A 72,089-nucleotide genomic window follows, 5' to 3' on the forward strand; every position below is an offset into this window, starting at 1 on the left:
CCTCCTCATTTCTTTCAAATTTGTCACTCACGTTCGGCAAGACCTTGGTTACATTTGCGGGATGATGTCATTCGCAACGTATGTGTAATGCAATAACCATTTATAACAAGAGAGAATGAGTCTAATCATCTCCCTGCAATATTCAAGGGCATAGAGGGGCAAGGTTAGCACAACACTAATGTTCCAGCACCAATGCTCCGGGTTATAATCCGCCACTGTCTGCAAGGAGTTTGATCGCTCTCCCCGTGTCCGTATGAGGTTCCTCCAGGTGCTCCTGTTTCCTCCCACCATTCGAAACATATAGAGGGGTTGTAGATTAATGGGGGGGGGGGTATTTGGGTAGTATGGACTCATGGGCCAGAAAGGCCTGTTACCGTACTGTTTCAATTAACAAACAATTAGAGTAAAGCTCCTGGTAACCAGCATCTATGGGGATTGGTAGATGCCGGGTAAGTGCATTTTCTGGTTACTTGAGATTGCATGTTGCATAGAAACACAGAAACATAGAAGATAGGAGCAGGAGTAGGTCATTTGACCCTTCGAGCCTGCTCCGCCATTCAACGAGATCATGGCTGATCATAAAGTTCAGTACCCCGTCCCCGCCTTCTCTCCGTAACCTTTAATACCCTTATACTGAAGAAATAGATCTAATTCCCTCTTAAATATATTTAATGAACCTGCCTCTACTGCCCTCTGTGGCAATGAATTCCACAGATTCACCACCCTCTGGGTAAAGAAATTCCTCCTCATCTCAGTCCTAAATGGTTTGCTTATTATCCTCAAACCATGGCCCCGGGTTCTGGATTTTCCCATCATTGTGTCCAGTCCTGCCAGAATTTTATAGGTCTCTATGAGATCCCCTTTCAATCTTCTAAACTCCAGCGAGTACAATCCCAATTTGCACGATCTTTCTTCATAAGTCATTCCTGCCATTCCAGGTATCAGCCTGGTGAATCGCCTCTGCACTCCCTCCATTGCAAGAACATCCTTCCTTAGATCAGGTGACCAAAACTGCACACAATACTCCAGGTGTGGTCTCACCAACGCCCTGTACAGGTGCAGTAAGGTATCCTTGTTCCTATACTCAAACCCTCTTGATATGAAGGCCAACATACCATTTGCCTTTTTAACCGCCTACTGTACCTGCATGCTCGCCTTCAGAGATTGATGTACATGTACCCCTAGGTCTCTCTGCACTTCCCCATCTCTTAATCTATTGCCATTCAAATAGTAATCTGCCCTCCGGTTTGTATTACCAAAGTGGATAACCTCACATTTATCCACATTGTAGTGCATTTGCCATGTATCTACCCAGTCCCTCAATTTATCCAAATCACACTGGAGCTTCCTGACCCCCTCTTCCGTGCACACAACCCCTCCTAGCTTAGTGTCATCTGCAAATTTGGAGATATTACATCCAATCCCCTCATCCAGATCATTAATGTAAATTGTGAACAGCTGGGGTCCCAGTACAGATCCCTGTGGTACCCCACTGGTCACCGCCTGCCACTCAGAAAACGAGCCATTTATCCCAACTCTCTGCCTTCTACCTGCCAGCCAGTTCTCAATCCACATCAATACTGTGCCCCCAATCCCATGAGCCTTGATTTTGGAAGCCAGTCATTTATGCGGGACCTTATCGAAGGCCTTTTGGAAGTCCATCTATTTTACCTGTCACCATCTCAAAGAATTCCAATAGATTTGTCAAGCACGATTTACCTTTTGTAAATCCATGTTGACTCCGTCCGATCCCTTCTCTGCTAGTCATATACTCCGCTATTACATCCTTAATAATGGATTCCATCATTTTGCCCACTACTGATGTAAGGCTCACCGGCCTATAATTCCCCACTTTTTCTCTACCCCCCTTTTTAAATAGTGGGGTAACATCCAATCCATGGGTACTGATCCTGAGTCTATCGAGTTCTGGAAAATAATTCTTAAAGCATCTGCTATCTGAATGGCCACTTCCTTGAGTACCCTAGGATGTAGATTATCAGGCCCTTGGGATTTATCGGCCTTCAATCCCACCAATTTCCCCAAGACCATGTCCTTAGAGATACTGATTTCTTTCAGTTCCTCCCTTGCATTAGTCTCTATGTTTCCCAACATCCTTGGGAGGTTATTTGTATTCTCTCTTGTGAAAACAGAACTAAAGTAAGAATTTAATTGGTCCGCCATTTCCTTATTCCCCATTATCTATTCCCCTGATTGGTGAACTAATGGCAAGTCGTGCCAGTTTTAAACTTCCATACTCTTTATGTATTTAACTTCCGTGATTTTTTTTGCCGGTGGCTTGCGGTCTTGATATGAAGGCCAACATATCATCTCAGTCCTAAATGGTTTGCTTATTATCCTCAAACCATGGCCCCGGGTTCTGGATTTTCCCATCATTGTGTCCAGTCCTTGAATTCCAGAGAAGGGGGTTTTACACATTTATCATTGGGCAAGTCCCCTTACAAGAACCTCGTAGACCTCCCAACAATATGAGAAATAGGAGCAGGAGTCTCCCGTCTGGCCTATTGAAGCCTGCTCCACCATTCAATTGTGGCCAATCTGGCCGTGGACTCCTCTCCACTTACCCACCTGTTGACCATTATTCCCCTATCTATCTGTGTCTTAAAGTAATGGAATCATCTTCACTGTGTGGATGTGAGCACCTCCTTCATCCAAAAAGATTGTCAACACCCAGGCCTTATCAGACTATTCACCATCCTAATTACTCTTCCCCCCATCATGGCCCGTGGCTGCAATCTGTGTCATGTTTCCTTCCAATATGGAAGCCCTTCCAGCCCAAAAGACCTGTGCCCTTTCACAGACTAATCCCACTCAACCACTAATGTTCCTTGCAACCTATTCCCCCTCGACTCCCTCTACATTCTACCCTCTCCATGTACACGAGAGTCAATTTACAGTGGCCATTTAACTGATTCACCTTGGGACAAGGGAGGAAGTGATAGCAACCTCCTGGTCACAAGAAGAATGAGCAAAGTTCACGTGGACGGAACAGGATTGAAACGGTGTCTGGAGCTGTGAGACGACAACTCCCCTGGCTCCACTGCCTTGTCACTATCCACAAACTGCACAGCCATAACCTCAACTGCCTACAAGGACAAGGGCAGCAAACTCAGCCTGGAAAAATATACTTGGCCATAACTGTGGAACTCCTCACCAATAAGGCATTGGTGAGGCCACATTTGGAATATCGTTTGCAGTTTTGGTCGCAGAATTACAGGAAGGATATGAACAGTATAGAGAGAGTGCAGAGGTGATTTACGAGGATGTTTCTGGGGTTTCAGGGATAGATTGAGCAGGCTGGGACTTTGTTCCCTAAAGCATAGAAGGTTGAGGAGTGATTTGATAGAAGTATTCAAAATTTTAAGGGGGAAAGATGGAGTCAATATGGATAGGCTTTTTCCACTGAGAGTGGGGGAGATTCCAAAAGGGAAAAGTTTAGGAAAAACATGAGCAGACATTTCTTCACACAGAGGGTGGTGTGGATGTAGAATGACCTTCCAGAAGTGGTGGTAGAAGGGAGATCAATATTAATATTCAAGGAAAGGATGGATAGGTATATGGATGGGAGAGGTGTGGAGGGTTATGGCCCAAATGTGGGTCAGGGGGACGAGGTGGGAGATGATGTTCGGCACAGACTAATAGGGCCAAACTGCCCTGTTTCTGTGCTGTAAATGGTTATATGGTTTTATAATGAATGGCTGGACCGGGCTGCATCATTTTCTGGTGTGGAAGCTGCAAAGCAACAGACCAGAAGTCAATGCAGAGGATCATCAAAATGGCTGAGAAGATCACTGGGGGTCTCCTTTTCCTCAATTGACGACATTTGCCAGAAGCATTGCTTTAGTAGGACTCAAAGAATTATAGAAGACTCTGTCCATTCGGCACATGGTATCTTTGACCCACTACCATCCGAAAGGAACTACAGAAGCATTAAAATTAGGACTGCCAGATTGGGAAATAGCTTCTTCCTGCAGGCTGTGAGATTGATGAATATTTTCCTGTTACCAAGCAAATCATCCCAAAGTAATTACATATATTTATTTTATCTTTATGTATATATGTGATTATTATGTACTATGTACTCCCTGTGTACTTGTGTGTGTGGAGAAATGCTGTTTTGTCAGGTTACGTGTGTACATTCACGCAACTTGAACTAATGGCCTTGGAGGAGTACCTTCACCACAAAAACTGCGACAGCTCAGGAAGGGAGCTCAGCGCCGCCACCTACTCAAGGTCAACGATGGCCTATGGATCGAAAAGCACTCGTGCGTCAATGTAACCACATGGGCTACCGTTGCTTATTCCAGATAGACTGCTGGCAGCGGGAGGAATGTCTTTGAGTGTTTGGGAAAGGTGAAGCACAAACAGGCATTGAAACAAAACCAAACCCCTTTGGAGAAAGATCTGTCCCCACAGTGGAACAGGGGGATGCCTTCCCTCGTCTCCTTTGGCAACGGTACAATCAGGAGTGAGTGAGCACCGATGCACAGGTTATGCAGCTGTGTGTTGGCTTGTCAAACAGCCCTCCATTCCTCAGCCAAAACCAGCAGAGCCCCAGGCAGGATCCACCACACTACTGCAGCATCTTGAAAGTTGGACTGCCCCTTCAAAAAATTATTCTGGCGCGAAGTCATTGTTATCAATGAAAGACACAGGCACTGTTCCCATGGATGACTTAATTGTATCCAGTACATACCCCAAACACCCTATCATGTTTTAATAGCATTAATAAATACATTTAAGTACCTAAAAATTGACATTATCAACAAACTACTTCCAATGAAGATACTAAAACTCACGAGCTCTGAAATGACTAGATGCAGCTGTATAAATAAAGGCCACTCTCTACTGGAATGCCACACAGCAGGGAGCTATTTGGCAGAAGTAGTCTGGAAATTGTTTACCATATTTAGACAATTATTTGTTCCTCAATGTGTACACCCTGGTGGATATATTTGCTTGAAAACTTTTGAGATCAGCCCAGGACCCACTTCGTGTTCTTGGGACAATGGAGATCACATCAATGGATAACAAGAACCGAGTACACAGGCAAAGATGGAACTTATTAGCTTCTCTGCAAGTAGGTATGATCACGATGTTCAGACAGAGTTCAGAAGGACAAGGGCCAAAAATAGGTATATGGGACTAGCCCAGAGTGCCAACACAGTCAGTAACAACTGAATGGCCATTTCACAAGGTGGTACCAATCTCTGTTGCCTGGGGAGCAATTGTCCTTGGACCAGAGCAACTTTTAGGATTTCAAATGCTTTAATGGTCACCTTTTCTGATAGATAAAAGAAACTGCAGAGGCTGGGATCTGGGGAAGTACGCAATGTTGTTACAGTGCCAGCGATCGAGATGGGAGGGTTCGAATCCCAAGATGTCAATAAAGATTTGTATGTGTCTGCATGGGTTTTCCCCAGGGGCTCCAGTTCCTTCCCACTGTTCAAAATGTACCAGGATTGCCGACTAATAGGGTGTAATTGGGTGGCACGGACTCGTCAGCCAAAATGGTCTTAATGTCTAAATGTAAATTAAATCTAAAATGTAATTACTCTGCTGGAGTAACTCTCCAGTTTGAACAGCATCAATGGAGAGGGGGGAGCCAAAGAGTGGAAAAAGGGGATTGAAAGAGAGAGGGGAAATACCCAGGATAAGAGGCCAGGAGGGGTGAGATATAATGTGAGGAATTGGTGAACCAAGGAGGGGTGAAAGGGTGTCAAGTGATGGTCAGACATGAAGAGTGAGTGTTGAAGTTGGGAGACAGGGCATAGATGTATTTTAGAGGTCACAGTGAGAGAGAAAAAAAAAGGATGGAGCAGGGGAGGGTGAAGACAGCTACGGTGTTAAGTGGGAACAAATTACCAACTCAGGAATCTGAGAAGGAAAGAAGATGACAATGGGAACTATCAAGAAAGAGGTGCAGGTTGGATCAAACCAGGTGGAATTAGAAGGGGGGATGGGACTGGTGGGTGAAATGCGCAGGCAATGGTGAACAGAACCAGGAAGGGAAAGGGATGATTGAAAATGGTGGAGAACTTGGGGAGTGGTTGGGTGGGTAGGAAAGGGGATCAAAAAGACGGGTAGGTGGGGGGGGAAGGAAAGGACCAGAATTGGATAACGTGGATAGGGGAACATGAGAGGTGAAGGTTACCCGAAACTGGAGAATTAATTCTTCACACCAGGGAGCTAGTAGACTGGCCAGGCAGAACTTGAGGCGTGGTTCCTCGAGTGAGTGAGTGTTGGGCCTCTCCCTGACAGAGGATGATGGATAGGCATGTGTGGGAATGGGAAGGAGAGCTGAAATGGCGAGCAGCCGGGAGCTCAGAATGAGCATGACGTACAGAGCGCAGGTTCACGGCGGACGAGTCTCGACGAAGGTTTCGACGCAAAATGTCGACAATTCCCCATCTCCCACTGATGCAACTCAACCCACGGAGTTCCTCCTGCTTGTTTTTTTTTAACCATTTTTCACTGGCATCTCTCCTAAGAGTTTGTAGGGGGGAAAAAAAATAACTGACATCAAATTGAAAGAGTGAAATTTGAGTCCTTTTCTGGAATGTTATTAGGGAATCATTCATCTGTTCACAAAACCATGTCAGCCGTGTAGCCTTGCTTATAAGAAAAACACTGGGAGAATCCATCTCTATTTGACACATCATTGGGGAACTGACAGGAGCACTGTCCTCATACCCTGGCGGATGTTATTTTATTGGGTTTTGTGCAAAATAAGCTTTCTTCCTTGGCCCTGTGGACTTTCTTCCCCATGAACGTAGTTAAAATTACAACCCTGCTCCTTCCCACATGCCTTTCCCTCTGGTTTCACCCCCTTTAATGTTCCTGCGACGAACCGAACTACTCAACACCTGCCTCCCCCTTGACCTTGGGAGTGGAATAAGGAAGTGCAGAGCGGAGCAACAGCTTGTTAATGGCCTGAATTATAGAGTTAGATTGAATGCTTACCTAGCAGATCCCACGGCTAACCGCATTGATCAATGCAGCCCTGCTGCTACACATGACAGGTTGTTGCCTAGGGAGCAGGAGGCTGGCTCTAGAGCTGGGAATACAGACATTGCTCTGAAATATTTATTGCCTGGCTCAGAGCCTGCTTGTTGAAGTGGTGGAAATTGAGGTGGGATTTCACGGAAATGGAGCTCATCAGTCAGAGTTACGTGAGCATCAGCACCCCCCCCCCCCCCCTCGCCTTCTCATCGTTGACTCCTGTCCAATTTAAGGATTGCAACCACTCAAAAGGTCAGCCCCAACTCAATGGTTTCCTGGTGCGAGCAATTATTGCCTCTTCCCACATCCATTGGAATGCCGTCGGGAATGTGGAGGAGTTTTGATAGAGGTGTACGAAATTATAAGGGGTATAAGGTAAATGCAAGAAGACTTCCTCAACTGAGGTTGGGTGAGACAAGAACTAAAAGACATGGGTTAAGGGTAAAAGCTGAAACATATAAAGGAAACGTTATGAGGAACTTCACCCAGAATGGTGAGTGTGGAACAAGCTGCCAGCTGAAGTGGTGAATGCAGGCTTGATTTTAACATTTGAGAAAAATTTGGACAGGTATATATAACCATATAACAGTTTATGGCATGAAAGCAGGCCATCTTGGCCCTTCAAGTCCACACCGGTTCACTCAAACAACTCCGCTAGATCCCCCCACCTATCCTCCACCCATAACCCTCCAACCCCCTCCTATCCATGTATATATCCAGCCTCCTCTTAAAGGAAAGAATTGACTCTGCCTCAACTATTTCCTCCGGAAGATTATTCCATTCAGCCACCACTCTCTGAGTGAAGAAGCACCCTCTAATGTTTCTCCTAAAATTTTGCCCACTTACCCTCAACTTGTGACCTCTTATTTCAACCTCCCCTGATCTCAGAGGGAAGAGTCTACTTGCATCTAGTCTATCTATTCCCTTTATAATTTTAAACACCTCTATCAAATCCCCTCTCTACGTTCCAATGCAAAAAGTCCTAACCTCTTCAATCTTTCTCTGTGCTCTAGGATTTTAAGCCAGGCAACATTCTTGTAGATCTTCTCTGCACCCTCTCCACCTTCCTATAATTTCAGCCCAATTTTCCAGACAAACCAAATCCCTCTGTAATCCTTGAAAACCTTCCTCGCTATCTACCACTCCCCTATTTTCGTATCGTCTGTGTATTTACTTACCAAGTTAACCATTCCATCATCCAAATCATTAATATAAATTATGAACCACAGGGGACCTAGCACCGATCCTTGAGGCACGCCGCTCATCACAGGCTTCCATCCTGACAGATAGTTGTCCACCATGACCCTCTGCTGTCTCTCCTCCAGCCACCTCTGAACTCATCTTACTATTTCTCTATTATTTCCTAGTGACTGAACCTTCCTTACTAACCTTATCAAAAGCTTTGCTAAAATCCAGATAGACTACATCAACTGCCCTACCTTCATCCACCTTTCTTGTCACTTCTTCGAAAAACTCAACAAGGTTTGTCAAACATAACTTCCCCTTCACAAACCCATGCTGGGTGCTCCAGATTAATCCCTGCCTATCCAGATATTTATACACACCATCTCTAAGAATACCCTCCATACTTTCCCTACCACCAAAGTCAATCTTACAGGCCTATAATTACTTGGCCGACACCTCGTGCCTTTTTTAAATGAACTACATTAGCAACCCTCCAATCCCACGGCACCAAACCCTCCTCCAGTGATCGTTGAAAAATCACTGACAGTGCCTCCACTATTTGCTCCCAGACCTCCCTTAATGACCTGGAGAAAATCCCATCAGGACCAGGAGACATCCACTTTTACTGACCCTAGAAGCTCCAAATCCTTCTCTTTACTATTCCCTATCTTTTCGATAACTAAGCCATTTGCCTCACTTATCTCATACAGTCCAATGTCCTTTTCCTTCGTGAATACACATGAGAAAATATAATTTAATATCTCTCCCATCTGATACGGTTCCTCGCACAGTTTACCGCTCCCATTTTCCAGCGGTCCTATTCTATCCTTAACCCTCCTTTTAGTATTCACATATCTGTAAAAACCCTTAGGATTCACTTTTACCTTATCAGCTGTTGGCACCTCATACCTTCTTTTTGCCTTTCTAATTTCATTCTTCAGGTTTTTTCTGCAATCTACATAATAATCATATAACTTATCCATTTTTTGCTTCTTAAATTTATCCCGAACCAACTTCCTAATTTGGATGGGAGGGGTATGGAGGATTAGGCTCTGAGTGCAGGTCATTGGAACTCGGCAGAATAAATAATAGTTTGGCACAGACTACATAGGGCTAAGGTCCTGTTTCTATGCTGCAGAGCTCCATGGGGTGCTTCAAGGAAGTGTAGCATGTCAGTGACCATTCCCCCCACCACCTAACAATCCATCAAGATCTCTCTACCCCCACATCATACCCTTTCAAGCCCTGCTACCCTACCCCTATCAATTTCAACAGTGAGGACAGATAGAGACAGAGCATGGGAGCATGGAACAGGCCTTTTGGCCCATATCATCCATGCTGATATTCTGGGCTAATTCAATTTGCCTATATTTGGTACAAATCCTTCTGCCCTTCCTTTCCACACATCTGTCCAAAAGTCTTTTGCACATCGTAATTGCACCTGTTTCTACAGCTTTTTCAGATAGCTCCTTCCAGATACAGCTCTGAGTGATACAGATACAGATCCGAGGTTGCCCCTCGGATACCTCCTCTAAATCTTTCCTCTCTCTTAAGCTGATTCCCTCTCATTCTGGAGTCGGTCCCTCTGGTACTGTGAGAGTTCACTTTATCCATGCCCCTTATGATTATGAAAAACTCTGTTGGGTCACTACTGAGCCTTCTGCACTCATGGAAATAAAGAGCAGAGGTGACTTAATGCTCTGTTCTAAATCCTACTATCAGGAAAGAGGTAGAGGTGCCACAAGACTTGTAGCACCAGGTTCAAGAACGGTTGCTACCCCTCCACCATTAGACTCCCAACAACAAACTCAATCAGAGACTTATTTAAGGACTCTAACTTTGCACATTATTTATTACTGAATGTTTATTTTGTGCATTGCACAGTCAGTTTGTTTGCATTCCTTTCTTTGTTTACTTTTCTCTCTTTTGCATACATTTTTTCTTGAGTACAGTTTGTTAAGTAGAAATTCTGCCACGCCCACTGGAAGAAGAATCCCAGGGTTGCATGTGATATCGTGCATAGACACTGACAATAAAGCGCAACTTTGAGCTTTGAACCCTCTGAAATGTTTATCCTGTAGCGGGTTGCGCGCGAGTGCTGTGAACTTGTTAAGAACAACTGATTTACTTTGAAGTTCGCACTGCAGCTTTTAAGGCCATATGGAGCCCATTCCTTGTGTACCGGATCTCACGTCACGCTGACGTAAGTGCGTACGCGCGGTTCTGGCCTGTACCAGAAGAGAAGGACCCGCAGCGCCATCTTGGCTGCGGCTGTTCTGCCGACCGCGCGTGACAAGAGGGGCCGGTTCGCCGCTGCAATCACGTGCACCGCCACAATCCCTCAGATTTTCAGATTTCTCCCCTGCCACCTTAAACCTATATTCTCAAGGTCTAAACTCCCCTCTGCTGGGAAAAGAAGATTCTGACTATCTACATCCTCCACGGCCCTCTCACCCCCAACCCCCTGTAATGCACGTCGAAAGAACCAAAGACTTGTTGATCCAAACCAAGGCTTTTATTAACTAAAAGACTGGAGCATATCACAAGTAGATTGACCAGTCCAGAATGACCTGGTCTGGCAAGGAGCAATCCTTTAAGACCTGCCAGCAGGTGTGGCTACACTCTCAGCCAATCACAGTCATCCTACATGACCATCTGTACATATGTACATACACACATTGATGACAGAATCTGTACTATCACACCACCCCATGTCACATAGATACCTCTCTTTGGAGCAACGAAGGATGAAGAGGTGACTTAATAGAAATATAGATGGTTATGAGAGGCTTAGATAGAGCAGACCTCTAGGGTGACAACAGCAGACATCAGAGGACATTGGTTTAAGGCAGTGGTCCTCAACCATTTTCTTTCCACTCACCTCCTACCTTAAGTAATCCCTTGCTAAACACAGAGGTGGTTGGTGAGTAGAAAAAATTAAGTTGAGAACCATCAGTTGAAGGTATGTTTTTTACTCAGAGAGTGTCTGGAATGCATTGCCGGGGGCAGTAAATTGAGGCTGGTACAATAGGGACATTCAAAAGACCCTTGGGCACATGATTGTAAGAAACATAGAGCGTTATAGGTGTGAGTTGGAGAAGTGTTAGATCGATGTCTGGATTTTGTTGATTTTGAGGCTTTGTGTGGAGATGTGAAGGGAACATTGGCATTTTATTCCAGGTGGCTTCTGTGGAGGGAGATGCAGAGATGACATATCAGACCCGTGCCTTCAGAACCTTTTATTTCACTCTCAATAAAAAAGAAAAGTTTGCATTTATATTGCACCTTTCACGCTGGGCCAAAGTGCTTTGCGGGCATGACTCAAATCTGAAGTAACGCCGAGCAGCACAGTGGGTGTAGCATTAGCGTAAACATTATTGCAGTGGCAGTGATCCAGGCTGTCCGCAAGGAGCCAGTTTGTTCTCTCATTGACTGTGAGAATTTCCTCCGGGTGTTTCGGTTTCCTCCCATGTTCCAAAAATATCCCAGTCAGTAGGTAAATTGATCACATGATGTATTTAGGTGGCATGGGTTCGAAGGCCAGAAGTGCTATATCTCAAAGTTAAATTAAACTAAGATACATCAAGCTGCCAGAAATAATTGAGAGGTGATAACCAGATATTCTCTTTTAATGATACTGATTAGGGGATACACTAAATATCAACCAGGGCATTAGAGACAAAGCCCCTTATTAGAGTGATGGAAACAGCACAGAAACAAACACTTCAACCCACCGAATCTGCACTGACCACCAACCACCTATTTTCACATGTTACATTAATCTCATTTTTTGCAGTCCCCTCCCGTGGCCACCTAGAGCAGACGATACAGCGCTGGGGACAGGGCCTTTATCAAATCAGAAGTGAGATGGCTCCTGTCCGAGTGGATCATTGAGCCCAGTACCATCCCCTGGAGAGCCCAGGTAGTGGTGGTTAAGAGTGGGGAAAAACACTGAATGGTTATCGACTACTGTTAAACCCTTTACAGGTTTACACATCTGGATGCATGAACCCTCCCTCGCATAAATCAAATCATCCAATATTGGGTATTTTCCACCATTGACTTAAAGTAGGCATACCACCAGCTCCCTATCCATCTAGAGGACCATCAGTACACTGCATTTGAAGCAGATGGCCATCTCTACCACTTTCTGAGGGTCCCCTTCGGGGTCAACATCTTCCAGAAGGAGATGGATCAAATGGTGGATGAGCACGGGCTGCTGACCACATTCCCCTACCTCAACAATGTCACTATCTGTGGCCACAACCTGTAAGGCCATGACACAAACCTCCAGAAATTCCTCCAGACAGCCAAAACCCTGAATCCAGCACTCCTCCATCAAGAAGGAGGCCCAGGCCATCAATGAAGTGGTACAGCATTGGAGGCACTATCTTGCCAGCAAACAATTTACCCTCCTGACTGACCAACGTGCAGTCACTTTCTTGTTCAATAACAAGTAGCGGGGGTGGGGGTGTGTGGCATGATGGCATAGGTGGGAGACGTGGGAAGACACCTCTCGTGACATAATTGTTAAAACTCCGATATTGAAAGACTTTTTCGACTATTCAAAAAGTTATAAGAAACATTATTAAAATTATCAAAAATGAGGAAAATTAAAACATGGACAGTGAAAAAAAAAACAACTCACAGGCAACAATCAAGTTTGGAAGAGGTGAGGCCTACCTTTGAAGTGGAGCCTGGGGACTCAATTTCAACTAATCTGCACCCCCACTGACATCAACTGCACAGATTTCAACTCCGGCCCCGACTTCCTGGAGCTCCAGGGAAGATGGCGGCGGAGCCCGAAGACGTCCTCCTCCCGACCAGGAGGATCAAATGCACACGCACCGGACTTGGTGCATGCACACTACACAGAGTATATTCCACCCCGCGGGGGGGGGGGTGATTGGGCGCGACCTCTCTCAATCCAGTGACCCTGGATCATTAAGAGAGGGGTCCAGAACTCGTGGGCAAATGGAGTTGTCATTTCGATCTACAGAAGAGGAAGAAGGAGACGTCACTGGAGGATATGAAGAGGAAGCCATCTCTATGCCTACTGAAGAAGAGGAGGATACAGTAATATATCAAGGTGGGCCTACTTCAAAGCAGTCAGAAGGATTTCAGATTGACTATTTGACTAAACAGATTGAAGCTATGTCTAAACAAATGTGTCAAGGATTTTTGTCAATAAAACATCAATTTATTAGTGTCAAAGAATAAATTTCAGTTATGAAAGCTTATGTGGCAAAATATGCAAGAATCGTGGATAAAGTACAAATTGACCTACAACATTTTGAACAGTGGGAGGAAACTGGAGCAGCCAGAATACGTACAAACTCCTTATGGACATCGCTGGATTTGAACCGAGGCCGCTGGCGCTGTATTAGATATGCTGCCACCAAACAACAATGATCAGGGAAAAAAAAAAAATAAATGGGAAACTTGCAAATTAATTTTTCTGCCCTTGGATCCCACAATGTTTTTCAACTGCTCGTGAAGAGGGAACCTTCTGTTCTAAAACGGACAAGTGCTGGAAGAAAGGCTGTATTCTGTGAAAATGCTGGTGAAGATCCATTGGAGGCTATCACTATGTGTCCTGTGATGTCAGTAATAAATCTCAGGTTCATTTTCAGCTGGATGCAAAGAATCCCTCACCACAATTTTCAGAAGAGCAGCAGGACCCGCCATTTTTCTGTGTAATATTTATCATTCAATCAACCCACCTGGGAGCAGATTAACAGGCCATTGTTATTGCATTGTTCTTGTGAGATTTTGCTTTTTAAAAAAATTGCTGATTTTACTGGGCTACAACAGTGACTACATTTCAAAGACACTTTAGGGGATGCACCAAACTTGATCATATCTTCAGCATGAGCAAGGTACTGTCTAGCAGTGAGGCCCATTTGCACTAGATAATAAGTTTATTGGTCACAAAATAGGTCGTACAGTGAGAAGGGTCCTTCTGCGAATAGACTAATAGGTTATCTCTGTAAAAAGCCCAATTTACAGAGTGTGGGATTACAATGTAAAGGAAGGTGGATCAGCACCAAGCAAGGGGAGGATGATAGCACTGCTATGAGGTTCATTCATGAGCCTGATGGCTGTAGGGATCAGCCTCTACAACTCTGAAACTGCCTTCAATAGGTTTATGCTAATATATGCAAGACCATAGAACCACAATGGCACAGAAACAGCCCCTTCAGCTCAACTCGTCTGTGCTGAGCTATAATTCTGCCTGGCCCTATTGACCTGCCCCTCCATACCCCTCCATTCATGTACCTGTTCAAATTTTTCTTTTCTTTTAAAAATATTTTTATTGATTTGGTAGAGAGAAATATTACATATTGCCTATGGATTAATGACATAACATTTATATCATGCAATACAGAATATGAATCATGAGTGATTTATACATTGTCTCAGACACTGGTTGAATAGAATGGAAATTCCATTATGAAAACTTCACCTCATATTCTAATATTACGACATATTCATTGTTGGTTACCTAATCTCTTCTACTTGCAAAAGGAAAATAGAAAAATAAGAAAAAATCCCCCCTCCACCATTTCCAATCCTACTCCTCCCACTAAACACGGTCAAATTTTTCTTAAGTGTCACAATCGAGTTTGCATTCCCCACTTCAACTAGCAGGCTCGTTCACAGGCCCCTTTTATCATCAGGTAACGATACATTAAAAAAATAATATACACAATATACTTCAACTTTTGGCTGCCGTCAGGCAAACAAAGAATCGCCATGAGCATGGCCCGAAACGCCAACAATAGGAGAAGGAGAAGCAAAACAGCGTCCCCGCAGAGACAGCGAGCGTTGGTGGGTTTGCCTGTGGAGATTCCAATGCAAACCATCAGCAACACGAGCTCCAGATCCAAACCTCCAATATGACCAGGAAGCCTTCAGCGTCTTCACCACAAAGTCACAAGGAAAAGATTATTTAAATTAGACAATGACCCTTGAAGGAACCAAACATAAACCTGCAGTAACATGAAATGAAATGAGAAAGACATGAAACAACAGCACGTCGTCTGCGCCACGACCCACTTAATTTATCTCAGTCATTTATTATTAGTACGGATTTTTACCTTTCTTTAGTTTGGAATGGGTGTAACTATATCTTCTACCAATATGCTGCAGATAAGACTGCCGTACCCTAACAAATGTGTCATATTTCCTCCTTAAATTATATGTGATTTTCTCCAGGGGAATCCAATTCTGCGTTTCCATATTCCACGGACTATTTAGTTGGGAGTTGGACTTCCATGTGACCTCTATGTACTTCCTGGCTACCGACAAGATGACCTTCACCAACTGAATTTGATACTTGGACAGTTTAAAACTCACATCCATAATGTTTCCATAAAGGTACAATTCCGGATCCTGTGGAAAATCCACCTTTGTAGTTTTTTTTCAGAATGTTCCCCCAGGTCCACCCAGAGGGATCTCACCTTTGTACACAGCCAGAATGAATGGATAAAGGTTCCATTCTCCACTCCACACCTAAAGCACATTTCTGAAATTTCTGGTTTGGATTTATGTAATTTTTGTGGTATGAGATACAGTTGATGCAAGAGATTCTACTGTACCAACCTGTACTTGGCATTAACGACAGCTATCATACTGTTCCGACACAGGTCTGACAAGCACCGCTCGTGGATTGTTGTGCCCAAGTCAAACTCCCACCTTTCCCTTGACCTATGTAAACCTAGCTTTGGGGCCTCACTTTGGAATAGGAGATACATCATAGACATAAACTTACACGTATTCCCCCTTTGAATTAGAATCGCTCAGTCACTACACACGGGCAGGGCCACAGACAGCCCCAAGTTATCCCTTAAGAAAGATCTTAGCTGAAGATACCAGCAAATCATACTTATTCCTCAGCTGTTCAAATGACACAAACCGCCCCTGTTCAGAACAATCCTCGATGCAACTGATTCCCTTCTGGCACCAGGTGTTCAAGATCTTATTATCTAGTCATAGGTATTACTTTGTTCTGGGACAAGGCCATTTTCGGAGATAACCTCACCTTTAGCCTGATACATTGATTTATTTTTGCCATGTTTGAATTACATATTTTAATATGGTGTTATCTGTTTCCATACTATCAATTTACTGTCCCATTTATATATTAACTCTCTTGCTACCTTTTCTCCTACCATGAGCAGTCCAATTTGAGCCCAGGAATCACCTCCCTTGTACAGAGATTCGATAAACATTGACTGGGATGCCCAATAGTATTTTTTGAAGTCTGGTAATTTCAGACCTCCCAGTTTGTAACCCCAAATCAATTTTTCCATGGATACCCTAGCCACCTTACCATTCCACATGAACTTCTTGTTGAGCGTCTTAAAGAAGCCCTGGGGCAATAGGATGGGCAAGGACTGAAATAGATATAATCTTGGCATCACTTTCATTTTAACATAGCTAACCCTGCCCATCAGTTATGGGCAGGGTTTTCCATCTACCCAAATCCTTCTCAATCTTCTGGAGCAAAGAGAGATAATTGAGTTTATATAAATTACTCAAATCCTTAACTACTTTTATCCCCAAATATTTAGTGCCCTCTTGCGGCCATTTAAACTGGCTCCTTTGTTATGACTGTCTGTAACCATTGCCCCCCCCCCCTTTGTCAAGGACATGATTTAACTTTTACCTATACTTATCTTATACCCAGAGACCTTGCCATAATCTTCCAACGTGGTCTTCAGCCTGACCAATGATCCCCTAGAGTGGTCAAATATACCAGCACATCATCTGCAAATTAATTTATTTTGTGCTCCTCCTAGCCCACCTTGAACCCTTTTATTTCTGGATCCCATTGAATGACACGACACCTCTTCTTCATCCAATGGCGCTTTGACTGTGGACTCCTCCTGTCCTTCGCTTAGATCTTCGCTTAGATACATACCCGGTATGTATCTATTCCCCCTGGTGTTCCGCAGCTTCCTCTCATTCACCACCTCTATCGCCGCCATCACTTCCCTGAGTGCCGATTGCTCCCACCATCTGCAAGCCTCTGCCGCCTCTTTACACATGCTTGCCAGTGCTCCTGCAACCTCGGATGTGGCCATCCCCTGGACCCGCCTCTCAATCCAACCTTTTCAGGGCCATCCTCTCTCATCCTCCCAGGCAAGTCTTCTCATGGAAATTTATGGGGCTTCGCTGTCACTGCCACTGCCGTCAATATCTTAGTAGGCCCAGGGTCGACCTCTCCAACTGAACCATGTGGTGAGTCTTTTCCTTCTTCCAGGTTTGATGTCTTTGCTCGTTTTCCCATCTTCGTTTTTCTTTTCCTTCTCACTCTTTCTTCAGTTCATATTTCTGGTTGTCTTCTTTCTTTTTTAGGTTCTTTTTATTTTCAGGGATCTTCTTTTATCTGTCCTTTATTTTTTTTCCTCAGGGAACTCTTGGATCACCTTACAAGCTCCTCGTTGCCATCTTGGATCTCAGTGCAGCTCCTCCTTCATTGAGAATTAGAATATACTTCTCAAATTGTTTCAGATACCCACTCCCCGAAGTCCATGACTCAAGACCAGCACATCGCACCTTATATAAATCAATAAAAGCAGTTGTCTGGCCAATATTTCATCATTAACTTCTACACCAACTGCATTAAAGTGAGAAGAGCAACTTCAAAAAATTGACAAATGGATACATGAAATGAGCACAATTAAAATATTTTAAAAACATTTGGACAGATACATGGAAAGGAAAGGTGAAGAGGAAGCTAGATCAAATAGGATTGATTTTGACCAGCCATTCTCGACAGGTCCTCCCCTGGGGGCCACAGCATGTTTAAGTACAGTAAACATCGTGTTTTATTTCCTCACGCCACAGAAATATATTTTAATGATTTTTTTTCTGTAGTCGGCATCGGAGAAGTACAGAAGAAACCAAAACTTGACTGCCTCACGGGGAAGGGGGCCCATAAACTTTGATCAGTGTCTTAGAGGGACCCTAGTCGATAATAAATGGTTGGGAATGGCTGAGTTAAACTCGCACCTTTGTCAACACAGCTGAGAGGGCTGAAGGGCCAACTTTTATTATGTACAGCTCTTCGAATGTGTGAATTTATAATCCTGGAACTTGGAAGTCAAGTCCTTGGGGGAAAAAAAGTTTAATGCAATTGAACATTTTTCCTCGGAGAGACGTCACAGAGACAGGAAACCAGTCTTGAACACGGTGAGTGGGAGGCGTGGCAAGATGACGTAGAAAAAAGACGTGTATTCCACCTTTCCCCAGCTGTATCACTAAATACCCGGTTTTTAAAAAGCATAAAAGTGGTTAAAAATAATATTTACAGTTGTAAATAATATAACAGTGATTTATGATGAAAATCTAATGTGAAAAAATTTAAACCTTAACTTCAGAAAAAATTACCATGCAAAAGTGAGGAAGAATTGAGGCCTAACTGCATAGCTGAATCCACAGAATCATCGTTGGGAGTCTCCAAGCCTCAGAGGACTCCAGCCCGTTCGAGTTTGACACTGGCACCGATTCTGCCTCTGCAAGATGACACCAAAAAGTATAAGGAAATCAAAGATGGCAATACAAATTAATGTGTTAATTAAAGATTTAAATTTGGTGGATATTTGGAGAAAAGTTAATCCTACAGAGAAAGATTTTTTTAAATTCTTCATGACATGATTCGTTTTCTAGAAATGATTTATTTTTAGAATCAGCACATTTACAAGTTAGTGTATTAAGTAGAGTTAAGTGTATAAAAGTAGAGTAATATCAGATCATTCGTTATTATATTTTTCTTGGTGAGATCGGCCGTTGCTAACCCACATTCATGTGAAGCCGTGCATGCGGGCGGCATGGCCGTCAAGGCGACCTATGAACCCGCGACCTCACTGGGTGGTCCGGGAATGCGCAGTGCAGCGTCGGAGGATGCTCCTGCGCATCCGGTGGCTTTGCCTAGCTTGCATGGGGCATCCCGGGTCCGAGAATTGCTGGACAAAGTATGGGCTGTGGGGGAGCCCGAACACCAGCATCCCGAAGAGGTCGGGATGCTGGCGTCGGGTGTCCAGACCCTCAGCCATTCAGCTAAAGGACCTACAATGACTGAGGAAGAAGAGGAACATATGTTATTGGAATTTGTCCAGGAGGAGGAGCCTGTAGTTAAAGGAGGTAGATCTCAAAAAGTGGAGGTGGAATCTGGAATGGATTCAGTGTTTTCTATTTTGGAAGGGATTGCTTGTCAAATGCACAATATGTCAAAATAAATATCAATTCAGGTGAATCAAGGATTTATGGAGATGAAAATAAAAATTAATACTCTGTGTGATGAAATGTCAACTGTGAAACAGGAAATGACTATAGTTATGAGTGGCATTAATAGATGTATGCTGAAGAAGATAGTAAAGAGGGTTGGTGCGAGGACGCAGCCTTGCTTCACGCCGTTGTCAATGGAGAAGGGTTTGGAGAGCTCATTGCTGTATCTGACCCAACCTTGTTGGTTTTCGTGCAGTTGGATAACCATGTTGAGGAACTTGGGGGGGCATCCGAAGCGCTCTAGTATTTGCCAAAGCCCTTTCCTGCTCACGGTGTCAAGGGCTTTGGTGAGGTCAACAAAGGAGATGTAGAGTCCTTTGTTTTGTTCTCTGCACTTTTCTTGGAGCTGTCTGAGGGCAAAGCCCATGTCAGTAGTTCCTCTGTTTGCGCGAAAGCCACACTGTGATTCTGGGAGGACATTTTCGGCGACACACAAAGATCAGCGTGTACAGAGGCGTTGTCATACCCACGCTCCTGTTCGGCTCCGAATCATGGGTCCTCTACCGGCATCACCTATGGCTCCTAGAACGCTTCCATCAGCGCTGACTCCTCTCCATCCTCAACATTCATTGGAATGACTTCATCACCAACATCGAAGTACTTGAGCTGGCAGAGTCCGCAAGCATCGAATCCACACTGCTGAAGACCCAACTGCGCTAGATGGGTCACGACTCCAGAATGGAGGACCATCGCCTTCCCAAGATCGTGTTCCATGGCGAGCTCTCCACTGGCCACAGAGACAGAGGTGCACCAAAGAAGAGGTACAAGGATTGCTTAAAGAAATCTCTTGGTGCTTGCCACATTGACCATCGCCAGTGGGCTGATATCGCCTCCAACCGTGCATCTTGGTGCCTCACAGTTCGGCGGGCAGCAACCTCCTTTGAAGAAGACCGCAGAGCCCACCTCACTGACAAAAGACAAAGGAGGAAAAACCCAACACTCAACCCCAACTAATCAATTTTCCCTTGCAACCACTGCAACCGTGCCTGCCTGTCCCCCATCGGACTTGCCAGTCACCAACGAGCCTGCAGCAGATGTGGACATACCCATCCATAAATCTTCGTCCACGAAGCCAAGCCAAAGAAGAAGAATAGATGTATAAAATCAGTTGATACTGTGCAAGATAATTTTAAGAAGATTGAAACAGCCTTTTCTGAATGTCAAAATCAGGTAATAGAGAAAAAAATGGAAAAAGTGGAAGGTTCTTTTGTAGATTGCGGGATTCAAAGAAGAGATTTAATGAAGAAGATTGATTCGTTGGAAAATCAAAGCCGAAGGAATAATGTGAAAAGTGTTGGTCTTCCAGAGGACATTGAAGGTGCCGATCCTATTAAAAAAATTAAGCATTGGATCCCAGAGGTGCTGGGTAAAGAGCTTTTTCCTGAAGGCTTGGAATTGGATAGGGCTCACAGAGTTCAGAAAAGAAAACCACTTCCAGGACAAACACCAAGAGCAGTTTTGGTTCCTTGTTTAAAATTGCAAGATAAAAAAATTATTCTACGTGTGGCGGTACAGAACGCACGGCAGAATCAGTCTCCATTAATGGTTCAAATTAACAGAGTGTTCTTTTATGCCAATTTGAGCCAAGAGGTTATTAGAAGATTATGAGAATTTAATAGGCCAACGATGTTTTGTGGCGAAAAGGTTACCAGTTTGCTTTACATTATCCTGCAACTTTGAAGGTTTTTTATGGAAAGTTCCAATCTCAATTCTTTGAGAATGATCAGGATGCTTTGGATTTTGCTAATTCTTTGATGGAATTGTGAAGAAATGGGCGTTTTCCTCCATTGTCACATAAGAGGAGGGTAAATGGAAATGGTAAAGGACATGGGAATGCAAAGAATGGAAAGAAAGAAGAGTTGACACAAAGTCTTTTTGATGTTGAAGATCTGAAGCATTCATTGGGCTTGGAATCATTGGTCTGAATATATGGACTATATTTTATTGTGTTTAATTAAATAATAAGTATGTATTTGGCTGGGGGGAGGGGGTGGATGACACTGAAAACTTTAATAGTCATCTGCCGCTAGTGGGTTTACCACACCCAGATTTTTAGGGTATTACTACCTTTGGGTGTATTTTTTTGTATTTTTCTGTTATTTCTTTTTAATTTTTTGAGGGTTTTTTTTGAAGAATTATAGAGGGGAGCATTATTTTATAGTGTGTAAATATATTAGTAGTTAAAAAATGATGTCCAAATTGAATTTTGCAACTTTTAATGTTCAGGGATTAAATAATCCAATTAAGAGAAAGAGAATATTGGCTTATATTAAAAAAAATAAAATTCGATATTGCTTTTTTACAAGAAACACATTTGACTGAAAAAAAAACATTTGAAATTGAAAAGAAATTGGATTGGTCATGTTTTTTCTTCTTCTCTTAATTCTAAGGCAATTAGATTTTGATTCACAAATATTTACCATTTGATGTGAAATCTTCCGAGGGGTTTGCTGGCAGAGTATTAAGAGTGAATGTAAAATTTTTGCTGGATCTTGGACTTTGCTGAATCTTTATGCCCCTAATATAGACGATGAGCAGTTTATTTCAGAAGCTTTTCTATTGTTAACTCAAGCTAATGAAAATGTCTTAATTGGTGGTGATTTTAATTGTGTTTTGGACCCTTTATTGGACAGAAATCCAAAAAGTATAATGAAATCAAAGATGGCCACACAAGTTAATGCGTTAATGAAAGATTTATATTTGGTGGATATTTGGAGAAAAGTTAATCCTCCAGAGAAAGATTTTTCTTTTTATTCTTCATGATATGATTCATTTTCTAGAATTGATTTATTTTTGGTATCAGCACATTTACAAGGTAGAGTATTAAGAGCTGAATATAAAAGTAGAGTTTTTTTTTCTTGTGAAAGTTCAGAGGTAGTATGTCCGTCGTTTAGATGGAATGGTTAATTATAATTTTTTACATCATTATATTTGACCCTGGAAAAATTAAAAAAAATATGGGTTTAGTAATTTGGATTCTTGTTTTAGATGTGTTTCATGTATTGGAACTTTTCTAAATGCTGTTTGGACTTGTGTTAAAGTTCAATCATTTTGGCAAGGAATTAAAGTAGTTTTGGAAAAATTATATAATTTTATATTACTGTTAAATCCAACGATTTTTTTGTTGAGATATTTGTATTCGTTAAGAGGTTTACTAGGTTGATCCTTGGGATGAAGGGGTTGACTTATGATGAAAGATTAAATCGTCTAGGATTGTATTCGCTCGAGTTCAGAAGAATGAGAGGAGATCTTATAGAAACATATAGGATTATGAAGGGTATGGATAGGATAGATGTAGGAAGGTTTTTTGAGCTGGCCGGGGAAACTAAAATGAGAGGACACAGTCTCAAGATTCGGGGGAGTAGATTTAGGACAGAGATGAGGAAAAATAGTTTTTCCCAGAGAGTAGTGAATGTTTGGAATTCTCTAACCAGGGAAGTGGTTGAGGCTGCCTCATGAAACATATTTAAAATTCGGTTAGATAAATTTTTACATGATAGAGGTATTAGGGGATATGGGGAGAAGGCAGGTAGGTGGAGTTATGTCACAAATTAGATCAGCCATGATCGTATTGAATGGCGGAGCAGGCTCAATAGGCCATTTTTGGCCTACTCCTGTTCCTACTTCCTATGTTGCTATGTTCCTATGAATGGGATTGGACAAAATTCAAATTGTTTTTGTACGTTTGGTGTTATCAGTAGTGTGTAAATGTGTTGCTAGTACTTGGAAAGATGATCTTGAGATTAATATATCATGCTGGCAGAATGAATTGAAAGTATGTATTGTTATGGAAAAAATTACTTATAATTTACATGATAATTATTCTTCATTTGTTAGTAAGTGGTCTCCGTATTTGAAATATAGGCATTTAGATATACTTTGAAATGTTATTAACATTTATAATATTTTCTTTTTATATATATTTAATCTTTTTTTTTGCTCCCCTTGAGGGAGTTGGCTGAAGGGGTAGAAGGGTAGGATGGGTGTTAATGTAAATTTTTTTCTTTTCTTTGATTATTTCTATACTGTATGTTATGTTTTTATTATCTTTTAAATAAAGTTTAAAAAAAAACACAGTGAGTCTTGGGAAGTGGGAGTGCCAGGAGGAGGAATGCCATTGGGAGCAAAGAAACAAGCTGTTAGGGGGAGTTCAGTGGGTCAGATTTCAACTGGGGAGGGAAATGGATAGTCAACATCTCAGGTCAAGATCCTTCATCTGGGCTCACAGGATCTCTAGTGATGTAGCAGGCGCAAAGCCTTGAGCGAGGCTTCAGGATTTGGAAGGAACATTAATGTAGAAACAACTGCTTACAATTTGAGCTTCAATGCACGAAAAAATGGCGGCATCGACAGAGCTGTTGGATCAGCTTCGTAGCCTGCTGCTGACCCAGGAGAGAGGGGAGTGGAAAGGCAGTGCTGCTCTGAAGGGTTCTAAGCAGAGACCAGATAAGAGGGGCTTATTTTCATAGAATGAGAGAAGGTTAAGAGGGGAGAGCTTCATAAAAGTGTCGAGAATGATGTGGACCATTGATGGAGTAGATAGCAGGAAACCATTCCCAATAGTGGAGGGGTTCAAAACTAGAGTGCTTCAGTTTGGGATAAGGGGAAAAAAGCTTTAAGGGATCTGAGGAAGAACCAAAAGACTATTTAGGAACTGGAATACACTTCCAGGGAGAGTGAAGGTGCAGGTACTATCCCAATGTTAAACAAGTATTGGATGAGCACTTGAATTGGGAGGCCAAAGAAGGCTGCAGACTAAGTGCTGGAAAATTGGATGAGTGCGCAAGGCTACCTGATAGTTTTCATGATTACAGTGGGCTGAATGGCCTGTTTATCTGCTGTACAACTCCACGACCTCACCAGCATTCAATGTCCCAATGTGTAGTCTTTGGAGCAAAGTGTATATCTCACCTTCAAAAAGCTTAAATCCCGAGAGATGAGCTCTGGATAACATCGGCTGAAGGAAATGGGACTTTTTTTGACCAAATTACTTCTTCATAGAGAAATAATGTTTCTCAGTTCAATCAGTATTTGGCATTTAGGTTAAAGATCTTGAAGCTCACTTTGGTTTGATTTGATAGATTATTTCCTTTCCATTCATTTCAGTGAATGTTCCTGTTCATATAAACTTTAAATCGTGGATCATTCAACCGGTCAACATCAAACCTGCTTTCTCCAGCTCACTGTGTTATATTTTTCAAAGCAATTACCTGTGGCTGGTGGAGATCCAGCTCATCCTAATAAATTTAATCCAAAGTGGCTCCTAAAAGGCTTATCGGAACCCAGACTTTGCCATCAGATAATACTAAATTGGTAGCCTTATTTTCACTGAATACAACGCTTTGCAATTCACTGGAATTGGCTGAACAGATTGGACATGAACTTGAGAGAGAATCGTTTTCCTGGCCCCTGGTGTGTAGGTGAGTGGTAGACTCTAGGGCAATGGTTCTAAGGCCCACCTGGCTTCCGTTCCACTGGTAGCAATGACTAAGCAATAATTTCAAGTCAAAGGCATCTTTACCTAATTTCAAGTGTTTTATTTACTGTTTTTAAAGGCCCACATGGAAGCATTCTGTTGTCCAACTGAAGGCTCTAAGGAGTCAAAAGACTAGAGGGAGAATATCGGATGAATATGAATGGGTGGTTGATAGTTGACGAAAACTCAGTGAGCTGAATGGTCTATTTTCTGTGACTATATAACTCTATTTAAAGTGGAGTTATTTTCATTGAATGAGAGAAGGTTAAGAGGGGAGAGCTTGATAAAAGTGTTGAGAAACTCTAGTAAAGGACAAAATTGTTCCCCTTGAAGATCAGAATGGTCTACTTTGTATGGAGCCAGAAGAGATGGGGGGAGATCTTACATTTTTTTTTAATCTGTGTTCATTCACGAAACAAGCACAGAGTCAAGGGAAGTAAGGAAAAGGAGCAGTGTCTTAAGGCAAATATGGCTGGATAAATCCTCAAGGCCTGACAAGATATTCCTTCGGACCTTGAGGGAGACTAGTGTAGAAATTACAGGGAACTATGGCAGGAATATTTAAAATGTCCTTATCTACGGGAGTGGTGCTGGAGGATTGGAGGGTAGCTCACATTGTTCTGTTGTTTAAAAGAAGGCTCCAAATGTGACCCTGGAAATTGTAGGCCAGTGAGCTTGATGTCAGTAGTAGTTAAATTACTGGAAAGTCAAATATACAATTATTTGAATAGCCAGAAACTTATTAGGCTTTGTGCATGGCAGGTCATTTTTAACCAATCCGATAGAAGTTTTTGAGGAGGTAACCAGGAACGTTGATGAGGAAAGGCTGCGGATGTTGTCTACATGGACTTTAGTAAGGCCTTTGACAAGGTCCCACATGAAGGGAAGGTTCAGGAAGGTTCAGATGCTCGGTATTCATGGTGAAGTAGTGAACTGGATTCGACAATAGCTGGATGGGAGAAGCAAGAGAGTAGCGGTGGATGATTGCTTCTCAGACTAGAGACCTGTGATTAGTGGTGTGCCTCAGGGATCAGTAATGGGAGCATTGTTCTTTGTCATCTATTATCAATGACCTGGATGATAATGTGGTAAATTGCATCAGCAAATTTGTTTGGAGGTGATGTAGACAGTGAAAAAAAATTCAAAGCTTGCAGAGGGATCTGGACCAACTGGAAAAATGGCAGATGGAATTTAATGCAGACAAGTGTGAGGTGTTGCATTTTGGAAGAACAAACCAAGAAAGGATGTACACGGTGAATGGTAGGGAACTGAGGAGTGCAGTGGAACAGAGGGATCTGGGAATACAGATGTATAATTCTCTGAAGCTGGTGCCACAGGTGGGTAGGGTTTTAAAGACAGCTTTTGGCATATTGGCCTTCATAAATCAAAGTATTGAGTATGGGAGCTGGGATTTTGGTAAACCATTGTAGGTATGTTTAACTGTTTGGACACAGCCATTGGGCAACTGCACCTGTGGTCCCTCCCACAACCCCCTCCCCAGTTCAGGACGTGACTCCATTCTATTGCAAATAAAAGCCTCTCAATTTTACATAACTTCAAGTCTTTTGGAGTTATTGATGGTACATCAATTTTATTCACAATAAATTTTGACAATGTAGCAGATCCTGAAGCCAGAGAAGTTGGAAATCGACCCTCAATCACCTGAAGCCTCCAGCAAGTTCAAACTCTGGCTGCATTGCTTCAAAGCATTCCTGCAGGCATCATCTACTATTGCACGAACCGAGAATGACAAACTGCAGGTACTACACTCCTGGATTGGGCCACTGGTATATTCAATGATTGGGGACACTGTGTCACCATCTTGGATGCTGCTACCGTGCGACCAAATGCACAAACTCTCCACCGCAGCTACAGACAATGATCTGACAGTGGCCTCCATCACACTGGACCAAGGTAGTCCTCACCAGATTGCCAGATTGATGATGGATATCCAGATAAATAGCCACATGATGAGCTGTCTGTGACTCACTAGCTTAACCACAAGAGAGTAGCCCAGCACTATGTCCGGGTGGATGAAGCTCTCTGGTCCCAGTATCGAACAAAGTCTTCCTGGCCTCGGAGTCCAAAACAGCTGTTGGCTGTAGCCCCAGCGAAGTGACCCTGACCGTGCGGGACATTGTCCACAAGGACTTTAAACTCTTGGTGATGCTGCAACTTTGCACTGCCATGCTACTGCGACTGGTCTTCCAGTGCCACCTTAAAAGCATGACTATGGAGTATGATGTGACCCCCCCCCCCCCCACCATTGTCTGTAACCAGCAGTTCTTAAATCATCCACTGCGTGCCACCAGCAAAACACCACCACCCTCCCACATCCCTGGCTTCTTCCCTAACTGTTCCCAGCCTAGATGACCCATGCTACATGACATGCAGATTCTCGACCCTCAAAATCACCTCTCCTCGGCTGTTCGCTAACCTCACCCCCGACTGTGAACCCATTGCCACTAAAAGTAGGCGGTACAGTGACGTGGACAGACCCTTCAATAGGTCAGAGTTACAGCAACTGCTGGATGAGAGGATCAATGAAATCAGGACCAGCCCATGGAGAGAAATGGGGAGAAAAATAGGATGGTCCAAACTAGTCAGATCAATAGCAGATGCCCTTCCCCCCTCCCCATATCCGATATGATAAACCAAATCGCGCAATATTGCATTTTCTCCACCATCGACCTAAAGTTAGCATACCACCAGCTCCCCATCTACCCAGAGGACCACCAATGTACTGGTTTCGAGGTGGATGACCACCTCTACCATTTCCTGTGGGTTCCCTTTGGCGTCACCAATGGGGTCTTGGTCTTCCAGCAGGAGATGGACTGAATGGTAGACCATTACGAGCTGCAGGCCATATTCCCGTATCTGGAAACCATCACCATTTGCTGATATGACCACAGGATCATGAAGCCAACCTCCAAAAATTCCTCCAGAGTGCCAAACTCCTTAACCTCTCATACAATAAGGCTAAATGCATATTTCGTACAACCTGCCTGGCTATAAGTGGAGAACGGAGTCATCGGCCCCGACCCCGATCACACGTGCCTGCTTTTGGAACTCCCCCTTCCTCACAGCCTCAAAGTTCCTGGAAAGGTGCCTGGGGTTCTTTTCCTACTTTGGCCAGTGGATCCCCAATTATGCGGACAAAGAGCCTCCTCATTAAACCTAACTCCTTTCCCTACTACCAGAGGCCTGTGCAGTTTGCAGCCGCATCAAGGCAGTCATTGCCAAGGCTACGATGCGTGCCATTGATGAATCCATCCCAGTCCAGGTTGAGAGCAATGCATCCAACTTCGCTCTGGCTGCCATCCTTAACCAGGTGGGCACACTCATCCCCTTCTTTTCCCGTACCATATAGGGCCCCGAAATTTGACACTCCTCAGTTGAAAAAGAGGCCCAAGCCATTATCGAGGCAGTACACCACTGGAGACATTACCTAGCCAGTGAACGATTTACCTTGCTGACGGACCAACATGCAATTACTTTCATGTTCAACAACCAGCAGCGACGTAAAATCAAAAACAACAAGATATTGAGGTGGAGAATTGAACTTTCCACATACAATTATGACATCTCGTACCAGCCCGGGAAACTCAATGAGCCCACAGAGGCTCTAGCCCACGGAACACGTGCCAACCCTCCACAACGACCTCTGCCACCCTGCCTGCAACCTACTTTACCTGGTTGAGGAGATCAGGATCATGACTAGAATCTGCCCAGTCTACGCAGAATAAAAAACGCACTTCAATCATCCAGAACAAAGCGCAACTGGTAAAGGCCACCCACCCCTTTAAATGTCTGACCTCAATGTATACTTCCTCAATATTATCATGTTTTCTGTTCGCCATCCCCTTCCCGGACATGACCACAACCATCAAGGCCCTACGTAGCCTCCTCACTCTGTTCGGGTACCCCTGCTATATCCATAGCGACCGGCACCCTCCTTTATGAGTGATGAGCTGTGCCATTATCTGGTGGCCAGAGGCATTGCCATGAATATAACCCCCCAGGGGTCGGGGCAAGTGGAGAGGGAGAATGCCACTGTCTGGAAGGCCATCAACCTAGCCCTGCAGTCTAGAGGCCTTCCTGTCTCCTGCTGGCAAGATGACCTCCCTGAGGCATTCCACTCCATCAGATCACTCCTATATACCACCACCAATGCCATTCCACATGAAAGAATATTTTCCTTCCCCAGGTAGTCTGCAACGAGGACCACGCTGCCAACCTGGCTGATATCTCCAGGGCTGGTCCTACTCTGGGAGCACATGAGGAGCCATAACTCCAATCCACTGGTTGAGAGAGTCCACCTCCTCCATGCCACTCCATGATTCTAGTCATGCCTACGGGGTGCACCCTGATGAACATGAGGACATAGTTTCTGTCAGGGACCTGGTGCCCTAAGGGGATCTGGAGACCATTACCGATCGCCCTGCACCCCCCTCACCTATTGTCACCCACAATGCACCAGGGCTAAGGCATGTTACCCCAGCCCTAGCAGATGGTATGCCAGACTTTTCGCCACGAACCCACCCAACCAATGCCGATGACTGCATACAGGCACCACAGACTGTCCAGGACCCTATTGCCGAAAATGCAGCGGCAGTCTGCACCATGATGGTCGCAGCGGCAGATCAGACAACCTAAAAGACAATTTATGATAACAATGACTGCACTTCACCCCACTGAACTCTTTCTAAAACAAGGGGTGAATGTGGTAAACTACTGTCTGTATATTTAACTGTCTAGGCACGTCCATTGGCCGATTGTACCTATGGCTCCACCCACCCACAGATTCCTGAATAAAGGTGACTGTTCCACAGCTCCCACCCCACCCCCCCCCCCCCACCCAGTTCAGGACAGTCGGCCAGCATGGATGTGACTCCATTCTGTTGTGAATAAAAAGCCTCCCAGTTTTACATAACTTCGTCTTTGGGAGTTATTGATGGTGCATCTGGGATGTGACACGTAGTAAGTAACTCGAGAAGCTGAGAGTGAATCACTGATCTACAGGTTTTTATTCATAATGGACAAGGACCTCATCCTGTGTCATGACCCGGGTTTCCTGGGGAAGGGTCAGGGTGATGGAGGCTTTATACAAAGTCAAAAGAGGGAGGGGCCACAGGTACAGTCACAGGCCAGGGATGAGCCAGGTAATCAGGAAATCAGGAATAGAATACAGTTCAGCAATTCACCACAGGATGGTAAAGCTGTATAAGATATTAGTGGGGCTAAATTTGGAGTATTGTGTACAGTTTAGTCACCTAACTGCTGGAAAGTTAGGAGACTAAGAGAGTGCAGACATTTATAACCATATAACAATTGCAGTACAGAAACAGGCCATCTCGGCCCCTCTAGTCCAACCTGATTCAAGTGATCTCTAGTCCCACTTACCTGCACCCTGCCCATAACCCTCCAATCCCCTCACATCCATGCACCTATCCAACTTTTTTTAAATGACAAAATTGACCTTGCTGCATTCACCTCTTCCAGAAGGTCATTCCACTCAGCCACCACTCTCTGAGTGAAAAAGCTCCCTCTCGTGTTATTTCTAAACCTTTCCCCCCCCCAACCTTAACTCATGACCCCTCATTTCAATCTCACCTACCTGCAAGGGGAAGAGCCTATTCACATCTACTCTATCAATCCCCCTCATAATTTTAAATACCTCTATCAAATCCCCCCTCAACCTTCTATGCTCTAAATCTTTCTCCATATTCTAGATACTGCAATCCAGGCAATATTTTAGTAAATCTTCTATGCACCCTCTCTCCTTATTGATATTCTTCCTATAATTTGGGGACCAGAACTGCACACAGTATTCCAAATTTGGCCTCACCAATGCCTTGAATAGTCTCAACATCACTTCCCAACTCTTATATTCTATGCTTTGATTTATAAAGGCCAGCATACCAAAAGCCTTCTTCACCACTCTATCCATATGTAAATTCACTTTCAAAGAATGATGAACTGTTATTCCAAGTTCACTCTGTTCCTCTGCATTCCTCAATGCCCTCCCCTTCACTGGATATGTCCTGTTTTGATTATTCTTCCCAAAATGAAGCACTTCACACTTATCTACATTAAACTCCATCTGCCATCTTTCAGCCCACCTATCTAGGCAGTCCAAGTCCTTCTGCAGTCCCTGAAAACCATCTTCACTATCCACAAAACCCCATATTTTTGTATCATCTGTATATTTACTAACCCAATTTACCACTCCATCATCCAAATCATTAATGTAAATGACAAACAAAAAAGGGCCCAACACTGAGCCCTGAGGCACACCGCTCATCACCATCCTCCATCCTGACAGACAGTTATCCACCATAACTCTCTGGCATCTACCTTCTAGCCACTGTTGAACTCATCTGGCTATCTCAAAATTAATACCTAGTGCCTGAACCTTCCTTACTAACCTTCCATGTGGAACCTTATTGAAGGTCTTACTGAAGTCCATATAGACTACATCTACTGTTCTACCCTCATTAACCTTCCTAGTCACCTCCTCAAAAATTTCAACAAGATTTGTCAAACATAACTGTCCCCACACAAGCCCATGTTGGGTGTCCCTGATCAGTCCTTGCCTCTCTAGATACTTATACATATTATCCCTAAGAATACTTTCCATTAGTCAAACTTGCTGGGCCTACACTTGGAGCTCTTTTTAAACAGAGGAACCATGTTTGCGATACATCAATCCTGTGCACCATGCCTCCCTCTAGTTATTTTTGAAAAATCTCTGTCAGTGTCTCCGCTATTTCCTTCCTGACTTCCCTCAGGTCCTAGGGAAAATCCTGTCGGGATCCAGAGACATATCCACCTTTATATGCCTCAAAAGTTCCAACACCCCCCTCTTTCCTAATCCTTACATTTTCCATAATCATCCCTTTTGCTTCTCTTATCCTACACGATTCCATATTCTTTTCCCTAGTGAATACCAAAGAGAAGAACTCGTTCAGTATCTCCCCCATCTCATTTGGCTCTGTACACAGTTGTCCGCTCTGATTCTCTAAGTAATTTTATCCTTCACTCTCCTTTTGCTATTTATATATTTGTAAAAACCCTTCAGATTTACTTTCACCCTGTTCGCTATAGCCACCTCGTATCTTTTCACTTTCCTAATTTCTTTCTTAAGCTTCTTTTTACAATCCATGTATTTTTCCAAGCATCTCATTTATACCCTGTTTCTTATATTTAATATAGGCCTCCCTTTTATCTCGAACCAACTTTCTAATCTCCCTTGAAAACCACGGCTCTCTCAAACTTTTGGCTCTGCCCTTTATCCTAACAGGAACATAAAGATTCTGCACCCTCAAATTCTCAACTTTAAGTGACCTTTAAGTTTTCCTGCACCTCCTTCCCATAAAACAAATCAGCCAAAATCACTCCTTGCAAATCCCTTCTCATTTCTTCAAATCTGGCTTTCCCCCATTCAAAAACCTTAATCTTTGGAGTAGACCTATCCCTTTCCATAATTATATTGAAACTAATGGTACCATGATCACTGGATCTGAAGTGCTCCCCAACATACACCTCAGTCACCTGCCCTATCTCATTCCCCAACACTGCCTCTTCTCTAGTGGGTACTTCAATGTATTCCTACAACAAACTAACTTGCACACATTTTACAAATTCTAATGCATCCAGCCCCTTCACAGAATGTGTTTCCCAATCTATATTAGGAAAATTAAAATCCCGCATTAACACAACCCTCTGCTTATTACAAATCTCAGCTATTTCCTTACACATTTGCTCCTCTATTTTTCACTCCCCACTAGGTGGGCTATAATACACCCCTATAATTGTAACTTCTCCTTTTCCATTTTTTAATTCCACCCATACCGCCTCCCTTCACGAGCCCTCCAATCTATCTCACATCAGCACGTTGTAATATTTTCCCTGACAAGCAATGCCACATCACCCCCTCATATCCCTCCAATTCTACCACACCTAAAGCTGCAAAATCCCGGAATATTTAGCTGCCAATCATAACCCTCCTGCAACCACGTCTCACTAATCGCCACCACAACATACTGCCAAGTGTCTATCTACACCTTCAGCTCGTCCACCTTCCTTACAAAACTCATAGGATTAAAGTAAATGCATTTCAGAGATTTCCCACATCTTTCCCTCTGTTTGTCCCCATCTTTACGGTAAACTTATTTATTACCGTCATCCCCACACTCCATCACTGCACTGATCATTTTCCTTCTAGATTACCTGTCTTTCCACCCCCAAACTTTGTCGACAAGCCTTCTCTATTTGCGGACAAACCTTCTCCTTGCTGTTCTCCTTTATATGGATCCTTCCCCCGACCATTCGAGTTTAAAGCCTCCTTAGTAGCCCTGGCAAATGTCCCCACCAGGATCCTGGTCCTTCTGAGATTCATATGCAACCTGTCCATTCGGTACAGGCCCCACCTCCCCCAAAAAGGTCCCAGTGATCCAAGAACTCAAATCCCTGCCCCTTACTCCACCCCTTTAGCCACGCATTCATCCTCCACCTGATACTATTCTTGCCCTCACTATTACGTGGCACAGGAAATAATCCAGAGATTACCCCCTTTGTGGCCTTTCTTCTTAGCTCCCTATCTAACTCCCTATATTCATTTTTTAGGGCCACTTCCTCCTTCCTCCCTATGTCATTGATACCAACATGACCACGACCCCTGGCTCATTACCCTCCCCCCTTAGGATGTCATGGGCATGAGAAGCTACATCCCAGACCCTGGCACCAGGGAGGCGAGCCTTTATGCGGTTTACTTTATTGTATTCACAGAATCCCCGATCTGTCCTTCTGACCATTGAAACCCCTGTAACTATTGCCCTCCTCTTCCTTTCCCTGCCCTTCTGGACTACAGAGGCTGACCTTATGCCAGAGGTACAGCTATTGCTGCCTTCTCTAGTCTGACTGTCCCCCCCTCCAACAGTATTCAAGGAGGAGTACCTATTGTTGAGGGCCACAGGCACAGTGGCCCTCTCCTGTACCTGTCTCTTCCCTTTCCCTCTCCTAACCGTAACTCACTGATTCTCCTCCCATGGCCCTGGTGAGACCACCTGGCTAAAACTCCTATCTATGGTTGCCTCACTCGCCCTGACCAGAGCGAGGTCATCGAGCTGCAGCTCTAGTTCCTTAACACAGTCCCTGAGACGCTACAGGTCAGTACACCTAGTGCAGACGTGGACGTCCAGGAGGTTAGAAGACTCCAGAATCTCCCACATCTGACACTGAGAACAGCAAACTACTCTCACGCTCATCCCATCTCTCTCCCCCTCACCTTACGAAGAGAAAACAATAAAACAAAAAGATTATATGTGACAAATATACAGTCTTACCTTCATCCAGATACACTCGACCTCAGCCATTGCTCGCCAAAGCCTCTCGAGCCAAAGCCTCGAAGCCCCATTCCTTCACCAGGCCACTCACTCACTATGCCGCTCCTCGCTGACTGCTCCTTTGCCCTACCCTCCTTTTATTGACCCTTGACCAATGAACCCCATCACTCTCACCTCACTCCTCCTCCTCCAAACACTGCCCGAGTTCCGGTCACTGCTTGAACCAACTGGATATTGCCCGGACTTCAAAGAACTAAGTTACAGGGAAAATTTAAACAGGCAAGATAAATGAGAGGAGATTTGATGGAGATATTTAAAATTATGAGGCAGATGGACAGAGTAAATGTAAATAGGCTTTTTTTCCACTGAGGGTAAGTGAGATGCAAGCCAGTGATTGGGGAAAAGTTTAGGGGGAATTTCTTCACAGAGAGTGGTGGGAGTGTGGAACAAGTTGCCAGCTGAGGTGGTGAATGTGGACTCAATTTTAATATTTAAGAAGAAGGTACGTGGATGGGAGAAGTATGGAGGGCTATGGACTGGGTGCAGGTCAGTGGGACTAGGGAAAAAAAGGTTCAGCATAGACTAGAGGGGCCGAAAGGGCCTGTTTCTGTGCTGTAGTGTTCTATGGTTCTATCTCATTTCCACAAAATCGGCATTTCTCCAATTTTGAATCTCAACCTGAGGCCCAGATCTAACCTTCTCCATAATTAACTTGAAACTAATGGCATTATGTTCACTAGATGCATAATTTTACCCTACACATACTTCTGTCACTTGTCCAGTCTTATTCTCTAAAAGGAGATCCAGTATTGCCTTCTCTCTAGTTGGTACCTCTATATATTGATTTAGAAAACTTTCCTGAACATATTTGACAAGCCATTTACAGGATGGGAGTCCCAGTCAATATGTGGAAAATTAAAATATCCTACTGTCATAACCTTATGTTTCCTGTCTGCTATCTCACTACAGGTTTGCTGCTCCAATTCTCATTGATTATAGGGTGGTCTACAATACAACTCCATGAGTGTGGTCTTACCATTCCCGTTCCTCAGAACCACCCATCTAGCCTCAGTAGACAAGCCCTCTGGTCTGTCTTGCTTGAGCACAGCTGTGATATTTTCCCTGATGACCAATACCACTCCTCCCCCTTGCATCCCCCTGTTCTACTGCATCTAAATCTGCCCCTCTTGCAACCAGATTTCACTAATGGCCACAATGTCATAATTCCACATGCCAATCCATGCTCTAAGCTTGTCTGCTTTTCCTACAATACTCCTTGCATTGAAATAGATACACTGAGAAAATTTCCACAACACTTGACTTCTAACAGTGAATGCAATTTTAACATCATCTTTTCCCTTCTCCAGTCCTCTATTTGCTCTGGCTCACTGATTCCCTAAGAACTATCCCTCAAATTAATCCAAGCTGGTCTGATCTCAGAAACCCCACCTCAGTGTACACCCTGCCCTGCTTTAACTGTACTTTTCACTGTGGCACCATACTTAGACAGACAGTACAATAACAGGTCCTTCCAGCCCATGAACCCATCCCAATTGATCCCGATACATTTTTGAATGGTGGGAGGAAAACAGAGCCCCTAAGGAAACCCACACAGACACGGGGAGAATGTACAAGCTCCTTACAGACAGCGTGGGACTCGAACCTGGAACGTTGCCACAGTAACAGGTGCTATGCAAACTGCTACATTAGCCATACTCTGCTGTTTTGTTTTATTTTGCATTTTTACTTAAGTATGGGCTGACTTGCCTGGATAGCACAAATCAACAAAGTTCCTTTTCATTGTACATGGAAGGTGATCGGTTGGGAAAAGGAAGAGCAATGAATGTGGCTAGAACCCTTGTGCTGTGTTAGTGAGTTATGTGGGATGCTTTGAAAACAAAAGGCCTTCAGGAAATACTTCGAATATTTCCCTAGTGTCAAGGTTCAGGGTTCTACTCAGCTCATTATGACTGAGTCCAGGAGTTGATGTTTTCATGTGAATTCCAGTGAACTCCATGTTGCTGGCATGGGGTCCTTTCAGGATCAATGCATCAATCAACAACAAAACCACTCTGATCTTTCTCTCTGCTCCATTTCTGAAGTCTGGTCCTGCTGAGAAGGAAAATACATTTTTTTTCCTCGTCCGAGTGAAGTGCTTTGCAACAGTTCTTGAAGGAGCAGTGTTCTGGGAAGGATCAGCTTGTGAAACAGAGCACATGACTAGATGTCTGTGGTGGCCTGGGTGTACTTTTACTTGAAGTGAGACTGAGCTGAGCTTGCTCTGAGGCAGCTTTCTGGGGATGAGGTAATCCCAAATGTTTACAAATCGGTCGATGAGAAAGTGATCCGCAAACGGAGCAACAAAGGTGGATTTAAAGCAGTCCCCTCTGATGATCGCAGAGTCTTCGAAGTTGATGAAAGAAGGGTGGTGGGCCCATTGTGTCCTTGCCCACCATAAACTGAGCATATTTCTGTATGATGGAGAAGGAGGCCACTCAGCCAGCTATTGGAGCATTCCCACTCCTCACTCATTCTCCCTTCCTTCCTGTTAAAATTGGTGCAAGATTAATCCCATTACTCATCTCTTAGTCCAGGGGTTCTCAATCTTTTTCCTTCCACTCACCTTCCACTTTAAGTATTCCCTATGCCATCGGTGCTCTATGATTAGTAAGGGATTACTTAAGGTGGTATGTGGGTGGAAAGAAAAACCACTGTTTTAATTGTACCTAATGGACTTCTTATGTGCACGGTTTCAGAACTCCAAAGGAAATGGGCCAATGACAAATTTTCTCAAGCAAAATATTTCAGTAACAATCGGGTTTAGATTCTCAACCTTCCCACTCACATTGCACTTTAAGCAATTCCTTACTAATCACCGAGAACCCATGGCATAGGGATCACTTAAAGTGCGATGTGAGTGGAAAGAAAAAGGTTGAGAACCACTGGCCTTAACCCAGAGCCCTGAAGTTTTTGACTCATCAAGTATTTGTGCAATGTGCTAAATGTACATTTGTTTTCTGTTCCTGTCTCCCGATTGATCAGTGAATCCCAGACCACCTGGCACTCATGAAATCATTCTTTCAACCCATCCACCAATCAACTAAAATCTATGCCTCCCAGTTACAGTACCCTCTGAGATACACTGTGGTGACAGTAAGCAGACACAAGATTCGAAAGACTGAACAACAGGCTTTATTCTACTTAAAGTCTTCTGCTGTAGTTAGCTGCAACTCTGTGTGACTGACCTGGAGGGGCTGGATGTGGCTTATATTCCAGCGGATGATTGGCTTGATCCATTCAAGTCGGCTGATTGACAGCCGACCTGGTGTGGTCTGTCCTCCGGTGATCTTCCTGCAGGTACACAGGTCGCCCCCTGCAGTAGGCTAATGGTGCATCACCACACCCTCTGGTATAGTCACAGAGTCATACAGCAGGGAAATAAACCCTTCAGCCCATTAGGCAGCTTCTAACTAATCCCACACCAATCACTGGAATTATGATTCCAATCCCACCCTTAATTAATCCCATTTCATTTCACATTTTAGGTGGACTATACTCACCTCAGATGAGTCATTAAACCAAAATCCTGGCTCTGCTCAGGTGGATGTTTCACGTATCGGTTAGCGCAACACCAATTCAGCGCCAGGGACCCGGGTTCGAATCCACCACTGTCTGTAAGGAGTTTGTACATTCTCCCTGCATCTACATAGGTTTCCTTCGGGTGCTCCGGTTTTCTCCCACCTTTCAAAATGTATGGGGGATGTTGATTAATTGGGTGCATTTGGGCCGGCCAGGCTCATGGACCAGAAGGGCCTGTTAACATGCTGCATGTCTAAATTTTAAAAAAAAATAATTTTAAACTTTATTTTTGGGTAGATGCCACCAAAAAGTATATACCTCTCCTTTAACTTATCTCCCATTTGTGAGACCCTGCTGTACCCAACATAAATCATATCTATCCTTATGATAACAGGCATCAGGCCTACAAGAGTGAAGCAGTTTGTGGGTTTATGAGGATGTGAAAGGAGCTATAAAAATGCAAAGTCATTTGTTTGAGGACATTCTAACTGTTTGGATCTCAGTGATTCCTCTGTTAGTCTTCCAACCACTGGACCTGTGGTGCTTTATGCAAAGTTAGTTATCCATCTTATTTCACTGTAGGTTATTTTTTTCAAGCGCATGGTGCAGTGTGTCCAATCCATACTTGTCCCACCTACTTGAGTTTTTTTTCCCTCTAAATCCACCCCATCCTTGCATCCATCCATTTTTTTCTGAAACAATGCAATAGTACATGGTCTGCACCTCCCTGCAAGGTGCTGTGGCCACATACGCTTGTGGTCATCGCTCACCGTCAGACCTGCCCTCGTCCGTGTCACTTGCAGACGTCAGGTGTCACTAGCATCCAACTTGATGTACACTAGTGAATAAAACTAGTGCTTTTGGCTCCTACATCAGAGGGACGGAGAAGGTTTACGTACGCTTGGCAGGCAGGCCACCAACTGCAATCCCCTCCCTCCCCCCTTCCCTCTGCTGACCTACTCTACAACTGTCTGTGCCCCATCAGGCAGGTAGGCTGCCACCAGCAAACTGCCCATCCCCACTGAGCGAGTTTACGACTGTTGGACTGTGCCCCACTCATTTACCCGGCACTGACCCTGCCTCAACCTCCTGCAGCAGTCCATTCTGCACACCCACCACCCTCTTTGTAAAGAAATGTACCCCTTCAATTTCTGCCCTCACCTTAAACCTATGTTTTTAGGTTCTGGGGAAGAAGACTGAGACCCGTGATTTTATAAACCGCCATAAGGTCATGCCTCAGCTTCCTTTGCTTCAGGGAAAGCCTAAGGCCATTAGCAGAAGTAGGCCAGTCGGCCCATCCAGTCTGCTCCTCTATTCCATCATGAGCTGATCCATTCGCTCAATCAGCCCCATTCCTCAGCCTTCTCCCTATAACCTTTGATATCCTGACTATTCAAAGACTGATCAATCTCTGCCTTAAATACATCGAACAATTTGGCTCCCACAAAAACTAAGGAGACAAAAACTGCATGCCAAACTCCAGACAGGGTCTCAACAAGACCTCAAAAAGCTGCAGCATGGGGATGCAAATTCAGGAGGTTCACCACTCTCTGGCTGAAGAAACTCCTCCACATCTGAGGAATGGGGCTGATTGAGCGAATGGATCAGCTCATGATGGAATAGAGGAGCAGACTGGATGGGCCGACTGGCCTACTTCTGCTTATGGCCTTAGGCTTTCCCTGAAGCAAAGGAAGCTGAGGCATGACCTTATGGCGGTTTATAAAATGTGGAGGAGTTTAAATCCTGATGTTGTACCCTCCTGTCCTTGACTCTCTTACCATGGAAAACAACTTTGTCTCATCTACTCTGTGCGAATCAATATTATCTATCTACCCAATCTCTGCCCTGAAGCTGAAGCCCTCCAGTCCCAGCAACAAGCTTGGGAATGTTTTCTGCATCCACTCTGGCTTAATCATGCCCTTCTTATGATACAATGACCAGATATGCACACAAACTTCCACCTTCAGAGACCCCCTTATTTTGGACTCTCCAGCCATCAGGAAGACCCCACCTGCTTCCAATCCAAATTTTAAATTTTCATTTAAAAGAAAATTAGACATACATCTCAGTAATGGGCCAGTTATGCCCACGAGTCCAATTTACACCCAATTAACCTGCACCCCCCAGTGCGTTTCAAACGGCAGGAGGAAACAGAGGGGTCCAGTGAAAATTCACGCAAACATGGGAAGAACGTACAAACTCCTTACGGGCAGGGCAGGATTCAAACCCCGGTCCCGATCGCTAGCACTGTGAAGGCCTTGCGCTAAAATGCTACACCACCTGTGCCACCTCATCTGTCTGGTTATTTCTTCTTCTTCCAAATTCCACTGAATGCAGGCTTAACTGATCTAATTCTCTTCTCATATGTCAGTCTCCTAGTCTCGTAAAATACTGCACACCAAATTCCCAACAGTTTCTCACCAAGACCTTGGGAATCTGCAACATGGGGTCCTTCCCTCCTTACATTGGTCTGCATTAAACTGCATCTGCCCTCCATTTGCCCACTCACTTGTTTGCCTTACGCACATTGGAGCTTCTTCACAGCACACTTTCAACAGCAACGCCTCACTCACTGTATCTTGGTGTCATCGCAAACACAGAGATGGTGCACTAAAATCATTAACGCCTCTTTTTTCTAGATTAATTAGTCAAACATGGTCGGACTTGTCAGCCACAAACGAGCCTGCAGCTGACGTGGACATTACCCCTCCATAAATCTTCGTCCGCGAAGCCAAGCCAAAGAAAGAAAGAATTAGTCAAACAAGGGCTTAAATATGGGTCATCATGGATCATATCATTAATTAAGATAGAATTTACACATTGTTTATATAAAAGGATTCTTTAACTTAGTCCTATCTATTTTCTATCCAGAACCATAGTGGGATATGTTATGAGATAGGGATAAGCTGTTAATTAACATATTGATAGAATTTGATTAGAAGTAAGTTAAATAAACAATTCTAGATAGGTTTCTGATTTACATTTTATGTTTAGTATATGATATGTATATGATATGACCTGTTGTTTGTTACATTAGATGGCTTTGTATGCAGGATTTATATTTTAAACTCAATTTAAAAAAATTAAAAAGGAAGAAATCATTGATACACAAGATGAATATTATGTTCCCTATTATAATAGGGCAAACATCGTGTCATCTAAAAACACAGAGATGTTGTATTTAAAGCAGTTAAATTATTCACTCGTCCAAATACATATGAGGCCCTAGGCACTAATTGCTGAGCGCCCCACTGTTCACTACCTGTCATCTGGAAAAGCTCCATTTATTCCCACTTGAAGCTTCCTGCTTGTTCATCAATCCTTTCTCCAGGCCAACATATTACCCCCAGTTCCACGTGCTTTAATTTTCTACTTTAACCTCCTCTCAAAAGCCAAATGCCCTCGATTCACTCATTCTCCTCTCTGGTCCCTTAGCGTACTGGCCGGAACCAAAAATCACATGCACACGCCAGGATCCCTCCTCCACAGTATTATTGCTCATTTGGTTTGACCAAAACAATAGGTACATTAGTCAGTGTCAATACAATTACAGCCTTATTGTATGCACTTTTAATTTCCTGTTTAATTTAAACCCTTACATCATAACAAAGGTCATGGGCCTTGGGACAATTCCTTCTCCTTGGTATCCCAAGCTCCATCCATGTACACTCTGCACCACGATTTTCTGTAATACATCCATTGTCACCACGGTGTTCGTTTTCTCCTTCTCATCAACTTCAGCCCACTGACGTCCCCCTTCTGCCTTTCCTTCCTCAACATTTAGTACCCTGGATGTCCTGATCCCATCCTTGGTCACTCTGCGGACATATTCTCCAATAACCCAAGAACGTCATAAGCATTTGCACTGATGTTCGTCTCCCTCGTTGCACAGGCTACGTGTATTCAAGCACAATGCCCTCAGAAAGACAGAAAATGGCAGGTGTAGGAATCGTGAGCAAGCAAAGAGAAGCTGGAGATGCCCAGCAAGTCAGGCCGCGTCCACGGACAGAAACAAGAGTCTATTTCTCTCCACTGACACTCCCTGACCCATTGAGTCCCTCCAGCGTCTCTCTGTTTGTATGTTCCTTTTAGATTTGTGATGAGTGAGTAAAACATGATTCCTGGCATTTGTGACATGACATATTGCCGCTTTCAGCTTGTCTCTTGTCTCTTAAAAAAAAGCTCCTGAAAGGCTGTGACATAGAACCTTCAATTCTAGGGAAACAATTGACATGACAGCATAAGCTATATGTAAGTGACAAGCTGGGCCTTCTTCCTTTCTAAGTCAAAGAGGTGTTATGGCAATATTTTAGAGTATACACTGTTCATGAGAGTTATCCATGTGATTAGGCTCTTTCCACCCTAACAATATTTATTCCTAGATACAGTAAAACCCCTAGAATCTGGAATTGAAGCAACCAGCAGCCTCAAGCAACCAGCAAAGAAATTGAGGAAAATAAATTTTACAAATTAAAATAAATAAGAATAAAATAATAGGTAAAAATGCATCCATTTACAATCGTAAAAGTAAATGTTCTCTGAAGTAACACAAGCCTTTGGTGAAGATGGGAGCAAATATTCAGTCAACGGAGTGCCTGGGTCGTGCTTTGCTTGTAGCAGTTGTTTGAATAAAGTTGTGTGAAGAATGAAGAGCTCGCTGTTAGGGTGAATCTTAAAGTGCCTCCTTATCCCTACTCAATGAGAGTCACCCCATTCAGAGGCTTAATCTGTAAATGTGCTGGGGTTAATTATCCATAATGTTATTGTTTGTCTCTTGGGTGCCTCCGTGGGGGGCGGGGGTGGGGGGGAACCTGCAGATGCAGCGACAGTTAAATGTTTTCAAAGAAGGTGAGTGAAAATAAAGTGAAATGCTTCAAGGTTTATATACTCTATTCATGCAAGTGAGGTTTGTTCAGTGTAAGTACAGCATAGAATTTTTGTCTCTTAAACTGTTTATTCTTAATTCAGGTGTATTAGTTAGGTACTGTCAGGGTAAGTCTCAAGCAACTGGAAAGTACAATTATCCAGCATCAGGCACTGAGTTACAGGGAAAAGTTAAACAGGTTAGGAGTTTATTCCCTGGAGCATAGAATCCCCATAAGTGGCGCATTTAAAGAGGTTTCTGATAAGAAGAGATTGGAATAGAAGGTGTATTTGGAATGTTCTCACTGGGAAAATGTTGTGATTAAAATTGATATTCAAAGTTATTAATTATAATTAGTGGCTGATAATATTCATCTATATCAAGCAATGTAGCTGGATTATTAAAACAGTGGATCACTGCTGCCGATGGTTGGTGTATGAATGTATGAGTGTTCACATGCATGTATGTTTGAAGTGCTAACATACTTTCAGGCAATATATTTCCACACACATTTCCCCACATGAAAAAAAATTCATCAGCCCCCTCCATCTACACCTTCTTGTTTTTTTGGCCCCTTTCTGAGGGATATAGATCTTTCCAATGAACTCCACCTAAACTGCTCATTGTTTTGTATCCTTCAGTTGCAACTCTTCTCATCCACTTGATTCAAGGAAACCAGGCTGAGTCGTTCCACCATGATTAGCATTGCATTTGGCACAATGCTATTAAAGTGCCTACGACCCGGGTGTAACGTGAATAAAAGCTCTCACAACTGGAGGGAGAACAAATGCTTTAATTAGCTTATAACTATGGGTTGAGTTTCACAGTAGTCTTCAGAAGGGTTCTGGCTTTAGGCGGGACACCAAGGTTAAATGTGAGCAGATGGGGGTGGATCTGGGAGGCGGAGCCAGCCATCAGTACAACACCCAACCAGTGAATCCCAGTTCACTGCACTGGGTTAGAATCTGCCACTGTCTGTAAGAAGATTTTAGGTTCTACCCATGTCCACATGACTCTTCTCTGGGTGCTCCAGTTTCCTCCCTTGTCCCTGAGAAGTACAGGATCAGTAGGTTAATTGGTCACATGGGTGGCAAGGGCTTGTGAGTGGGAAGGGTAAATAAAAATCCAAACTTTTTTCATAGATAGAATTCTCTGGCCCTCAAACCATCCTGGTGAAGCCCCCCTGCATCTATTCTAGTGATCTTGTAATCTAAACTCAAGTTATGTCCAATCTGGTTCCTGTCAGAATTAAAGGCAAGGTTACCAAGCATAGGGAACCTTGGTTTTTGAAGGATATTGAGGATCTGGTTTGGAAGAAGAGAGAGGCGTACAACAGGTATAGGCAACATGGAGCAAATGAAGTACTTGAGGAGTATAAAAAATGCAAGAAAAATCTCGAGAAAGGAATCAGGAAGGAGATAAAAAGACATGAGGTTGCTTTGGCAGACAATCCTAAGGTTTTCAACAGGTATATTAAGACCAAAAGGATAGTAAGGGACAAAACTTGAAGATCAGAGTGGTGGGGGAGATCTTTTTTTTTCATTAGTATTCACTCACGAAATGTTATGGAGTCATGGGAAGCAACAAAATCAAGCAGTGAGGTCACAGAACCTACACAAATTAAAGAGGAGGAAGTGCTTGCTGTCTTAAAGCAAATAAGGGTGGATAAAATCCCAGGGCCTGACAAGATATTCCCTTGGGCCTTGAGTGAGACAAGTGTAGAAATTGCAGGTTATCTGGCAGAAATATTTAAGATGTCCATAGCCATGGGCATGGTACCGGAGGATTGGAGGGTTGCTCACGTTGTTCTGTTGTTTAAAAAAAAGGCTTCAAATGTAACCCTGGAAATTATAGATGAGTAAGCCTGATGTCAGTAAATTATCAGAAGATGTTCTAAGAGATCTGATATACCATTGGGGATAGTCAACATGGTTTTGTGTGTGGTAGATCATGTTTAACCAATTTTATTAAGTTTTTCAAGGACATTACCACAATTGACCAAGGAAAGGCTGTCCATGTTGTCTACATGGACTTTATTAAGGCCTTTGACAAGGTCTCACATGGAAGGTTAGTCAGGAAGGTTCAGATGCAGCATATTTATTGTGAAGTAGTGAACTGGATTCAATCATTTCTGGACAGGAGAAGCCAAAGAGTAGTGGTAGATTATTGTTTCTCAGACTGGAGGCTCATAACTCGTGGTGTGCCTCAGGGCTCGGTGCTGGGACCATGGTAGTTTGTCATCTATAGTCAATGACCTGAATGATAATGCAGTCAATCGGATCAGAAAATTTGCAGATGGGACTAAGATTAGAGGCATTGTGGACAGTGAAAAAGGTTTTCAAAGCTTGCAGAGGGATCTAGACCAGCTGGTTAAATAGGCTGATAAATTGCAGATAGAATTTAATGCAGACAAGTGTGAGGTGCCTCATTTTGGAAGGACAAACCAATTCAGGACATAAATGGTAGGGCACTGAAGAATGGGGCAGTACACAGGAATGTCAGAATACAGATGCATAATTCCCTGAAAGTTGTGTCACAGGTGGGTAGAATTGTAAAGAGAGCTTTTGGGATATTGGCCTTCACAAAGTATAGGAATTAGGATGTTATGGTAAAGTTGTATAAGACTTTGGTGAGGCCAGTTTTGATCTCCTAACCACAGGATAAGCTTTTTCCACTGAGGGTAGATGAGATACAAACCAGAGGACATGGGTTAAAGGTGAAAGGGGAAAAGCTTAGGGGAAACTTCACACAGAGAGTGGTGGGAGTGCAGAACAAGCTAACAGGTGAGTTGGAAAATGTGGGCTCAGTTTTAACATTTAAGAAGAACTTGGAGAGGTACATGGATGGGAGAGGTATGGAGGGCTATAGACTGAGTGCAGGTCAGTGGGACTCAGCAGAAAAATGGTTTGGCACAGACTAGAAGGGCCAAAGGGGCCTGTTTCTGTGCTGTAGTGTTCTTTGGTTCTATCTTTCTCTTTGATGAAGGGTCACCAGCTCAATACATGCCTTTCTCTTTTCACTATAAAACTATGGATGTTGGAAACATGAGATTACAGTAGAACATTCTGGAAACGCTCAGCGGATCAGTAAAGTGAAGCAGGGTCTTAATTTGGAAGGAGAGAAAACAAGATAAAAACAAGTTGCTGGGGGATGACATGGCCGATTCCTTCACGTGATCCTCGTGTTGATGGAGGAATGATGAAATGATAGGATTCAAGATTCAAGTTATTTTCATAGTAATAAAACAGTGTCTTATTACATGGAGTTTCTTTTTACCCGCTGCAACGGCCGACAGATTCTCCACCGGCAGGAATTCCCTGAGCGCCTCTTACAGTCAGAGGAAGAGAAGCAAACGAGAGTCCCACCAGAGTCACCGAGTGTCTGTTGTGATGGGTTATAATATATATTATTGTTACAGAGTTCTGTGTTGTGTATTGGCCTATGTGTTGTGTGGTTTTATGTTAAAAAGTGACTGCTTGCCTTGGAGAGGCAAGGTGAAGGTGGACTGCTGAGAGAGTGGGAGACGGACTGAGCATGTGCAGAAAATGAAAAAAATTTCTGGACTTGGACTTGGTGGTCCTGTGGAGCAGAAGAAGGCCCAGAGCATGAGTCATGGTCTGGAGGACAGTTTAGAATGTTGGGATTTCAAAAAGAGATGAACATTCCGTAGGCAGCCGGAAGGATCGGACCAAGCCATTGTTTCTCTCTCTGCAAGCAACATAAGACATCTTTGAATTTTGTGCTCTCTCTCTCTCAAAGATCTTTTGGCTTCAGTTTACCAAATAAACTGAATTTTGTTTATGATCTTTGCTTCAGTTGAGTTCAAAGTTTTGTGAGTCGTGTGTGTTTTTTGTGCTTGTTTTGTGTCTAAGTATTTCTGTGGGCTGGTTGGAAATATAACTTAGACTTTAATTACGTATGTTGCATTTAGGCTGGGGAATTTATTAGTTTTACACTGTTATAGAAATTTGCATAGTAACCAGTGGGCATTGTTGTAAAAGGGGGGATTTTGAATTAAAGTTTGAAGGTGAATTTTTTGTTTATAAAGTAATTGTTCATGTTTACCCCTGTGTGATATGCCTTCTTTGTGGTTGCTGGTTTGATCTTGTAACAATTATGTTATATATAAATATGATTTTTAAAGAGATAGATTGTGAGGGTTTAGTGTGTAGATCACTTCACAAAAGGACATCTCATTTAGTATGGAAGAGCTTGGCTGAAAGTGAGACATTGAGGCACCAAGTGCCTTTGCAAAGACAATGAATTGTTTTGAAAGGAATTTCAAGAAGCAAATGCTTTGAAGCCCAGGCTCAAAGTGCTGATAAGATCTTTCAAGGATTGGGTTTGCCCTGCAAGAGGTTTTGGATTTGACAAGCAGAGTGAGAGAGAGAGAGAGAGAGAGAGAGAGAGAGAAAAGATCTAACAGGATTTCTCTTTTAGAGAGGGAGAGATGTCAGTCCTGCAGTTATAAGGTTATAACCTGACAAGCTGGCAGACTTGTTGAAAACCCCATTTTGAAGACAGTTGTGAGTTCTGAGTTCAAAACCCTTGTGGTCCTTACAAGAGGAAATCTCTGGCTAGAATGTTTCACCTGAAATAAGGGAAACAAGAAGAACTCTGTGGTGACCAGGAAGAAGAGGTTAACATTTGGAAAACCCATGATGAGGCAAGTTTCTTCAGCAAGACACTGAAGTGGCTGATCAGAGGGAATCAGTTTGTGTGTGTCCAAAGAGCGACACATTTCTCTCTGAAACCAACAAGAATCTTCCTGAACGGTAACCATTTAAGCACCAGAGCCTGGTGAAAATTCATAAATGTTAAATTCTGTGCACAGTATAAGAATTGCCTGATACCGGTGAACTTGGAGGAATGAGAAGTGAGATTGGACTGTGAATCAAAGAACTTTCCTGAACATATACACACATGTGTGCTTAGAATTAGAAGGGGTTAAGTTACGGTTAAATTAATAGTAATAAGTTAGTTTGATTTTATTATGTTTAAAGAAAAAATACTTAGTTCTGACATCTACACTAAACTCCCTTCCACGCATCATTAACTGATGTGCTCTGTTATTTGCTTTTCTTTTCCCAGGAAAAATGTGTTGTCTGTTCACCCTATCTAAGCCCCTTAGCCTCTGATATACCTCTACTAAGTTACCTTTCATCCTGTTAATCTTGCTTTCTCTGACATTTCAGATTTATTGTCAGAGAACATCCATGACATCACATACAAGCCTGAGATTCTTTTTTCCTGTGGTCCAGGCAGAATTACCACTAATTGGTAGTGCAAAAATAAACTGTACGTAGCATAAACATGTAAACAAATGTAAGCAAAGTGACTGCAATACAGAGAGGAAAAAAAACAAAAAATAAGCTGCTTAAATGAGTCCTTAAATGAGTCTCTGATTGAATCTGTTGTTGAGGGGTCTGATGGTGGATGGGTTTAGCAGCTGTTCCTGAACCTGGTGGAGTGAATCTTGTGGCACCTACCCTTTAGCTGTGTTATGGATCCTGAAAAATTTTATTTTCAGACCAGGTTCAGGACTGAACCTAGGGCAGGAGAGAGAGATTCATGCGCTGCACTGGGAAATTATAGCTGTCAGAAGCGTGAAAGTTTCGCGCTGGAAGCTGGAGGGGTCATGGAGAGCACACCCACTCTAGTCAACTTCTCTCTAACAGTTGGGAGAACTGAAGGCATCCGCTGGGGCAGTTGAAGAGCTCAGCGCACTGTTTTGAACAGGTTAGTCGGTTGGTTGGATGGGCAATCATTCAGATGGACAGTCTGTGAAGACATGCTCACCTGGCAGCTTCAGCAAACAAGAAGCTGAGTGCTTCTTTCACGGGTGTTAGCACTGTCTGTCAGTGTGCTCACCCAGTAGTGGTGAAAGGAGACTGAACTACTTTGTCTGTGGATGCTAGCAGTTTGCGCCACTCTGATGCCCAGAGTGGGTGTGCGACTGACGTGGGTTTCCACAGTCTCCTTCCAAGAGAAGGACTTTGTATGACAGGAATGACCCAAGACAGATTATTTAGTGGTGTGTGACAGAAGGTCACTGGTTAACCCTAAAGTGGGCTTCGGAGGCATGAACCTCGTGCAGTATTAGGAGGTCACTGGCTGAAAATTCCCATGTGAAGAAAACAAAGGTGGTTGTTGCCACATTAGAAACTCAGGAAAGTTGTAAGTCTACAGTGATCATGGTCATCTGTCTGCACATCCAACTAGAGGACCAGCATGCAACCAAACTAAGGATCCCAAGCCTGGAAACTAGACTTTGCGAGCTGTTCCTTTTTGACTGACGGACAACATGACTGACTTGTGGTTTTGTTTTGGGAGTTTTCATTTGGGGTATTTTGAGCTTGGACTGTAGTGGTCCCACATATACTAGAGTTGCCATAAAGGCTTATGTTCAGGAGTTAAGTTTATTGAAGTAATTCTATTATTGTTTATTTGTTAATAAATTTTGTGTTAAACTTAACCCATCTGTTTCTGTGTCTCTCAATTGCTGCTGGTGAGGCGTAACGCCTGATGGCAGCAGCGAGAACAGAGCATGTGCTGGGTGGTGTGGATCCTTGTTGATTGCTGCTGCTCTCCGGCAGCGGTGTTCCCTGTAAGATGTACTTGATGGTGGGGAAGGTTTTGCCTGTGATGTCTACCTTTTTCAGATCTTTCCACTCAGGGGATTGGTGTCCCCATACCAGACCATGATGCAGTCGGTCAGTGCATTTTCCACCACCCATCTGTGGAAATCTGTCATAGTTTCTGATCTTATACCAAACCTCCACAGACTCCTGAGGAAGTAGAGGCACAAATGTGCCATCTTCATGATGCATTAGTTGAGCCCAGAAAAGAGCCTCTGAGATAATGACTCCCAAGATCTTAACTTTCCTAACTCTCTCCACCTCTAATCTCCCAATGATCACTGGATCATATACCTCATGTTTTCCCTTCCTGAAGTCAACAATCAGCTCCTTGACTTATAATTTTATACACCGATTATATTTAACCCCAGAGCATCTGAAAAGATATAAACTGAGTGCTTCAGAATTGTGTTTTCGCTGTAATGAGCAAAGGGGTACATTTTTGCATTCAGTTGGGTCTTGTGAGAAAGTTAAGGGTTTTTGGTCTGGATTAAGAGTTTCTTTGCAAGACCCAAATATCTTTTTAATTGGGGAAGTTACTGAAATGGCTTTGCTTAACAAATTGGATAAATTGCAAATGGCGTTCCTGTGGTTAGCTTTGGCAGTAGCAAGGAAATATATAGCTGTTTCATGGAAAGATCAAATGGAGCTTAATTTACTAAGATGGCATTCAGAAATAAGGTCCTGTATACCAATGGAGAAGATAACATATAATTTACAGGATAAATTTTATGTATTTAAAAAGATTTGGAGCCCATATTTGGACTATTCTAATTTAAAAATTTGAGACTGGTCATGAGTGCAGCTGGACCTCCATATCGTATAATACATGAATTACTTGAGTTATTCTCCTTCACACTTTCTTTCTTGGTTTCTTTTCCTCTTTGGGGGGTAGGTGGAGTAGAATTTGGTTAAAGGGAGGGGTAGAGTTAGGGGATGGGGTGATTAGGTTTTTTTTTCCTTTAGGATTTCTTATAGTCTTTTTTAAGTTTTTTTCTATGTAACCATGAAAGTTTTGATAATTTGTTAATATTTTAATCATGTAATTGTGGTTATTGTTTTGTTTTCTTATAAATAAAATATTTAAATAAACAATCAGCTCCTTGGTTTTGGTGATATTGAGTGCAAGGTTGTTGTTGTTGGGTAAGAGTTGAGCACATGGAGCCAGAAGGAACACTGAACATTGTGTGCATGTTTTAAGCTAAAATTAAAGCCCGTAGTACAGTCTTCGTGGTTTGAGCTTGTTTGTTCGTACCGCAGTACATCACAATACGAAATCATTTCTTTAGTCAGAGGGTCATGAGTCTATGGGACTTGTTGCCACAGGTGACTGAGAAAGCTAGGTCATTGGGTGTATTTAAGGCAGACAGTGACATGTATTTGATTAGTCAGGGCATCAAGGGTTACGGGGAGAAAGCTGGGAAGTGGGGCTGGGTGGGTGGAAGGAGCAGCTCATGATTAGAATGGTGGAGCAGACTCAATGGGCCGACTTTTGCTCTGAGATCTTGTGATCTTGTGGTTTTCCTCAGGCATCTTCCTCCTTGTGTCCTACAAGATTGACACTTCCTCCTCCCCACTTCCAGGTTGTGTTGTTTGATCCAGAGGGAGTCTTCACACTGTTTTCCTGTTCCATGGCTGAAGAAGGGTTTAGCCAAGAGAGAGCTTGATGAGCCAGCATCTTCCCATGCCCAGCATCTTCGTGGATACTGACGAATCCTTCATGCTTTACTTCTCCTATTAATAGTGCAACCTATGACAGAGCATAAAGAAATGTTTTTGGGAGATAAATTGGGAAAGATTTGTTAGAGTGGGTCACATGCAAACACTTTAAAACAGATCTTATTTGAAATACTGGAGACAAAGTGGCTTCTCACACCTTTTTGCAAGAGCTTTGAAGAGTGCCCCAGAGATGTCACTAATAGATTATTGTTTATCAAACCAATAGATGAAAGAGCAGGCTGGAGCCGCTATTGTCTGCAGGAGAGTTTTGCTTTTGTAAGAGGGTTATGTGGTTTTGCAAGCAGAGAGAGTCAAACAGGCTTTCTCTCAGTCTGAGTCTCAGTCTTGGTGTGTGTATGTAAGAGAAAGAGAGAGACAGACAGACAGACAGAAAGACAGAGATCACTTGTAAAGTGTGGAAGACGGCTTAGTCACAGCCCTTGTGGTTCATGCAAGAGAAGAGGACTGGCTGTCTAATGTTTCACTTGGAATAAGGGAAACAAAAAGGAACTCTGTGGTGACCTGAAAGAAAGAGGTTATCATCTGGAGAACCCTGAAGAGGGCAAGTTTCATCAGCAAGACACTGAAGTGACTGATGGAAGTAAATCAGTTGTGAATGCCCTGGAACAACATGTCTCTCTCTGAAAACCAACAAGCACTTTCCTGAGCGGTAACCATTTACCTTACAAGCACCAAAGCCTGGTGAACTTTATCAATGTTAAATTCTGTGCACAGTATAAGAATTGCCTGGAACCAGTGAACTTGGAGGAGTGAGACTGGACTGTGAACCAAATAACTTTTCTGAAGTTACACACACATTACATACATGTGTGTGATAGTACAGGTCTATCACCAATGTACATAGTGTATATAGTTACTGTATCTAGACTGTGCTTACAGCGATTGGCTGAGAGCTAAGCCACACCTATTGTCTGGGCCTTAAAGGGTTGTGTCCCTAGCCAGGTCGGATCATTCCGGACTGGTCGGCCACCTGTGAAGAGCTCCGGTCTTTTGCTAATAAAAGCCTTGGTTTGGATCAACAAGTCTTTGGTTCTTTCGACGAGCTCTACAATGTGTGATTAGAATTAGAAGGGGGTTAGTTAGGTTAGTTAAGTCAATAGTGATAAGTTAAAGTGTGATTCTGTTTTCATCTTTAAACATAATTAAAAGCAACTTCTGTTTAAGTAACGATTTGCCTTGGTGAATATCTATTGCTGTTAAGTTTTGGGGTCTTCTAGGCTCGTAACAAACCCGCTGCACTGTGTGTTACCCAGGGCACTCCCCTCCCTGAGCAGCAGATACAGCGAGACTGATGCAAGTTCTTCCCCTTGACTAGTTGTTCAGTTTCCTTGATATCAGAGCTACTGGTCAGAGGTGACCAGGTGTGCGGAAGTAACACAGTCTAGAACACCACTGGACTCTGAAAGGCTCAACTCGGCGTAACAGTCTCTCAAATGCATAGTTCAGGAAGAAAACATGAGTGAAGAATTATGAGAATAATTTGAATTGATGGCATAATGAGTGCAGAGAAAGATGTCTCCTGCTTGTATTTACTGTACATATCATGAGCCAAGTATATTTTGGGGATAATAAAGCAGACAGTGACACAGGATTAGAGAGTCTTTCTCCCATTCTGCCAGCGTGCATTCAGTAATTCTCAACTTCTCTTTTTATTGCTCAGTTTTGATTACCTAAAAGCGACCTCCTTCTGTCGCCAAATGAACGAGTCAGGAAATTGTGGATCATTGGACATTTGGTGCTCTTTGCCCACTTGAGCTGTACATTTCACACTGGAAGCAAAACAGAATTGCCTATAAACTTGACAGGAATCTTAACATCATCATTTCAAGCATGAGGGCTTTATTTCAAACAATTGGTGTGATCACACTCACTTAGAGTGAAACCCAAAAGTCTGCAGGTGCTGTTATTGTAGCCAAAACATCCAAATGCTGGAGGAACTCAGCTGGTCTTGCAGTGTCCACAGGAAATAAAGATATATCACCGTCATTTTGGGCCTGAGCCTTTCTTCAAGATTATAGAGCCTTTCCTCAAGAGTCGCCATTTCTTAGATCAGGAACAAAGATATTCACTGTCAGGATGCCGGAAGAGAGAGGGAGGGAGGAAGAGTAAAATGCCTTCATCTGTCTTGTGTTCGCTCTGATAGATTCATAATAACGGTGCTGGAAGAGCAGCATTTACTCCCGCCGGCCCCCACAACTTTGATCAGTTGCTGGGCATGTGTTCCATGTGATGAGTTCTCACTTAAGAGGCTTCTTGCAGTGAGGCAACTGAATCCAAGGTTGAGTTCGCACAAAAGCAATTCCATAGGGGACGGGGAACTACACAGTGAAAGAAACTGCCCTTGCAACTTTTGTATCCAATGGCAGGGATAAAGATCGGTGCTGAATGTCTGGAGCTTCACAGTTGTTCAGCTGGAGTCCAAGATCCCTCTGTTCCTCCACACTTAAGAATTTCCTTGAGTCTCTGCTCTCTTCAACACTTCTGCGATGGGGCCATCTGCAAAAGGGGCATGAAAGCTCTGCACTCAAACACTATCTCCACAGCACACTTGGCATATCAGTTAGTGCAACGCAGTTACAACACCAGCGACTGGGGTTCGAATCAGGCACTCTCTGTAAGGAGCTTGTACATTATCCCTGTGTCTGCGTGTGTTTCCTCCCATCCTTCAAAAACAAAGCTGGGTTGTAGGTCAATGGGCTGTAATTGGGCAGCATGGGATCAGAAGGGCCTGTTACCATGCTGTATGTCTAAAAATAAATGCTTTGGCATATAGACCATGTGGGCTTTACTGGTGCCCTCCAACCTGAGAACCTGAGACCCAAGCACATTGGTGGATTCTCTTTCCATTGATTCATTTTTTTCCACGATCTGGGTGTCCCCAAGCCCTTGGGAAGGTGGTGGTGAGTCGGATCCTCTTGGACCGCAGCAGTGTTTCTGCAGGAGGTCACCCACTGATGGCGCAGGGAAGGCATTGGATCAGTATTGTGTGCAGTTTTGGTCACCTTATCTAAGGAAGGATGTTCTTGCAATGGAGGGAGTGCAGAGGCGATTCACCAGGCTGATACCTGGAATGGCAGGAATGACTTATGAGGAAAGACTGCGCAAATTGGGATTGTACTCGCTGGAGTTTAGAAGATTGAGAGGGGATCTCATAGAGACCTATAAAATTCTGGCAGGACTGGACAGAATGGATGCAGATGGGATGTTTCCAATGGTGGGAAAATCCAGAACCCAGGGCCATGGTTTGAGGATAATAGGCAAACCATTTAGGACTGAGATGAGGAGGAATTTCTTGACCCAGAGGGTGGTGAATCTGTGGAATTCATTGCCACAGAGGGCAGTAGAGGCAGGTTCATTAAATATATTTAAGAGGGAATTAGATATATTTCTTCAGTATAAGGGTATTAGAGGTTACGGAGAGACGGCGGGGACGGGGTACTGAACTTTAAGATCAGCCACGATCTCATTGAATGGCGGAGCAGGCTCGAAGGGTCGAATGACCTACTCCTGCTCCTATCTTCTATGTTTCTTCTATTAGCAGACATTGAGGAATGGCAAGTCAGGACGGGGTGTGAATTGGAGGAGGACTGGCAAGTGGTGGCCCTCTCATTCTCCTCCTGCCCTCGCCCCCGCCCCCCCCCCCCCACCCTTGGAGACAGAGATGATGTGTTTGAGAAGTCAGAATCAGAATTTACTGTCATGAACACGTCACAAAGTTTGTTGTTTGTGGCAACATCACAGTGCAAACATTTCTATAAACTACATAACAAAATAAAGAAAACATAGTGCAAGTAGAAGTCCAAGTAAGGCAGTGTCTGGGGTTCACTGATTATTCAGGAATCTGCTGGCAGCGGAGAAGAAGCTGTCCTTTTGCCGCTGAGTGCTCATCTTTAGGCTTCTGGACCTTTTTCCCCGATGGCAGGCAGAGTGAAGAGGGCAGGAAGAAAGATGTTGTGAGAGCAGCCAGTGTATTTCGTAGCTGGTGTGGACCGATTTCAGATATCAAATTTATCATCAAAGAACATACAACCCTGAGATTCGATCTCCTGCGAGCCAGGCAGAATTACCTGGCAGAATTACCACTTATTGCCAGTGCAAAACAGAACTGTTCTCAAGATACACATGTAAACGAACAAAGAAACATAAACAACGGTCAGTGAAAACCAACACATTTCACGGTCAGAATGTACAAACTCCTTACAGACAACACTAGATTTGAACCCGGGACTCTGCCATAACTGCCATGCTAACTTGTAGAATCAGATGATAATAAACTTGACTTGAGTTGACCTGATAACCATGTTCGGTGGTATGTCACTCACTACAGGATACCAGCTTCCAATCTACTCTTGTAGAAACAATCTTTCTGTGGTTGGTCCTGTTGAATTCCTGGACAATGCTGACAGCGAGGACTTGACACTGGTTTTTCCATTTGGAGCCAAACATGATCTGGTCAGGGCAAATCTTTATTGGAGGACATAGGTGAATCAGGCGGCTGTTTCTATCCATCAGTGGTGTTCTGGCAACCATTACAGAGATCAGTTTTAATTTTAGTTCTGGATTTACTTAATTACTTCAGAAGTGGCCCTCTGGATCATTGGTCCAGAACTGAGATTACTGATTCTGTTATCATTTGCACAAATGGCTTTAGATTATATCTTTATTTTCTCTGTTACATTCTTCTGTGGGGTTGTATAGTGAGGGAGTAGGCAATTATACACCTTGTCCACAGAAGCCCCCTCTGACCCCAGAACACTTAGCGCACATCATTAGAAAATGCTTTAAAAAACTGCTGAAATCACTGGATAATTGCCTTCATTTTCTTCTAAAATGAGATAGCATTGGTTCAAGGTTCCATTAATGTGAGCTGCAGTTACCTCAGTAATTACCGGAGGTGCTTATGTACATTTTGAGCAAAGTCTGCCAAGGTTCACGGTTCTGAACTTTCCCTTGAACTCTGAGTGACTTGACCATACGTCAACTGAAAGCATGTTTTATTTCTGTCTTTTTGAAGCGCTCCCCATGGAAGTAATCTGAGAATACTCAGTGAATGAGGGGCTGGAGCTGCAGCGAGAGAACATAGTCTTCCATCTAGCTGGCTGGGATTGACGCTGTTTCTCTGCAGGCAAGCCTCTCTCTGGGAGTGAGTTCCATGGGAAGGATGTGTGTAATCTTGTCAATGGAGCTTCGGGTTCAAAGTAGTGAAGGAAAGGTCAGGGAGAGGCAGTGGGGGATCCACAAAAGCTGGGAATTGTTATCAGGAATTCCAACCTGACCTCCCATCCTCAAGAAAGCAGCCAGCATCGTAAAGGGCCCCCATTCCCTGGTTACAATTTCTTCTCGCTGATACCTTCAGGTCAAAGTTGAAGATGCCTGAAAAGCAGCACCTCTAGGTTCAAGAGCAGGTTCTTTCCAACAGCTGTCAGACTCTTGAACTTCCCCTCCCAGACCACAAAAGGATTAAATCATTTGTTTTTTTTTTGCATTGGGATAACTGAAAATAGTAATTTTCTCCTTATTTTATTTGCATATTTATTGACTTTTCAATTCAATTAGGTTTTTATTATTTAGCTGTTTTGTAAGTAGAACATAGATTATGGAACATCACAGTCCAGTACAGGCCCTTTGACCCACAACATTGCACCAATCTCTACAAGCCAACTCCCCAACTCTCTAATCTTTCCCCATAACACTCTACATTCCAAGCAACCGCCACCCTCTGTGCCAAATAAAAGCACCTCTGACATCTCCCCTAAACTAACCTTAAAGAGATGAAATCTGGTATTTGCTATTGTGGCCTCTAACCAAGCCCCTCATAATCTTCTATACCTCTATTCAGTCGGCTCTCATCCTGGCTGGCTCCAAAAAGAAAAGCTGCTGTTAACCTAGTGACATATTATCCTATCCAGGAAACATCCTGATAAATTCCCTCTGTACCAAGTTGTAGACCCTAAGATATAGGAGCAAAGAGAGGCCATTCAGCCCATCAAATCCACTCTGCCATTCCATCTGGAGCTGATTCATTCTCCCTCTCAGCCCCACTTCCCTGCCTTCTCTCCATAACCTTTCATATCATGATTCTTCAGATAACTATCAATCTCTGCCTTAAATACACCCAATGACCTGGTCTCCACAGCTGCCCGCGGTCGCAAATTTCCGAGGTTCGCCACTCTCTGGCTAAAGAAATTCCTTGGCATCTCTTTTTCAAATGGGCACCATTCAATCCTGAAGTTGTACACTCTTGTCCTGGACACCCTTACCATGGGGAACAGTTCCGCCATATTTGTTCTGTCCAGGCCTTTCAACATTCAAATTGCTTCTATGAAGTCCCCCCTCATTATTCTGAATACAATCCAAGAGCTGTCAAACATTCCTCATCTGCTAATCCCTTCATTCCAGGAATCATTCTTGTGAATCTTCTCTGAACCCTCTCCAATGCCAGCACATCCTTTCATAAATAAGGAGTCAAAAACTGTACCCCATTCTCCAAGTGAGGCCTCACCAGGGTCTTCTAAAGTGTCAACATCACATTCCTGCTCTTAGATCCTATTCCTCTCAATGTGAATGGCACCATTGCATTCGCTTCTTCACCACCAATTCAACTTGGAGGTAGTTACTATTTTTTTAACCAAGTACCCGTTCAACTGCAGCAAGTAGGAATTTTCATGCATCTGTCCAATGTATGTAGCAATAACCTCATCATCTTTATCACAATCAAATGAGGTACCTCGTCCAATGAACAAATTGTCCCAATTGGAATGTTTAATTAATTGCAAGATATTTAGCCAAAAGCAAGATTAATTTGTAAAGGGCTGGCATAGGCAATAATGGGCTGAATGGCTTTCTTCCCTGCTGCACGATTGTGGAATACGATCAGAGGGAAAGACATGCCCCGAAGTGCAGTGTTGAGCTGTCTGAGAGTGACTGGGTGTTGGAGGGTGTGGCGCGGTGGTATTTGCGGGGAATCAGGGTTTTCGAAGGTAAGATGTAGTGTTATCTGTGTGTCTGGGTGTCTGGGGTTAGGATTTGGTGGTGTCTGGGTGTCTGGGGTCAGTATGGTTGTTTCTGGTTCTCTGGGTTGGGGTGTGGTTGTGTCTGGGCCTCTGGGGTTGGGGTACGGGGATGCCTAGGTGAACGGGTTTTGGGGTTTCAGAGCATGGTGGTGGGTCCGGCACCAGTGGAGCGAAGCATTGTGCACTGACCTGCTCCTCCAGAACATCACCAACAACCAGCCCCAACCACCAACGCTCGACGTGTACCAGAGGCAGTCTCAATAGATATAACTACTTCGCAACTGCACACTGAAAGTCGTCCCTTCGTGATCTCAGCTGACTTACTTGAGAGTTAAAGGATGTAAGATGTGGGGGAAGGAAACTTTTCTCCTGCCTGGGACCCCTCCAGAAAATTGCACTCAGAGAGTTTTGCTTCTTCGACCAACTTTGAGGATTGAAAGAAAGATTCCATAATGTGCTGATCTTTTATCCACTCCGTGCTGTACAGGCCCTTCAGCCCATAGTGTTGTGCTAACCTATATATATAAACTCTCCAGCTCTCCAGCGCATGACGTCCTGTTTTGCGGAAACTGCCAAAATGTTTGGCCTGGAAATCAGCCTGAAGAAAACGGAGGTCCTCCATCAGCCAGCTCCCCACCATGACCACCAGCCCACCCCCCCCCACATCTCCATTGGGTACACTGAACTCAAAACGGTCAACCAGTTTATCTATCTCGGCTGCACCATTTCATCGGATGCAAGGATCAACAAAGAGATAGACAACAGACTCGCCAAGGCAAATAGCGCCTTTGGAAGACTACACAAAAGAGTCTGGAAAAACAACCACCTGAAGAAACACACAAAGAGCCGTTGTCATACCCACGCTCCTGTTCAGCTCCGAATCATGGGTCCTCTACCGGCATCACCTACGGCTCCTAGAACGCTTCCATCAGCGCTGTCTCCGTTCCATCCTCAACATTCATTGGAATGACTTCATCACCAACATCAAAGTACCCAAGCTGGCAGAGTCCGCAAGCATCGAATCCATGCTGCTGAAGACCCAACTACGCTGGGTGGGTCATGTCTCCAGAATGAAGGACCATCGCCTTCCCAAGATCGTGTTCTATGGCGAGCTCTCCACTGGCCACTGAGACAGAGGTGCACCAAAGAAGAGGTACAAGGACTGCTTAAAGAAATCTCTCGGTGCCTGCCACATTGACCACCGCCAGTGGGCTGATATCGCCTCCAACCGTGCATCTTGGCGCCTCACAGTTCGGCGGGCAGCAACCTCCTTTGAAGAAGACCGCAGAGCCCACCTCACTGACAAAAGTCAAAGGAGGAAAAACCCAACACCCAACCCCAACCCACCAATTTTCCCTTGCAACCGCTGCAACCGTGCCTGCATGTCCCGCATCGGACTTGTCAGTCACCAACGAGCCTGCAGCAGACGTGGACATACCCCTCCATAAATCTTCATCCGCGAAGCCAAGCCAAAGAAATAAGCCTACTCAACAATCTATACCTTCCCTACCTCACACCCATAACCTTCAATTTTTCTTGCAGTCAAGTGCCTGTCTAGGAATCTTTTAAATGTCTATCATTCCAGATTCCATCACTACCCCTGGCAAGGCATTCCAGGTACCCAATACTACCTATGTAAAAAAACTTACCCCTGATGTCTCCCCTAAACTTTCCTCCCCTCACCTTATACACATGGCCTCTGGTATTTGCTATTGTCACCCTGGGAAAAAGGTGCTGGCACGCTATCTAACAGGACGGTATGGTTAACACCATGCTGTTATGCCACCAGTGACCAGGGTTCAATTCCAGTCCTTGTATCAGCATGGGTTTCCTCCTGGCACTCTGGTTTCCTCCCACTGTTCCAATGTACATGGGTTGTAGGTCAATTGGGTGTAATTGGCGACATGGGCTCATGGGCTAAAATGACCTGTTTAAATTAAAAATTAAAATTAAATAGTCTTGTAGATCTTTATTAAGTCATTTTTCATCTTTCTTCCCTCCAAAGGAAAATGTCCTGGCTATGCTCACCTTGCCTTATAAGACATATTTACCAATCTAAGCAACATCCTGGTAAATTGCCTTTGCACACTTTCCATAGTTACGCATCCTTCCTGTAATGAAGTGACCAAAACTGAACACAATATTCCTTGTGTTTTATGGAGCTACAACATTAAACATCCACTTTAATCCTTCTGGAATTTTTCTTCTGCGTTTTCTCTCACATTCTTTCTCACCACTTTGGTGGCTCTAAAGTTCTCTGATTGTCCAATGTGCATCCCAGCGAGAATCAGTGGATCAGTTACGTTGGATCTCTGCCCTTCCATATCTTTCCCAGCTCTCTGGTGATTGGTTCACAGACTAACTGATTCACAGACTAATGTGGGAAGGTAAAGGCCAGGATGAGCCATGCTCAGGGTTTGGATTGACCATGATGGTGCCCTCATCTTAGATTACTGCCGCTGCTCACTGGTTTGTTCTCCTACCTGCAACCTAATCTCTGCCCTCATGAAAATGTTGAGCACGAGGCCTCAGCCCAGGTAATGCAATCTCCCCCAGTGAAGCCTTCTTCGCCCTCCAGTTCCGCTGCACTCCAATCTCCTGCAAGTCTTTCCATTTTTCCTACACCATTCCCTCCACTGCTTCTGATCTTCTTGAGGCCTTATCTCCCACATTCCCTTCCTCATGACTAGGGCGAATGGCTGGTGATCTGGCCCCTTCTCCTTGTCCAATTTCTGCAGGACTTGGGCCTCCCATAATTTTATAAATTATCACATCTCCCCTCAACTTCTGGTGTTTCAGAGAAAGCAACTTGAGTCTGTCCTACCTCTCCTTGAAGTTCATATCGTTTCATCCAAGGAATATCCTGGTAAACCTCTTCTCTAAAATTGATGTTACTAGGAGATACATCTGGACTGCCAGCAGTTAGGTTTTTTTTGGCATTGTTTGAGTCCTTGATGCTTGGTTACCCTCGTTCAGGCTGAGAAACTTTACTAATCTCAAGGAGCAGATTGCATGGAGAGAGAATTATGCATTCAGCAGTTCCCATGTGTACAGAGAGGTAGGGAGATGGCAGGGCTAGGCTTCTGTAGCAGATGGACACCCAGAAATAGGTTGACCCTGAGTTCCTGCTTCCCATCCTGCGGGCACTGGACAAGGAGGAGGGGCCGGGTCACCAGCCATGAGCCCCAAAGACAGACAAGTGTCTTTGCCCTAGTGTAAAAATGTCAAGCACTAAAGTCATCTGATATTACAATCCGACTGTGTACAATTTTGGTCTCCTTACTTGAAGAAGGATGTACTGGCTTTGGAGGCAGTGCAGAGGAGGTTCACCAGGTTGATTCCAGAGATGAGGGGGTGAGCCTATGAGAAAAGATTGATTCATCTGGAATTTAGAAAAATGAGAGGCTTAAGATCCTAAATTGAAGAAAGGGCTACTTTGAGAAAATGAGAAATGATCAAGAATGCGTGGATTGGGGTAAGTTGTTTTCGGGCTAGGATGTGTGAGGTAAGTGGAGGACCTTCGTAGGTGAAATTTTGAGAGTACAGATTTTGTATGTTCCTGATGATACTAAGATTGGAGGCATTGTGGACAGCGAGGAAGGTTTTCAAAGCTTGCAGAAGGATCTGGACCAGCTGGAAAAATGGGACAGAAAATGGCAGATGGAACTTAATGCAGACAAGTGTGAGGTGTTGCATTTTGCAAGGACAAACCAAGAAAGGACGTACCCAGTGAATGGTAGGGCACTGAGTAATGTTGTAGAACAGGTGGATCTGGGAATGTAGTGGATGTTTAATCCCTGAAAGTAGAGTCACAGGAGGATAGGATTGTAAACAGAGCTTTTGGCATATTAACCTTCATAATCAAAGTATTGAGTATCAGAGTTGGGATGTTATGTAAAGTTGTATGTAAGACCAATGAACCACAATCAGAGAGTCGTGATAATAGGCTTTAATCACCTTAAAGTATCAACACGTCTTGCATGTTGCTGGTCCAGTTCCAAGACAGGTACTGAGGGAGGGGTTTGGGTGTAACAGCCTTTATGAGGATATCTGGGAGGGAGGAGTCACAGGTTCAGAAAGCCCATATACATACGTATATATGTATAGTGGTAGCACCACATTGTATAAGATGTTAGTGAGGCCAAATTTGGAGTATTGTATGCAGTTTAGATCCCCTAACTAAAGAAAATATATCAATATGATAGAAAGAGTGCAGAGATTTCCTAGGATGTTGCCTGAACTTCAGGAACTGAGTTACAGGGAAAGGTTAAACAGGTTTAGACTTTATTCCCTGGAGCAGAGAAGAATGAGGGGAGATTTGATAGAGGTATTTAAAATTATGAGGGGGATAGACAGAATAAATATAAGTAGGTTTTTTCCACAGAGGGTAGATGAGATGCAAACCAGAGGACATGGGTTAAAAGTGAAAGGGGAAAAGTTTAGGGGGCACATGAGGGGGAAATTCTTCGCGCTGAGAGTGGTGGGATTTTTGAAATGAGCTGCCAGCTGAAGTGATGAATGCGGGCTCATTTTTAATATTTAAGAAGAATTTGGACAGGTACATGGAGAGGTATGGAGGGCTATAGACGGAGTGCAGATCCATGGAACTGGGCAGTAAAATGGTTTGGCACAGACTAGGGCCAAAGGTGCCTGTTTTTGTGCTGGTAATGTCTATGGTTCTATGGAATCTTATTGAAACATAAAACATTATAAAAGGGATAGATTAGAGAGAGGTAGGTAAGTTAGAACTAGGGGACATAGCCTCAAGATTCATGGAAGTAGATTTAGGATGGAGATGAGGAGGAACTGCTTTTCCCCAGATGGTGGTGGATCTGTGGAATTCACTGCCCATTGAAGCAGTGGAAGCTACCTTAGTAAATATATTTAGGACAAGGTTAGATAGATTTTTACATACTAGGGGAATTAAGGGATATGGAGAAAGGCTAATAGGTGGAGATGAGCCGACCATCAGATCAACCATGATCACATTGAATAGTGCAGCAGGCTCGACGGGCCGGATGGCCAACTCCTGCTCCTATTTCTTATGTTCTTGTGTTATCATGAAACATCGTTCTCCGTCCTTCAGTGTAAAGCATGCACTCACACTGTAGCGTGACTGAGAGCACTCAAGACCAGGGAGAGTGCCACACGCTTTTATTCAGTAAGAATTACTGTCTTTGGACTGAATTGGAGTTTTGGCGGGGATCCAGGGTTTATATCAGGATATGCGGGGGCGGAGTCGTGGGAGGAGCCAGTCCTTAGGACATCACATCAGCAGTGAATTCCCAGTTCACTACACACCTAACCAGACATACGCACATACAGTCAGACAATACATATGCAGGATTAGTATTCCTATATACAAATGAATTAATATTGTTTTGTAAATATGAGAATCTCGGTTGTTTAGTGCGAGCAGTTCCATTGGTCATTCAGCATTCTCACTGCCCATGGGAAGAAACTGTTTCTCATCCTGGTGGTGCTAGCACTGATACTCGTGTATCTCTTCCCCAATAGAAGCAGCTAAAAGATGTTATGTGTAGGGTGGAAGCGCTTGTAAATCATTTGGAAAAAGCAGGCGTTTAAAGTGAGATGGGAGTGTGCAAGTTTAAAGCAGATGTGCGAGGCAAGTTTGGTTACATGGAGAGAGTCAGGTGCCAAGAATTGGGCATCAAGGGTTAATGGAGGAAGCAGACATTTAACCAGTGTTTAAGGGGGTTCAAACTCATAAATGTGCAGGGAATGGAGGGAATATGGAGCATTTGCAGGCAGAAGAGTTTTAATCTGGCATTATGTTCAGCACAGGCATCGTGGGCTGCAGGGTCTGTTCCTGTGTGGTATTGTTCGGTGTTCTATCAATGTACTGCAATGCCTGCATTGAATCATGCCAGAATATAGCGGCTCTGTTTTGACAAGTTGGAGAGAAGCCCCTTCATTTTCCTTCTGCACAATGTCCAAGTTCAAGCAGACGTCCTGAGGACTCACTACTCCATGCCAAGATCTATTTACTTCACTAGCTCAAGGGGACATGGCCTCAGCAGATGTTACATATTTTAGTTGTGGTTCACCAAGACCCCCACAGACAAGGAGCAAGGAGATTCAATGAGACCGCAGTCTGAGGGTAGAGTAACAGCATGAGGATCTCAGCTGGAGTTTACACCTCATAATGTCTGGGTCACACACACATCCAGTGGCCTTACAGAGCAGCAAGTCAGGCACAAGGCCCTCGGTGTCTGTGGAAAGACAGTCCCATCATTCAGTGAGGTCAAATGCAGAGTTAACCAACGCTGACTGAGCCAAGTCTGCTGGAACTCCTGTTAATCCACAAGGGGGACTTATGGCCTGCTTACAAATTCCCCGACACACTTCCTTCAACAATCCCCATCTAAATCTCTCTCACTGTCCTGCCTGAATATTTTTATTTTGGTTATAATTTCCGTGTATTCTGCCAGACCTTCAGACAGCACCTCAATGTTGCCTGTAGCATAGCTGTATTTATTTTATGGAAGTCTGGACTATCTCTGGTTCAGTAATCAGGGGATTAAAGTAATTTACTACAAACATGGGGAAGAATTATTACATTCCTGTTAACCCGAGGTACTCTTGATTTTGTAAGTGTTCATGTAGGCTGAGCGACCCGGTCTATAGATCAACTTACTGTATGGACAATGTCAGAACTGATTAAAGTGGAGAGTAAAATGGCTCGTGAAAGATGTTTACACAAATGATACTTAAACAGAAAAGGTTTTTACTTAAACCATCTTCTTCAAAAATAGGGTCAGTGGGAGTATGAACCGTTAGAGGTAACAGAGAGGCAATGGATTTTCAATGAGGGAAACATCACACGACAATGGAAACAGACCCTTCAGCCAATCGAATCCTCACAGCCCATCAAGGCCACCCATTAGGCAAACTCGCGCCACCCCCAACTTCCCTTACGGACAGAGCCCCTCCTCTGTACCCATAACAAGACTTAAAATATTCAGAATTTGTGTTTGTCTGCAGGGGTGCCCATCTCCCACCCCTAAAAAGTCCTTACGGGGGCCCTTACAAGGTAATCTGCAAGAACGGCTCTAAATTCACTTTGGACATCAGAGGTAGGAAAGAACTTTTCACCATTGACCGTTTGAAACCGGTTCACCTGGACTTAAGCCAACCGATTTTTCCCCCACCGGCAAAGCGCAGGGGCAGACCACTCCAAATTACAGGCCCTTCACAGTACAGACACGGACACCAGTTCTAGGCGGGAGTTGTGTGGTAGTGCACACGATTGATGGACAGGCAAACTGGCTCCATGTGTCACACACTCGTCAGCGGAGCAGCCGCATCAAGCATGGCATCATGTGTTCGCCTGTTCCAGTGAAGGCTCTGGCTCCACATATGCATGGACTGCACGAATCTATCACACAAACGCAGATTGGTAACGATGGTGTAGGGGCGGGACTTCTGGTGACCTTAAAGTGTAGTGTGCAAAAGAAAAATAAACTTTCGAGTGAAGACGAGCCCACTAACGGCTGATCTCTTTTGTTCACTCCACTAGTGCCTTGCTACACCTAATTAACTTAACCCCCAACTTTGCATGAATATACATACATGTGTGTGTATGTGTGTGTGTGTGTGTGTGTGTGTGTGTGTGTGTGTGTGTGTGTGTGTGTGTGGGTGTGAGAGAGAGGGGGGGATATTGGAGGATACCCAAACCATTACAGCTTAGGCACAATTCTGTAAAGTCAGACCAAAGTTCAGTCTTAGAAATCCTGTGTTGGAACGCAGACTCTTTAACTGATGCACAGAAGTAATCACGAAGGAGGTGGGAGAGACTGAGTGACCGAACTGCTGTTGAAAACTCAAATCTTCGTTGCGTTGCTTGCTGAGATATATCCTTCCACATGAACGGCTCTCACAACTCCCCTTTTCCTTACATAAGGGAAACAAAACATGCGACTTCCAGTATGCTTCCAAAAACCACGGCACAGGTCAGTTGAAGTGACCTTCCTTTTAGTCATGTTGTGGTTCAAAAATTCCCCTTCAAAATTATGATGAATCTGTGTCATCCTGTCAGTCTTTCGCTGTGGTTAGTCTGCTCTACTGACATTGGACATGTATTATCTTTACCACTAAAGATACCACTCCCCTTGGCTATAACTGTGTACGCACCCATTATCATTCATTGTTGTATAACTGAGTTTCTACTAATAAAAGCCATGATTCCTGCACACAGCCTTCGATTTCTTCATTAACTAGCTCTTCAAAAATTACCTTTCCTTTCATCACAGAGCGGTTCAATAATTCCCCTGACAGGGAGAATCAGCCAACTTGTTCATTTCGCACAGTCTCTCCAGCACCATGTTCATGAGATGGCTACTGATCACAAAGTGTGCTGTTCCTTCAATGTTTCTGTCACACATCTCTCTCTCTCCACCTGTCCCTGGATAAAGCAACAAATGTTTTCTCTCTCTTCCTGCAGAGAATAAACTTTGGGCACAGTCGGTACCTGATTGTTGCCACTCAGTTCTCTCCACAGAGGCTGCGATCTTAAAACGACAGTCACTAAATGAGATAGGAGCTCGTGATAATACTATGCTATAATGTTCTATGATCAAAGGACAGGGTATGAGGTCAGGAATAGGCCCAAGTCACTGGAGCAGCTCAACTAGTTGTGTCACTGATCATTCCATTATTTATCGATCTGTGAGCATTTATTGCTCATCTCTTCTGGCACAGTTGCTCCCACAGTTCTGTTCAGAAACGGTTTTCATGATTTGGACCAAGAAACAATGATCTCTTACCAATGCTTCTCGATGCACCATATTCTGTTCAGATGTATCACAGCTTGTTGAGGAAAACTGCTCTATCCAAGACCGCAGAGTGTTATGAATGCAACACAGTCCCTCACATACTTCCCTCCTCTCTATTCACTTTTTCTTTACCTTCCACTGCTTCTAAATAAATAAAGGTCACATCCCAATCCCTCCCATCGGGCAGAAGATGCACAAGTTTGAAAACATGCACCACCAGATTCAAGGACAGTTCCATTCATTTCTGTAATCAGGCTTTTGAAGGCTCCTCCCATTACTATAAAGTGATGCCTTGTACCGTTTAACAATATTTTTCCCTGCAATACCATACCCTAGACTTTTGTTTTTGTGATACTGTTCCCTCCTTGTAATTGTTAATATTTTTGCAGTTCCTGATTTGCTATGCAGAGGTTGCCTTGCCTGGATAGAATGCAAAACAATGTTTTTCACTGCATCTCAATAAACTTGGCAATAACACTCGACAGCAAATTATTTCAAAATGTTTGCTTCCTGAAAAAAAGGGGAATTATGATAGACAACTTCAAGCTGAACACAAAGATCATTTCAGATTTGCTGAATCACATAGGAAGTTGGAGAAACATTAAATTAACTTTTATTGAATTTAGCCTGTTTAATCACATAATGTACCTCTGATCCAAGCTCTCAGGTTGACTGCACATGTTGCACACCAATGGGAGGAGCCCAGGGTTTGTCATGGTCACCAACTTTACAACCCAAGTAGAGGTCATGGGCTTTATTAATAAGTGCAGCCATATAACCTCTTTGAACCTCAAGAGTATACTCACCAAAATGTAACAGAGTTTTGCAGTTGTTACGACAATGACGAGACATTTTTGCAGTATTGAATCTTCATTAATGTTGTTGTTAATTATACTCACTCTGCTATTGCCTGAAGCATATGTGCATCAACATGTGTTCACTCTATAATCAATGTAATGCACAGCATCTGTATATGTGAGCTGCTTTTATAGCCAATCTGCATCTGTCTTGACTAAGCATGTTCAGGCATGCTTGGACTGACCCAAACAGCTTGCTCTGTGGGAAATATACTGGTAGGTTTAAAATATGACGGAAAATAATTTTTAAAACAAATTTTATCTATAAAACGGAATGTGATAGGAAAGTTTCAAGGTAATTTTCATGATCAGCATCACAGGATCCATAAGTTAAATCCAAAAGTGTTCAAGAAACAAAATCTTCGTCATCCAGAACACTTATTGTAGCCTATAACTGGAAAAATTTATCTAAAACAAATTAAATGTTGAGTACCTTTTTATTCCACATTTGCCGTGTGACAAGTGGTGAAATGACAGTACAACCAAGTGACTATGTACAGGCACTTCTATTAGTACCAACCAAGTGACTATGTACAGGCACTTCCATTAGTACCAACCAAATGACTATGTACAGGCACTTCCATTAGTACCAACCAAGTGACTATGTACAGGCACTTCCATTAGTACCAACCAAGTGACTATGTACAGGCACTTCCATTAGTACCAACCAAGTGACTATGTACAGGCACTTCCATTAGTACCAACCAAGTGACTATGTACAGGCACTTCCATTAGTACCAACCAAGTGACTATGTACAGGTACTTCCATTAGTACAAACCAAGTGACTATGTACAGGCACTTCCATTAGTACCAACCAAGTGACTATGTACAGGCACTTCCATTAGTACCAACCAAGTGACTATGTACAGGCATTTCCATTAGTACCAACCAAGTGACTATGTACAGGCACTTCCATTAGTACCAACCAAGTGACTATGTACAGGCACTTCCATTAGTACCAACCAAGTGACTATGTACAGGCACTTCCATTAGTACCAACCAAGTGACTATGTACAGGTACTTCCATTAGTACCAACCAAGTGACTATGTACAGGCATTTCCATTAGTACAAACCAAGTGACTATGTACAGGCACTTCCATTAGTACCAACCAAGTGACTATGTACAGGCACTTTCATTAGTACCAACCAAATGACTATGTACAGGCACTTCCATTAGTATCAACCAAGTGACTATGTACAGGCACTTCCATTAGTACCAACCAAGTGACTATGTACAGGCATTTCCATTAGTACAAACCAAGTGACTATGTACAGGCACTTCCATTAGAATTATAATCGCTATCGTACTATTGTAACTTCGAAAAATCATACATCGGATCATCATGAGTAGATTCCAAATATTCACAACTGTGTACAAAGAAAGAGACATTTCAATAGTGCAGAGGGGTACAGGAGGAATTCATGGTAAGGGGAATAAGGGGAGGTTCAAGAGTCTGACACCTATTGGGGGGAATAAACTGTTCTTGCACCTAAGGGTCCCAGCCTTCGGGCTTCTGTAATTTCTTCCCAAAGATAGCAATGAGAAGAGGGTGTGACCAGGGTGAAGAGGACCCTTTATGATGTTGGCTACTTTCTTGAACATAGATGTTTAATGAATAGGAAGCCATGGCCCATGATGGACTTTGTTTGCTACTTCCTGCAGCCTTCTGCACTCCTGGGCATTTAAGTGACCAAACCAAGCTATGATGCAGCATGTTAATATTCTCTCCTCAGTATACCTGTAGAGGTTTGATAGAGTATTCAACAAGGTACCAAATCTCCTCAGACTAGTACAGAAGTTAGTGTGTTGTCTTCATCGTTGCCTTAATGTGCTAACTCCGGGAGAGGTGCTCCAATATCCCGGGAATTCCTCGCATTCCCATCAACTCTCCACAGATTCTACACCCACCTGCACACTTGGAGCAACTAAGGGGGGGCTAAGGAAGCTGCACACGTGTGGCATGTCCAAAGAAACTAGAACACCCAGATAAAGCCCACACAGTCACAGGCAGATGACACAAACATCACATGGACAATGCCTAAAGTCAGCATTGAACCTAAGTCACAGGAGCTGTGAGACAGCTCGACAAAGAGGCTTTGAACTGAAAATAATGTTTCTCTCTCCACAAATGCTGCCGGACTCAAAGAGCATTTCTGTCATTTATCATTTTGGTTTTGGACTTCCAGCAGCAGAAGTTTTTATTTTGACTTTCTGAACATAAATACTTTGGAGGTTTAATTTAAAAATAATTTAGGCATACAACACAGTGACAGACCCTTTTGGCCCACAATCCTATGGTTCCTGAATACACCAAATAAACTCTATGCTTTTGGAGGATGAGAGGAAACCAGGCCGTCTGTAGGAAACCCATGCGGACACAGGGAGAAATAACAAACTCCTTGCAGACAGTGCTGGATTCAAACCCAGGTCACTGGCGCTGTAACAAAGTGGCACCAACTGCTATGGTAATCGGGCTGCTCTAATTTGATAGAGGGTCTCAGGAGGCAGTGGGAGGTTGTGTTCCGCAGTTGGGATTGGATTGAGCATTCTCTCTCTAAGCATGTGAGTTTCCTCTGGGCCCTCAGGTTTCCTCCCACCTGCTGCATTCCAAAGATGAAGAGCGTAGGTTTATTGGATCATGCAATGTAGGTGGAAGGTAGGAAATCACAAATGGGCATCTACAGGGAAAAAAATCTACAGGGAATAATAAATGGAAAATAAGATTCATGTTGTGAGAGCCTGTATAGGAATTCAAGGGGCCAAATGGACCTCCAATATCATAAGAAAATATAGATTCACAGAGTAAAAGAGTTCAGCAGCAAGGAAATAGGCCCTTCAGCCCAAATCGTCCATGCTAACCATGCTGCCTACTTGAGTTGGTTCCACTTTTTTGCAATGGGCCACATCCTTCTAAATCTTTCTTATCCATGTACTTGTCCAAATATCTTTTGAACACCTTAATTGTGCCTACCGGTACTGCCTGTTCTATGAACCCACCAGCCTCTACATGAAAATCTTTCCCCCTCTGAATGAAAACTTGCCCCTCAGTCCCTTTTAAAATCTTACTTCCTTCAGCTTAAACCTGTGCCCCCCTAGACTCCTCTACCTGGGGAAAAAGACTGTGACCTTTCACCTTATCTCTTCCGGCCTTTGCATACGCATGGTTCTGGGATGAGGATCTCAAGGTTGGAATGGAGAAGCTGGGTGCACGAAGCAAAATTGTTCTCTAGAGCCCATTGGCTGGAAGCAGAATCAATCAGAGCATTCAAAAAGAGAATTAAATAGGCAGGCGAGAGGAAATTAGCAGGGAGAGGCAAGAAAATTCAGGTGAAGGAAGATGAGATGAGAAAGAGTGGGGTCTAGATGGGTGACGGGGGGGAAAGCAGAGAAAATTGGGGGATGAAGGGGGAAGATCGGGTGGACACCCAGCACCTTTTTCCTGTGGCTACAATAGCAAACACCAGAGGATATCTGTTTGAGTGCAGGAAAGTTTAGGGGAGATGTCAGAGGTAAGTTATTTTTAAACTGAGACAAGTGAGTGCATGGAATGCATTGCCAGGGGTAGTGGTGGAGGCTGGTATAAAAGGGACATTTAAAAGAGTCTTAGATAGGCACATGGATGTAATAAAAACAAAGGGTTATGGGTGTGAGGTGGGGAATGATGAGATTGTTGAGGAGTAGATCGACATAGCATTGTGGACTGAAGGGCCTGGACTGTGCTGCATTGTTCTCTGAAATGTACTAAAATAACGGATCATAGTCCTTTTAACAGTCACTTTCTAGCCCCTCTGGGTAGAAGAACACAAGTCTGTGGGAACACTATGAAAATTATATTTTCCCAGCTGTAGGCTACAGTAAATGTTCTGAATACGTTTAAGGTCGGCTAGGCTATAATGTTCTGTAGGTGTGATATTGTATTCCTTTTCAACTTACAATTTTTCCACTTACAATGTGGTTATCGGAAGATAAGCCCATCATAAGTCGAGGAGAACCTGCAGAGTTTATTATCTCTTTTCTTAGGGTAATTTAATGTATATTGTTGGAGTTGTTTAGCAAAGTACCTGTTTGGCTGCAACAAGTAAGAATTTCAATGCATTTGCACATTGTACTCATTAGTATAACAGTAACCATCATTATTATGTTATCAATAAAGCAGGATCAGTGTCGGACTAGTTTAAAGGTGTCCTTTGTGGTCAGTGCTGGAGACTCTGGGGCACAGCTGGTGTAACAGTTAGCGCAATGCCTTTACAGCGCTAGCGATCGGGACCGGGGTTCAA

Source organism: Narcine bancroftii, chromosome 6, assembly GCF_036971445.1.
Source record: "Narcine bancroftii isolate sNarBan1 chromosome 6, sNarBan1.hap1, whole genome shotgun sequence".
NCBI lineage: Eukaryota > Metazoa > Chordata > Chondrichthyes > Torpediniformes > Narcinidae > Narcine > Narcine bancroftii.